The following is a 71326-nucleotide window of genomic DNA, read 5'->3' on the forward strand; positions in this document are numbered from 1 at the left end:
CTACCTCACTTGCTTTGGCAATGTTAACATGTTTCCCATGCCAATAAAGCCCCTTGAATTGTATAGTAGTCGTCATAGATACTTATGTTGCTGTGTCTCTCCGATGGAAAATGCATTGTGTGCATGTAAGTTCTGAAGTGTGCTTAAATGTATGCTGTGCGATTTGGTTGAATAAGAATGTCAGTCCAAACAGGTCTACTGGTACATAATGTACATCATAAGAGGTTGGTGGCACACACCTTAACTGGGGAGGACGGGCTCATAGCCATGGCTGGAATGGTAATCGAACTTATCAAACATATGGTTTCTTGTGCATTTCGATACCATTCCATTACAGCCATTATTATGAGCTGTCCTCCCCTCTGTAGCCTCCTGTGATGTACATTCTGTACACTCCTTGTGGGGACCTGAGAGTAAATCTGTTCGTCTCCATCTACAGTTCACAATAGGAACTGTCCCAAGATAAGAGGGAATGGTTGGAGACTGAAAATACTACAATTACACCTTCCAGAAATGTAAAATACAATGGATCACATTCACGCTGCAGGGCTACCATTCTAAACGATTTACATTACTAGTAAACCTATAGACATTTCCAAAATTCAAAGAGCCTGAAAAAGTTCACACAAGGAAACATTTATTAGCAAAATAACTAAATGAAAATGATTGAGTGTAAGGCCATTTTTCTAAATGAAATCACACCACACAAGAAATGTTAAATCACATCCACTATGTCAGATGTAACAGATGAGCAAATGCATTATTATTTTTAATAAAAAGTGTTTTAAAAACTTTGGACATGAATAGTTTGTAATATACAGGGGACATAGCATGCTAGGTGAGTGCATTTCAACTGCTTGGCATTAAACAGTGCTAATTACCCATCACACATTAATACTGCTGGACACAAGTCTCAGAATAAAATGTAAAATACTGCACTAGCACAAGAACTATAGAAATTGTTCAATGTGAGGGGAGATTGGGGGTGATTGATCCAATACATGTCTGGCATCCACCCACCAATGTGTAGATGGAAAGCCTATTGAGAGAAGAGGTGGAGAGAGCGAGAGGTTACAAATCAATTAATTATTTTAGATCCTGCCGAGTAGATGCATCACAAATAGCATGTCTGGTGGCGTGTTTATTTGATGTAAGGGAGTCATGCTGAGAACAAGGTCTCTTTCACAGATGAGCCCTGTAAGTATAATGTAGGAAATGTTTTGGCCTATAATCCATTATTCAAGTCCCTAGTAACGTAACTTACCTGCTTTTATGGCCAGTTGCCACAGCCCTAAGGCCCCCTGTGGCGATGGATATGCATCTTGCGGCTGAGGGTGCGGGCCAGCCGGTCCACGGTGGTGCCGATGTGGCCAAGCTCTTTGCTGGAGACGAGGCCGTCAATGTTTCCGCTGTACCACAGCACCCAGCCCCCCAGGGACATGAGCACGAACAGTGCTCCTGTGTACACCAGGAGGTCCCCAAAGTCCCTGCCTTTGATATTCAGAGGGACAAAGACTCCCACCAGCAAGGCGGTGCCACCCAGCAAGTCCATCAGCACTGCAAAGGCCAGGGCCAGTTTACAGTGGGACAGGCCATCACAGAGCCCCATGGTCACACCTACATGAGTTAGATATAAAAGTGGTTGGTATTAGTTTACAAAGATTTAAACAACGTTTGTATGGGACAAACAGGAACCCACTGGTCAAAACGGGTTAAATCAACGATGTTTCCACGACATTTCGACCAAAACAATGTAATGTAATGTTCATGTAATGAACTTAAATCAACGTGGAAAACTAATTGGATTTCCAAAAGTCATCAAGGTAAGAGAATCTCGTTTCTTTTTCACCCAACCTTTTAACCTAAATCCATTGACAGGATGACATTTTTGGATGATTTCACGTTAACTCACAACTCAACCAAATGTAGCCTAAATCAACTGAACGTTGAACTTGAGACCGCACCAGTGGGAAGGCAATATTTTAGAACATCAGAATAGCCTAACTAATTACATGTTCACTCCAAAGGAACAAAGAAAATAGTTAGGCTAGGGAGGCCACATTGTTTTCAAACCATTGGCTTGCCATAGTCGGTAGCGTACTTTGTCTGGAAAATGTGTCATGTTTTTAGTTTGACCTGGTGAAACTGATGTCGAATCCGACATCGTTTAATGTCTTCTTTTTAATTATCAAAAATAGTTATCTACCTGGACACGTTGTGTAATCTTCCGGAATTCGATCCCACCTTTTCACTTTTTTGCGTTTTTCTCAACGACCACTTTACCCCTCCCACAATTTCACCTGAGCCCCGCCCACAAACGGTATGCAAAAATGGTATAAGACATGTTATCATTGGTAGGCTAATAAGGCTAGAATATACAAATACAGTAGTTGATGTATGTGAAGACACGATTAAGTAGGTATAAAGTTAGTTTCACTGTAATTCTGATACATTTTCATTAGCCATCAGGAAGTCCGAAGCGTTACAAGTCGTAGGCATGTGCCCTCCCTTGAGGAGAAAAGCTGACGAATGTACCTGATGGGGAGCGGATGGGTATTAACTTGCGTCTTTTTTTTCTTTTTTTTTGCAGAACGAGGGAACAACTAAGGCAAAAGATTCGATGACCTTTCATGCGAAAACATGTGTCTTCAGTTGGCTTCCTTTTAGCTACATTTCAGCTTTGTGCCACCGATTTTGGAGCAGGTGAACTTACTAGATACAACTCATATGGCGAAATTGCATTTGAATATTAAAGTTAATTGTTTTACAGCTGGTGACATCACCGTGTCGAAGGATTAATGACAGTTTAAACACTTTCAGTACAATGTATGATCCATGATGGTGCTTATTATAATGCTACAATGTTGCCATGTGTAGCCTATCACAGATTTGCAAAACAACACTCAGCCCATGAAAGATGACTGATTCTCGGACAAGCACGAGGAATGCAACAGACACTAACTTGTCTTCCTCCTCCTGTCTAATTGTTATTTTACTAAGTTACTGCATTTACTATAGAAATGTATAAAAGCATGGTTAGCCTACTCTATAGACACTTATATTTAAAGACCTGCTCCTCCCTTTCTAGTTTATCAAACGACATAATTGTTAATTATGTGTCACTACCATTGACTGTGGTCCCTAAAGGTCTGTATATTGTTGTGGATGGATGTGACGTCTCCTTCCCCTTTGAGGAGAACATACAGAATACTAATGAGTTAAGCAACCCCTTATAAATATGTTCTCTTATCATGAAATGTCAGATAGTTCCGGGCTACTCGAACACAAGCAACATGATCTGCAGTTTATTGATTCATGTCACTAATTGGCTAGAAGTTCCACAGACCTGGAGGGTGAGGTAATTAAACTATCATCCCTCATGAATAGGGCTCTACATAATCACCTCTTGATACCTTCATCAACTCAATTAATAATGTAATTATGGTGTCATAGGTCAAGTGGTCAATAACTTTTCAGTGCATACCACCTGCTTCTGCCCATCACCTACAGGTTTAGAAACGAATGGGGGTTCCTTTCCTCCTTTAAGTGTCGACATCAAGGGATAGGAATGTAGACGAGAAGTTATTGACCTTCATGGGGATTCACTTACCAAAAGCTATAAGGCTTTGGTCACAGCCATTTGGCTCTAGCTTCAGAATGGTTTCCCCCCCTACATTCGAGAGATTTCTGTTCTCCCAACCTATTTTTTAGAAGAGAATAGATGTGTAAGAAAGGTTTGTAGTCTGTCACAGTATTAACTAAAAGCCACATTTTGTGATGTAGCCTATTACAGCAGTTACATAGAAAAATAGTGTTGGCTCCATCCTGAGTCATCCACTGGTTGGGCATGCTGTTTATGGTAATTGGATTATGTTTTGATAGCCATGAATCAAATACTATCTATCTTTCATTCAGTCAGATGGCGCAGCAGAATGATGATTTGAGGTGTTGCTGCATGATTCATGGATGGTAGAAGCACTGACACAAGCACATATTGCAGACACCGCATTCCTCCGTTTGAGAAGGAAATGTGAATAATTTGAGCACATATTGTTGTTTTGATGGTAGAGAAAGTTCATGAACAGGCACACCGTTCTGAGCTGTGGGTTTAAAGAAACTCCACCTGTACATGTTTTATTTGTTTTCATTGTTGAACCATTTAATACCTGAATATTTTTTTGTTTATTTTTTCATTTTCTTGCCGCGTTTTGATAGGTCAGTTACTGATAGGTCAGTAACCCATTTGCTGTACAATAAAACAATATAATTTGTGCAAAATGTAGTTATGGGTTTTTGTAGTTGGTATCTGTCTTCCTAGATATTAAATTGATCAGAAATGTGCTTGTGTTTATTACTAACTGGCTGGCCTCTGAACAATTGTCCAGAATTCCTCTGCTCAACACACACACAAGATTAGCGTTATTCCATGCCGACAGAGGGCATCCAAATTCCTTGTGTCCAGTCTTGATTCAAACAGATGTTTATTTGTAGCCTTGGTAGCTAAACTAACAAGATCAAGTCATTAAATCGAGGTCCATAATGTCGGATTTTGATGAATTCGAGAGACTGTTGACTGAAAATAAGAAAGGTGAGTGTTGTTGCACATTCATCCTACAGTAGCGGTTAATTTGACCATCGACAGTAGCTCCAATAGATTATTTAAACTAGGTATCATACCGGTAGCTCCCTGTCACTGCATTGCTGCTAACTAGCTTGCACAAGGCCTATAAGGTGTTTACCAAAACAATATTATGACAAGAGACTCACATGCTTGCTTGCACCTCTGCTGGCAATGTATAACAAAAAGGGTACTGTTTGACAGATAGCCATAGCTGAATAGCCATAGCTGAATAGCTAGCTACATCTGCAGGATTGACTAGTGACATTTTAAAATTGCGATCTGTCCATTACTTTTTGACTTGTGCTGCTATTAACTGCAGCACGCGGACTATCCGATAGCTTATCTAAAGGGTACTGTACATTTATGCAATGTAGAATGAGGGAATAGTGTTACAGATATGCCCACATATCGTCCTTTCTCTGCATGTTGATGGAGTGAATTTTGAATGGCCTTTTAACTCCTCTAACGTTAGCTATAACAGGAGTAGCAGCGTATGACAGTATTTTTCTTTCTCCGGTAGTATGCATAAGGCCTTTTCTCTCCTGCTGCGACTAAGGGATCCTGTGTCTTTGTCAGTGACTCAGCCCTACTCGCTTATACTTCCTCCCTCCCCCTTTTAGAGCGGGACAAGGAGAATCGGCACCGTCGGCGCACACTGTCCCGCAGTCGCAGCCGAGAGAGGAAGAAGAGGAGCTGGGAAAGGAGGAAGAGCAGGGCAAGCCGCAGCGACAGCAAGGACCATCAACACAGGCGCAGGTGGATACCGCTGTTCAAGTATTTGAAATGAGATCCATTCCCATTTTGTGCGAATAGTTGTCAGCTTTGTGGACCATTGGCTTGTTTCAACTATTTCTTTCCCCACCTTTATGCAACAGTAAACGGAATACCCATGTTTTAACTGTCATTTCAGCACACAGACTCAAAAACAATCCCAAGAGACTGTCGTGAGCTACAGCAATACAGCGGACAGTGACTTGCATGACACCTTCAAAGTATAACTGCTAATAATGAGTCAGCTGTCCATCTGTTGGTTAAGTACTGTACTTGGTGGTTGTGAGTACTAACGTTAGAATTGCTTCTTAATACAATTTCAAGGTAAGGGGTGAAGACTTGGATCTGTAGCTGTCTTAGAGGCTTGCTTTGAAGTCCGTGCTTATATTTTGGTCGATATCTGATGTCTAATTCATATAAAAATGTGACCATGTAGATTCCAGGAAGATAGAGTTCTGAAAGGAATGTGTTATAACTATCCATCCAAAATGTATATATTTTTAATATCCCTTTGATTCCCATACTTTTGTGCTATTCGTTGTCCTCTCTCCACACAGTCTCTGCATTGCAAGGCTATATGTCCATCTCTCCTGTCCTGTCCCCTACTGTTTCTCTCCTGCAGTCGCTCTCCAGCTCTGCACAGAGAGAAGAAGAAAGTGAGGAAGTACTGGGATGTTCCGGCACCAGGCTTCGAGCATATCACCCCCCTGCAGTACAACGCTTTGCAGGGTCAGTTTGGCAATACTTGTCAGCTCTCACTATAATAGTGTCACATCACAGTCCGTATTATGTCTGCTCAAAAGCAAAGGCTGTTGATGTGATATTGTATGAAAGTATTAAACTCAGTCCCTCTCTCACTTCATACATATACAGTACAAGTCAAACATTTGGACACACCTACTCATTCAATGTTTTTTCTTTATTTTTACTATTTTCTACATTGTAGAATAATAGCGAAGACATCAAAACTATGAAACAACACTAATGGAATCATGTAGTAACCAAAAAAGTGTTAAACAAATAAAAATATATTTTATATTCTTCAAAGTAGCCACCCTTTGCCTCAGCGCAAACCAGATGGGACAGCGTATCGCTGCAGAATGCTGTGGTAGCCATGCTGGTTAAGTGGGCCTTGAATCCTAAATAAATCACCAACAGTGTCACCAGTAAAGCACCATCACACCTCCTCTTCACGGTGGGAACCACACATGTGGAGATCATCCGTTCACCTACTCTGCATCTCACAAAGACACAGTTCGTCACCAAATTTGAACTCATCAGACCAAAGGACAGATTTCCACCGGTCTAATGTCCATTGCTTGTGTTTCTTGGCACAAGCAGGTCTCTTCTTCTTATTAGTGTCCTTTAGTAGTGGTTTCTTTGTAGCAATTTGACCACGACACCTGATTCACAGTCTCCTCTGAACAGTTGATGTTGACATGTGTCTGTTACTTGAACTCTGTGAAGCATTTATTTGGGCTGCAATTTCTGATGCTGGTAACTCTAATAAACTTCTCCTCTGCAGCAGAGGTACAGTGCCTTGCGAAAGTATTCGGCCCCCTTGAACTTTGCGACCTTTTGCCACATTTCAGGCTTCAAACATAAAGATATAAAACTGTATTTTTTTGTGAAGAATCAACAACAAGTGGGACACAATCATGAAGTGGAACGACATTTATTGGATATTTCAAACTTTTTGAACAAATCAAAAACTGAAAAATTGGGTGTGCAAAATTATTCAGCCCCCTTAAGTTAATACTTTGTAGCGCCACCTTTTGCTGCGATTACAGCTGTAAGTCGCTTGGGGTATGTCTCTATCAGTTTTGCACATCGAGAGACTGAAATGTTTTCCCATTCCTCCTTGCAAAACAGCTCGAGCTCAGTGAGGTTGGATGGAGAGCATTTGTGAACAGCAGTTTTCAGTTCTTTCCACAGATTCTCGATTGGATTCAGGTCTGGACTTTGACTTGGCCATTCTAACACCTGGATATGTTTATTTTTGAACCATTCCATTGTAGATTTTGCTTTATGTTTTGGATCATTGTCTTGTTGGAAGACAAATCTCCGTCCCAGTCTCAGGTCTTTTACAGACTCCATCAGGTTTTCCATCTTCCCATCAATTTTAACCATCTTCCCTGTCCCTGCTGAAGAAAAGCAGGCCCAAACCATGATGCTGCCACCACCATGTTTGACAGTGGGGATGGTGTGTTCAGCTGTGTTGCTTTTACGCCAAACATAACGTTTTGCATTGTTGCCAAAAAGTTCAATTTTGGTTTCATCTGACCAGAGCACCTTCTTCCACATGTTTGGTGTGTCTCCCAGGTGGCTTGTGGCAAACTTTAAACAACACTTTTTATGTATATCTTTAAGAAATGGCTTTCTTCTTGCCACTCTTCCATAAAGGGCAGATTTGTGCAATATACGACTGATTGTTGTCCTATGGACAGAGTCTCCCACCTCAGCTGTAGATCTCTGCAGTTCATCCAGAGTGATCATGGGCCTCTTGGCTGCATCTCTGATCAGTCTTCTCCTTGTATGAGCTGAAAGTTTAGAGGGACGGCCAGGTCTTGGTAGATTTGCAGTGGTCTGATACTCCTTCCATTTCAATATTATCGCTTGCACAGTGCTCCTTGGGATGTTTAAAGCTTGGGAAATCTTTTTGTATCCAAATCCGGCTTTAAACTTCTTCACAACAGTATGTCGGACCTGCCTGGTGTGTTCCTTGTTCTTCATGATGCTCTCTGCGCTTTTAACGGACCTCTGAGACTATCACAGTGCAGGTGCATTTATACGGAGACTTGATTACACACAAGTGGATTGTATTTATCATCATTAGTCATTTAGGTCAACATTGGATCATTCAGAGATCCTCACTGAACTTCTGGAGAGAGTTTGCTGCACTGAAAGTAAAGGGGCTGAATAATTTTGCACGCCCAATTTTTCAGTTTTTGATTTGTTAAAAAAGTTTGAAATATCCAATAAATGTCGTTCCACTTCATGATTGTGTCCCACTTGTTGTTGATTCTTCACAAAAAAATACAGTTTTATATATTTATGTTTGAAGCCTGAAATGTGGCAAAAGGTCGCAAAGTTCAAGGGGGCCGAATACTTTCGGAAGGCACTGTATCTCTGGGTCTTCCTTTCCTGTGGCGTTCCTCATGAGAGCCAGTTTGATCATAGCGCTTGATGGTTTTTTGCGACTGCACTTGAAGAAACTTTCAAAGTTCTTGACACAACAGAACTGATTGGCTCAAACGCATTAAGAAGGATAGAAATGCCCCAAAATAACTTTGATCAAGGCACACCTGTTAATTGAAATGCATTCCAGGTGACTACCTCATTTACCTGGTTGAGAGAAAGCCAAGAGTGTGCAAAGCTGTCATCAAGGTTAAGGGTGGCTACTTTGAAGAATCTCAAATATAAATATATTTTGATGTGTTTAACCCTTTTTTGGATACTACATGATTCCATATGTGTTATGTCATAGTTTTGATGTCTTCACAATTATTCTACAATGTAGAAAATAGTAAAAATAAAGAAAAACCCTTGAATGAGTAAGTGTGTCCAAACTTTTGACTGGTGCTGTACATAAATATATAGTCATACATAGTCATACAAAACATTAAGAACAGCTTCCTAATGTTGAGTTGCACCCCCCCATGCCCTCAGAACAGCCTCAATTTGCCAGGGCATAGACTCTACAAGGTGTCGAAAGCATTCCACAGGGATAATGACCCATGTTGACTCCAATGCTTCCCACAGTCAGGGGCGCAACTTTCACTGGGGTCAGGGACATGAACCGCCTCCCCCCCGACTCATTCTGAAATAACAGTTTTATAATTGCACTGTGATACAAAATGTGGCTCCGGTGTGCTTTAGGACCATGTGGATGCCTCAGAGCGGTCGGATAGGCTGTTTTCCGGTTTCAGCCAGCTGGATTTAGGATCGCACGGACACCACAGAACGTGCGGACAGACTGTGTGAAGGCAAAGCTTCTGAAAGGCTGGCGTATAGGACCAGCAAGGGAGAGATGATTAGAGGCCGCTGCTCTCTGTGTTGTGCTTTTTCTCAGAGTTGTAAAAGCAAGCAGGCTGCAGGCCCAGACGGCATCCCCAGCCGCGTCCTCAGAGCATGCGCAGACCAGCTGGCTGGTGTGTTTACGGACATATTCAATCAATCCCTATCCCAGTCTGCTGTTCCCACATGCTTCAAAAGGGCCACCATTGTTCCTGTTACCAAGAAAGCTAAGGTAACTGAGCTAAACGACTACCGCCCCGCAGCACTCACTTCCGTCATCATGAAGTGCTTTGAGAGACTAGTCAAGGACCATATCACCTCCACCCTACCTGACACCCTAGACCCACTCCAATTTGCTTACCGCCCAAATAGGTCCACAGACGATGCAATCTCAACCACACTGCACACTGCCCTAACCCATCTGGACAAGAGGAATACCTATGTGAGAATGCTGTTCATCGACTACAGTTCAGCATTTAACACCAGAGTACCCTCCAAACTCGTCATCAAGCTCAAGACCCTGGGTCTCGACCCCGCCCGGTGCAACTGGGTACTGGACTTCCTGACGGGCCGCCCCCAGGTGGTGAGGGTAGGTAACAACATCTCCACCCCGCTGATCCTCAACGCTGGGGCCCCACAAGGGTGCGTTCTGAGCCCTCTCCTGTACTCCCTGTTCACCCACGACTGCGTGGCCACGCACGCCTCCAACTCAATCATCAAGTTTGCGGACGACACAACAGTGGTAGGCTTGATTACCAACAACGACGAGACGGCCTACAGGGAGGAGGTGAGGGCCCTCGGAGTGTGGTGTCAGGAAAATAACCTCACACTCAACGTCAACAAAACTAAGGAGATGATTGTGGACTTCAGGAAACAGCAGAGGGAACACCCCCCTATCCACATCGATGGAACAGTAGTGGAGAGGGTAGTAAGTTTTAAGTTCCTCGGCGTACACATCACAGACAAACTGAATTGGTCCACCCACACAGACAGCATTGTGAAGAAGGCGCAGCAGCGCCTCTTCAACCTCAGGAGGCTGAAGAAATTTGGCTTGTCACCAAAAGCACTCACAAACTTCTACAGATGCACAATCGAGGGCATCCTGTCGGGCTGTATCACCGCCTGGTACGGCAACTGCTCCGCCCACGACCGTAAGGCTCTCCAGAGGGTAGTGAGGTCTGCACAACGCATCACCGGGGGCAAACTACCTGCCCTCCAGGACACCTACACCACCCGATGTCAGAGGAAGGCCATAAAGATCATCAAGGACAACAACCACCCGAGCCACTGCCTGTTCACCCCGCTATCATCCAGAAGGCGAGGTCAGTACAGGTGCATCAAAGCTGGGACCGAGAGACTGAAAAACAGCTTCTATCTCAAGGCCATCAGACTGTTAAACAGCCACCACTAACATTGAGTGGCTACTGCCAACACACTGACTCAACTCCAGCCACTTTAATAATGGGAATTAATGGGAATTGATGTAAAATATATCACTAGCCACTTTAAACAATGCTACTTAATATAATGTTTACATACCCTACATTATTTATCTCATATGTATATGTATATACTGTACTCTATATCATCTACTGCATCTTTATGTAATACATGTATCACTAGCCACTTTAAACTATGCCACTTTGTTTACATACTCATCTCGTATGTATATACTGTACTCGATACCATCTACTGCATCTTGCCTATGCCGTTCTGTACCATCACTCATTCATATATCTTTATGTACATATTCTTTATCCCTTTACACTTGTGTGTATAAGGTAGTAGTTTTGGAATTGTTAGCTAGATTACTCGTTTGTTATTACTGCATTGTCGGAACTAGAAGCACAAGCATTTCGCTACACTCGCATTAACATCTGCTAACCATGTGTATGTGACAAATAAAATTTGATTTGATTTGATTTGAAGCAGAACATAAACTGGCTACTCTTTAGTTGACTGATCTAGCTGGCAAGGTAACTGCTGTTTGACAGAATTTGTTTATTTTTATTCCAAATGCCGAGCTAGTAGTGTAACTGACATGTTACGTTAACCAATGTTTCATCCCCTCTCGACTGAAATAAATGAACTTCTAGCAGCGAGTTAATTGTAAAATTGATTAAACAAAACTAGATTATCAAATTTTAAAATGTTCAGGAGAGAAGTCCAGGACCACGGAGCTCAGTAACTAAAACAATTTCTACCACGACCTGTTGTAATTTTTGGTACTGTTAGAAGAAAATGAAAATGGGACCGTAATTGATATTTATTTACCGACCTGACTAAAAAAGAAGAGAGAAAATGGCATTTTACCCAATATGGCCTTATAAATCAGTGTATACCAGTGTTTAAGCCTACGCAAGGTCAATGACGGCCAGCCAACAGCGTTGTAGAGATGACAATGATGTGGTAGATGTTTTATCTACACAAAATAATATATATCACATTTACATAAGTATTCAGACCCTTTACTCAGTACTTTGTTGAAGCACCTTTGTCAGCGATTACAGCCTTGAGTCTTCTTGGGTATGATGCTACAAGCTTGGCACACCTGTATTTGGGGAGTTTCTCCCATTCTCCTCCTTAGATCCTCTCAAGCTCTGTCAGGTTGGATGGGGAGTGTCGCTGCACAGCTATTTTCAGGCCTCTCCAGAGATGTTCGATCGGGTTCAAGTCCTGGCTCTGGCTGGGCCACTCAAGGACATTAAGAGACTTGTCCTGAAACCATGCCTGTGTTGTCTTAGCTGTGTGCTTAGGGTCTATGTCATGTTGGAAGGTGAACCTTCGCCCTAATCTGAGGTCTTGAGTGCTATGGAGCAGGTTTTCATCAAGCATCTCTCTGTACTTTGCTCCGTTCATAGTTTCTTTCCTCGGCCCTGACTAGCCTCCCAGTCCCTGCCACTGAAAAACCTCCCTGAGCATGATGCTGCCACCACCATGCTTCACCGTAGGGATGGTATTGGACAGGCGATGAGCGGTGCCTGGTCTCCTCCAGACGTGACACTTGGCATTCAGGTAAATGAGTTCACTCTTAGTTTCATCAGACCAGACAATCTTGTTTCTCATGGTCTGAGAGTCCTTTAGGTGCCTTTTTCCAAACAGGCTGTCATGTGCCTTTTACCCAGGAGTGGCTTCCATCTGGCCACTCTACCATAAAAGCCTAATTGGTGGAGTGCTGCAGAGATGGTTGTCCTTCTGGAAGGTTCTCCCATCTCCACAGAGGATCTCTGGAGCTCTGTCAGAGTGACCATCGGGTTCCTGGTCACCTCCCTGACCAAGGCCCTTCTCTGCCGATTGCTCAGTTTGGATGTGCGGCCAGCTCTAGGAAGAGTCTTGGTGGTTCCAAACTTCTTCCATTTAAGAATGATGGAGGTTACTGTGTTCTTGGGGACCTTCAATGCTGCTGAAATGTTTTGGTACCCGTACCCAGATCTGTGCCTCGACACAATCCTGTGTTGGAGCTCTACGGACAATTCCTTCGACCTCATAGCTTGGTTTTTTCTCTGACATGCACTGTCAACTGTGGGACCTTATGTAGACAGGTGTGTGCCTTTCCAAATCATGTCCAATCAATAGAATTTACCACAGGTGGACTCCAATTAAGTTGTAGAAACATCTCAAGGATGATCAATGGAAACAGGATGCACCTGAGCTCAAATTCGAGACTCATAGCAAAGGGTCTGAATACTTATGTAAATAAGGTATATATATATATATATATATATATATATATATATATATATATATATATATATATATATATATATATATATATATATATATATATATATATATGTATATATATATATATGTATATATATATATATACATTTTCAGAAATAGCTAAAAACCTGTTTTCACTTTGTCATTATGGGGTATTGTGTGTAGATTAATTAGGAAAACAAAATATTTGATACATTTTAGAACTAGGCTGTAACATAACAAAATGTGGGAAAAGTTTGAATACTTTCCGAATGCACTGTATATAAAAAAGTATGTCGACACCCCTTAAAAATAGTAGATTCGGCTATTTCAGCCACATCCTTTGATGACAGGTGTATAAAATCGAGCACATGGCCATGCAATCTCCATAGACAAACACTGACTGTAGAATGGCCTTACTGAAGAGCTCAGTGCACTAGCTGCCTCGGTCAACTAACGTCTAGGAGCAACAACAGCTCATTCACAAAGTGGTAGGCCACACAAGCTCATAGAATGGGACCTCCGAGGGTGCTGAAGAGCGTAAAAATCATCTGTCCTGGGTTGCATCACTCATTACCGAATTCCAAACTGCCTCTGCAGCACAATAACTGTTCCTCCACGAAATGGCTGAGGATCCGCTAAGATCACCATGCGCAATGCCAAGCGTCGGCTGATGTGGTGTAAAGCTTGCCACCATTGGACTCTGGAGCAGAATTGTTTGGTGCTGGAGAAATAATGATCTGGGGCTGTTTTTCATAGTTTGAGCTAGGTCTCTTAGTTCCAGGGAAGGGAAATCTTAAGGCTACAATATACAATGACATTCTAGCGGATTCGGTGCTTCCAACTTTGTGGCAGAGCCCTGACCTCGACCCCATTGAACACCTTTGGGATGAATTGGACTGCGAGCCTGGCCTAATAGCACAACATCAGTGATCGACTGCTGAATGGAAGCAAGTCCCCGCAGCAATGTTCCAACACCTAGTGGAAAGCCTACCCAGAAGAGTGGAGGCTGTTATAGCAGCAAAGGGCAGACCAACTCCATATTAATGCCCATGATTTTGGAATGAGATATTCGATGAGCAGGTGTCCACATGCTTTTGGTCATTTAGTGTACCTACCATAGCCAGTTCAGCTCTAGCTAGCCTCTAGCTATCTGCCAGGTAGCAGTATCTAACAGCTTTTGTGTGTATGGAAATGTTTTGTGGCCTTTGTTTTGTCCCGTTTTAACAGAAGTACATTTGAACCATTGTATCATTAGCTAGAGCTAGCCAAAAGTTGGGTAACGTTAGCTAGCTAGCTCACTAACCTTTGCTATTATTTTTGCCTCAATCACACTAGACTTGAATCAAATGATTAAACCAGCAGCCAAACGATTGAAGGCTAATATATTCTGACATTTCTTCAGTGTAATGTGAGTTTTTATTAGTCAGTAAAGCAATGTAACGTTATTCAACTGTTAGTTTATCTAGTTAATTCCCTACCTTTCACGGTGACACATTATAAACAGCTCTACAGGCTACACTGCCATGGTGTACAGTCCGTACACAACACTATGCTCATCATATCCCAGCAGGGTCAGGCAGCCAGGGAAGACCGATGGATACAATGAATGGTGAGTGAATGGATACAAATTCCATCTTGTGTTGATGGTTGGCTACAATCTGGGAATCATGGTAATTTCAATTATTGAACCATTGATTCTATTCTTGGATAATATAATGTATAAATGTACACCAAGGTAATTCTTTGTCATGCTTCATCTGAGCAGGATCAGATGGTGACAGGGGTCATGGTCAGGCAGCCAGGGAAGACCAGTCTGTGACAGTGCTGAGGAGAAGTTCTGCAGATGCAACATTTTATTCTCTCTGTGCAGCAAACACTGGACAAGTAAGAAGCTTCAAAGATTTAAACTATTTTAAGGCAGTCTGACAAACATTTCCAAACGGTATCAAGGGTTTTTCCCGATGATGCAAAACAACAGGTCAAACAAAAAAATTTGAGGAAGACCTGGGAGACACTATTGATGATGATGAATGGATACAGATGTGTTAGAATGCCCAGTCATGTTCATATAATCTCAGGCATAAATTATTGCAGTTTATGATCATCCATATAACATATTATTTGCCAGTTAAATGGAACATCATGCACTCAGAAATGTTATTCTTCTGCTGGAGGTGTAAAACACAAACGGGGCCATATTTGCATAATTCATGGTCTTGTGAAGGCTGGCTTAATTCTGGCAAAGAGTATGTTCTTTTATCTCCACATGTCTACCGATTCTTTCTGTATTTGTTTGCTTATAAATGTTGATACTGGAGGCGTTTATCAGACGAAACTGTAACCTAGCATTTATAGAGGCTAAGACATGCATTGCCATTAATTGGAAGGTTGGTTATCCTTCGATAATGTCACATTGGAAGTTCTGCATCAGTTCTGCAAACTCAACTCGTCGTGTTTGGAGGACAAAGAATGCTGAGTTGCATCCAAAGAACACCATACCTACTGTGAAGCATGGGGATGGAAACATCATGCTTTGGGGCTGTTTTTCTGCAAAGGGACCAGGACGACTGATCCGTGTAAAGGATTGAATGAATGGGGCCATGTATCGTGAGATTTTGAGTGAAAACCTCCTTCCATCAGCAAGGGCATTGAAAATTAAACGTGGCTGGGTCTTTCAGCATGACAATGATCCCAAACACACCGCCCGGGCAACGAAGGAGTGGCTTCGTAAGAAGCATTTCAAGGTCCTGGAGTGGCCTAGCCAGTCTCCAGATCTCAACCCCATAGAAAATCTTTGGAGGGAGTTGAAAGTCTGTGTTGCCCAGCAACAGCCCCAAAACATCACTGCTCTAGAGGAGATCTGCATGGAGGAATGGGCCAAAATAACAGCAACAGTGTGTGAAAACCTTGTGAAGACTTACAGAAAACGATTGACCTCTGTCATTGCCAACACAGGGTATATAACAAAGTATTGAGATAAACTTTTGTTATTGACCAAATACTTATTTTCCACCATAATTTGCAAATAAATTCATTAAAATCCCTACAATGTGATTTTCTGGATTTTTTTCTTCTCATAGTTGAAGTGTACCTATGATGAAAATTACAGGCCTCTCTCATCTTTTTAAGTGGGAGAACTTGCACAATTGGTGGCTGACTAAATACTTTTTTGCCCCACTGTATCTGTCGAGCAGCAATGTATTTGGCTGCCTGGATTAACAGCAGCCCAAAAAATTAGCCTCACGTTGGCAGCCTCCTCATTCTTTAAACAGACAGCAGTGGCTGCTATCATTCATGGCTATTATTGACATGGAGATACTTGTAGGACTGTAGGCATGCATGGGGCGAGTGAAAGAAACATATTTGCTCTTTCATCAACGTATGACTCTGTAAAAAGACTGCTATCTAACTTTGGGTTCGGGATGTCCTGTGGGTGGGGTGGGGGGGGGGGGGGACTGTTTGTCTTGTCACTTGTTTTTCTGTCCATGTGTACCTTCTTACAAATAATAATAAAAAACATTTGATCACTGTTCTAACTCTGTTTGCTGTCTCAGGCCATTGCAGGGTTGAATGGGATGCAGCTGGGGGACAAGAAGCTCCTGGTCCAGAGAGCCAGTGTTGGGGCCAAGAACATAGCGCTGGTGAGTACCAGAGATGATAGACTACAGAGAGAGGCACACTTTACAAATGGATGCTGTTCAATATAAGACAGAGATGAGGGAAAAAAGGAGTGATATTTTGGGGTAAGTTAGGACCTAACTATCCCCTCTGTTTCAGATGTTCTCTCCTGTTTTGTGCCTTACTGAACACAAGCCTTCTTCGATCCACCTCCACTGACCTAAAACATCAAGCTCGGTTTCATAACTTAATCAGGACAATCCAGAGCTGATTAAGAAATTAACTAACCGTATGCACCACTGCAAAGTAGACAGTATTATTACAAAAACAAGTTGGCAAATGAATAACGGTTTCATATTTTTCTATTTCGCTTTTTTCTTTCATTTACTTCGTTTTTACACCATAAACATTCTAAAACGTTTTCTAAAAGTATCTCATGTTCTTTCAACTTTCCCAATAACCAAAACCTCTCCCCTCCCCTCACCAGACAGGTAAGAACCAGACCCTGGTGACCCTCCAAGTGCCAGGCCTGATGCCCACCTCCATGGCCTTGCTGGGTGGCCTGCCCACTGAGGTGCTCTGCCTGATGAACATGGTGGTTTTGGAGGAGCTGCTGGATGACGAGGAGTACGAGGAGATCGCGGAGGACGTCCGCGGTGAGTGCAGCAAGTACGGCCAGGTGAAGAGCATCGAGATCCCCCGACCTGTGGATGGACTTGAGGTCCCAGGCACTGGGAAGGTGAGGACGGGGAGGGGAATAGGGGTACCTGGGTATTAGGATGGGATAGGATAGGGCATGGGGTGTTTGTTGCAGTGTTTTGAGGAGAGTTTGGGTTGTTGTTTCAAAGTGAATTCGTTCAGTTCAGGTGAAATTATTGAATCTCCTTGGGGAAATGTGTCTTTCGCCTCCCATCAAACAAGCATAACAATTCATAACTTATCACTCTTGCCTAGGTTTTTTGGTAATACAGTGCCTTGCGAAAGTATTCGGCCCCCTTGAACTTTGCGACCTTTTGCCACATTTCAGGCTTCAGACATAAAGATATAAAACTGTATTTTTTTGTGAAGAATCAACAACAAGTGGGACACAATCATGGAGTGGAACGACATTTATTGGATATTTCAAACTTTTTTAACAATTCAAAAACTGAAAAATTGGGCGTGCAAAATTATTCAGCCCCCTTAAGTTAATACTTTGTAGCGCCACCTTTTGCTGCGATTACAGCTGTAAGTCGCTTGGGGTATGTCTCTATCAGTTTTGCACATCGAGAGACTGACATTTTTTCCCATTCCTCCTTGCAAAACAGCTCGAGCTCAGTGAGGTTGGATGGAGAGCATTTGTGAACAGCAGTTTTCAGTTATTTCCACAGATTCTCGATTGGATTCAGGTCTGGACTTTGACTTGGCCATTCTAACACCTGGATATGTAGATTTTGCTTTATGTTTTGGATCATTGTGTTGTTGGAAGACAAATCTCCGTCCCAGTCTCAGGTCTTTTGCAGACTCCATCAGGTTTTCTTCCAGAATGGTCCTGTATTTGGCTCCATCCATCTTCCCATCAATTTTAACCATCTTCCCTGTCCCTGCTGAAGAAAAGCAGGCCCAAACCATGATGCTGCCACCACCATGTTTGACAGTGGGGATGGTGTATTCAGCTGTGTTGCTTTTACGCCAAACATAACGTTTTGCATTGTTGCCAAAAAGTTCAATTTTGGTTTCATCTGACCAGAGCACCTTCTTCCACATGTTTGGTGTGTCTCCCAGGTGGCTTGTGGCAAACTTTAAACAACACTTTTTATGGATATCTTTAAGAAATGGCTTTCTTCTTGCCACTCTTCCATAAAGGCCAGATTTGTGCAATATACGACTGACTGATTGTTGTCCTATGGACAGAGTCTCCCACCTCAGCTGTAGATCTCTGCAGTTCATCCAGAGTGATCATGGGCCTCTTGGCTGCATCTCTGATCAGTCTTCTCCTTGTATGAGCTGAAAGTTTAGAGGGACGGCCAGGTCTTGGTAGATTTGCAGTGGTCTGATACTCCTTCCATTTCAATATTATCGCTTGCACAGTGCTCCTTGGGATGTTTAAAGCTTGGGAAATCTTTTTGTATCCAAATCCGGCTTTAAACTTCTTCACAACAGTATGTCGGACCTGCCTGGTGTGTTCCTTGTTCTTCATGATGCTCTCTGCGCTTTTAACGGACCTCTGAGACTATCACAGTGCAGGTGCATTTATACGGAGACTTGATTACACACAGGTGGATTGTATTTATCATCATTAGTCATTTAGGTCAACATTGGATCATTCAGAGATCCTCACTGAATTTCTGGAGAGAGTTCGCTGCACTGATATTAAAGGGGCTGAATAATTTTGCACGCCCAATTTTTCAGTTTTTGAATTGTTAAAAGAGTTTGAAATATCCAATAAATGTTGTTCCACTTAATGATTGTGTCCCACTTGTTGTTGATTCTTCACAAAAAAATACAGTTTTATATCTTTATGTTTGAAGCCTGAAATGTGGCAAAAGGTCGCAAAGTTCAAGGGGGCCGAATACTTTCGCAAGGCACTGTAGTTTTTCCAATGCAATAATAAATCAATCCCTTTGTGTGTGTAAACATGTATCATAGTTTTTTGCTGTAGAGTTACATTTAACATGGTTGTCTGGTTCCATACAGAATGCCCATACACCCACTTTCCTATCCTTTCTTTCCCTCTCTCTCCCTCCTTCAGATCTTTGTGGAGTTCATGACCCTGTTTGACTCCCAGAAGGCCATGCAGGCGCTGACAGGCAGGAAGTTTGCCAACAGGATGGTGGTGACCAAGTACTGTGACCCAGACGCCTACCACCGCCGAGACTTCTGGTAGACCTGAGAACCAGAGAGAGGGAGAGAAGCAGAGTTTCATGTTATTTATGTAACGATATTAATATTTATGAGCATCACAACACTCAACTTTTTGCACTTTTTTAAAGAGGAGGCGTAGAAAGTTCATTTAAGGCCACTTATCACTGAAATCAGCAGAATTGGTTGAAGTATTACTTTTGTCCTCGTCGCTTATGATTTCATTCAATGAATCAAGTTCAATCATGATTTTAACCATTTATTTTGTCCATGCCTGAGCCTCAGGTACCAGTTGTTTATTGTTACACCAAATGACCAACAGTATGTGAACACCTGCTCATCGAACATCTCATTCCAAAATCATGGGCATTAATATGGAGTTGTTCCCCCCTTTGCTGCAATAACAACCACCACTGTTCTGGGAAGGCTTTCCACTATTTGTTGGAACATTGCTGCGGGGACTTGTCCAAGAGCATTAGTGAGGTCAAGGCACTGATGTTGGGCGATTAGGCCTGGCTCGCACTTGGCGTTTCAATTAATCTCAAAGGTGTTCAATGAGGTTGATGTCAGGGCTCTGTGTAAGCCAGTCAAGTTGTTCCACACCGATCTCGACAAACCATTTCTGTATGGACCTTGCTTTGTGCATAGAGGCATTGTCATGCTGAAACAGAAAAAGGCCTTCTCAAACTGTTGCCACAAAGTTGGAATCGTTTTGCATGTCATTGTATGCTGTAGCGTTAAGATTTACCTTCACTGGAACTAAGGGGCCTAGCCCGAACCATGAAAAACAGCCCCAGATCATTATTCCTCCTCCACCTAACTTTGCAGTTTGCATTATGCATTGGGGCAGGTAGCGTTCTCCTGGCATCCGCCAAACCCAGATTCATCCGTCAGACTGCTAGATGGTGAAGCGTGATTCATTACTCCAGAGAACGCCTTTCCACTGCTCCGGAGTCCAATGGTGGCAAGCTTTACACCACTCCAGCCGACGCTTGGCATTCTGCATGGTGATCTTAGGCTTGTGTGTGACTGCTCAGCCATGGAAACCCATTTCATGAAGCTCCCGACAAACAGTTCTTGTTCTGACGTTGCTTCCAGAGGCAGTTTGGAACTCGGAATTGAGTGTTGCAACCGAGGACAGACGATCTTTACGCACTACGCGATTCAGCACTCGGCGGTACCATTCTGTCAGCTTGTGTGGCCTACCACTTTGCGGGTGAGCAGTTGTTGCTCCTAGACGTTTCCACTTCACAATAACAGTACTTACAGTTGACCGGGGCAGCTCTAGCAGGGCAAAAATTTGATTAACTGACCTGTTGGAAAGGTGGAATCCTATGACGGTGCCCCATTGAAAGTCACTGAGCTCTTCAGTAAGGCCATTCTTCTGCCAATGTTTGTCTATGGAGATTGCATGGCTGTGTGCTTGATTGTATACACTTGTCAGCAACTGGTGTGGCTTAAATAGCCAAATCCACTAATTTGAAGGGGTGTCCATATATATATATATATATATATATATATATAAAATTTTCAGAACATCAACTTATTGTGAGTTCTGACTCATGTCTGAGGGGACATGCAAATACTGTAAGTGTGGGTGTCTACATTTAACTTATCATCACCACCCTCTTTTGATAACAAAATGTCTGAAAATTATGTAATATTTTGACTTTGTGACTCTGGCACCAATTCTCAGTGGGCAACCCCCATTCCACAAGAAACAATATAGTATATTAACAGGAAGTACCTGATGAACCAGTCCAGATTCTGTAATAGAAGGCTCTCACCCAATCAGAGGTACTGTGACTGCCTCTGAAATTGATACAGCTGGGTCGTGTTCATTAGGGCACACCGTAGCAAAACGTTTTGCAACAGAAAACAAATGTGTATTTCTTATTGGAAAAGTTCAGATCTCTCTGTTTTCTTCAGTTTGGTGCCTAATGAACACGACCCTGAACTCTCCCCGCCCACACCTTCCCTCTCTCTCTCTTCTTAGACAATCTGCTATACAGCTGAAAGACTTCAGAGTTATCACTGCCCTGCCTCGACCCTTGGTTGGTTTTGTAAAACATTATTGACATTGACTTACACTCACTAGGTAATATTATTTATTATTTCACTGTAAAATCATATCTGCTGTATTTTTGTATTATGCTTTTATATGTTTCAATTGTAAGTTCCTATTTAACCCAGTAGAGCTCTCATGGCTTTGCCTCAATGTGAGATCTCTTTAGGACCCAAAGAGGCATGTGGATCTGCACGTGTGAGGCTTTCTGATGGGTGACATGAATTCAGGTTTATGACAGGCGAGACAATATCAAAGTGAAGATAATGTAGATAATTTGTAGGTGTGGATAGGCTCTATGATACAATATGAACCAATTACATACCCCCTTCTTCCACTTCCACACCTCTTTCCCATTTAATCGTTTTCATTGTCTATACTACAAGCACCACACTTGGAGGAACCTGTCTGACATTGTTTTTCGTTCTATTCCCATCCCCTTCTCCAAGACCTTCCGTTGCTTCGAATTACATAATGGATATTTATTTTGACAGGTTTTGCGCTCCAAATGCTGGTAGTCTCCTGAGGATCTTTCGATGATTTGCATTACCGAACCATTTCCACATCTAAGACTGTTTGTTGTTTTCCTAAAACAGGTTGAAAGATTATGTAAGGAAATGTATTTGTCTCTGTCCTTATACCGTCAACAGGTTAGCATGTGGGAATTTTTGCACTCTGTCACTTCCCTCAACATTGTAAGGTTGTCTTTTTTTATTTACAGAAGGTCAGAGTGATCACATTAAAACAGATTTAATGTACTCTGATGCCTGTCTGATCTGTTTAATGTTAACAGGATATTGAATCAGAATTTTAGTGTGCGTGTGGCTCGTCCTTGGTATTTTATGGAGCCAACTATTTGGGTTCTGGTCCAAGGAGGAATATTCTTTATGGTGAATGGAAAAGGGGATCAAAAGGTGTGATAGAACAGTGTCCAAAGACTCCATATAAAACCAATGTGTATCAATGAGGCTCCAGAGTGGCGCAGTGGTCTAAGGCACTGTTTATCAGTGCAAGAGGCGTAACTACAGTCCCTGGTTCAAATCCAGGCTGTATCACATCCGGTTCAAATCCAGGCTGTATCACATCCGGCCGTGATTGGGAGTCACATAGGGTGGAGCACAATTAGCCTAGCGTTGGCCGGGGTAGGCCGTCATTGTAAATAAGAATTTGTTCTTAACTGACTTGCCTAGTTAAATAAAGGTTTATATATATATAAATAAAATCTAGATTTGTGTTAACTCCAAGCTAAAGTTACTGCTGAATTGCTGTCAAGTGTTCCCACTGTCTTTAATTTCCCCGTGCCTTCCAGTGGGGTTGGAAAAAAAGACAATGCCAGCCCAGAGTTCTATTCAGTGAGTTTTGAAAACTATAGATTGTAAAATTGCTTTAGACTGATGGCAACATCTTTTATTTCAGTCATGTAGGCCATTTGATTAATGAAAGACAGCATTGAATGATTTCATATTGCACTGTAATTAATCATCTACATGGCAGTCTACACTTGGACTATTACAGTTCATATTATCAATAGATTTTCTGTCGACTCAGTTTATCAGTGTTACTGGTTAGGGACATGGATCAAAACATAAGGGGGGCGAGGTTAGAGAACTCATGTTTACCTTTCACCTTTCAAAGTTAACCAATCATAGTGCGACCTGTGCGGAAGTAGTACATCTGTCCCACTAGACGGGCAGACAGTCTAGCCAGTGGAAGGCAAAAATGAGGATGAAGATCCAATCGCTTGCAAGGGAGGCGGGCCTCCAGTCCATCAGGGCAACAGCGGAGGAGGTGTTCCTGGTAGCCATCTTGGATGTGCGGAGTGATTGTTTGGCGAAAATAATTAATACAATTTAGAAAAATAGCGTGAGGACTTGGGAAAATACGATTTAAAAGAGTGGGGTCAACTAATAAAAGAAAAGCTTAATCGGAAAATCCAGGTAAATGAATCGTACACTAAAACATAACTAGTTTATGTGCCATTTTTTTCTCCCTTCCAATTTGTCTTACACTAATAGCTTAGCCGGTGGTTCACCATTAGCTGGCTATCATATCCGCTCCAGAGACAAATTGACATGGGTTCGGCTGATATGTTTTCCAAGGAAATTCAAGCTTTGCAATAATGCACGGCAATTTTGTAGCCGACAAGTTCTTGTTACTCAGGTGTTGAAGTGGTCTACTTGTTTGCTTATCTCTGACAAATAGAAACAGCTTATAAAGTAATCTATGTTGCTTGTAAACATGTGTTTCTTTAATGCTCACGTTTTTAAATAAGCGATCGTTGCCCCCCAAGCCAGATGTGGAGACTAGCCTAGCTCACTTGCTAGATCTGTTAATTAAGAAAGTCTAGTGTGGGTAAGATTTTGGCGAATGTACTTCAAATACACCCTCAACCCACTGGCTGAAGTGATGGTAAAATTGCCTTATCGAACCGTAGTTGCGCCGAGCTGCGTGGACGTTTAACATTGTCGCAAAAAAAGTAGCAAGTGATGTTCAGCAAAGTAACCTCCCTCGCCCATCACATCTTTGAACTCACGTGCACTGTCTGAATGTCAAAGTATCCAGACGCCACTCAGTGGCTACAATTCATGTAGCTAGGCTAGCTAAATCGGTTAGCTGCAATCTACTGCCACTTGTGATATTTACTCTTGTGTTATGGTATCGATTGACAGACACATTCAAAACGAGTCTTGTACTGTACAATAAAACAAACATACACTGAACAAAAATATAAACGCAACAATTTCAAGGAAATCAGTCAATTGAAATAAATTCATTAGGCCCTAATCTATGGATTTCACATTACTGGGAATACAGATATGCATATTTTGGTCACATACCTTAAAAGAAAAAGGTAGGGGCATCAATCATAAAACTAGTCAGTATCTGGTGTGACCACCATGTCACCACTCTCCTTCAGATAGAGTTGATCAGGCTGTTGATAGTGGCCTGTGGAATGTTGTCCCACTTCTCTTCAATGGCTGTGTGAAGATATTGGGGGAACTGGAACACGCTGTCATACGTTGATCCAGAACATCCTAAACGTGCTCAATGGGTGACATGGCTGGTGACTATGCAGGCCATGGAAGCACTGGGACATTTTCAGCTTCCAGGAATTGTGCACAGATCCTTGCTATATGGGGCTGTGCATTATCATGCTGAAACATGAGGTGATGGTGGCAGATGAATGGCACAACAATGGGCAACAGGATCTCACAGTATCTCTGTGCATTCAAATTGCCATTGATGAAATGCAATTGTGTTTGTTGTCCGTAGCTTATGCCATCCCATAGTCCGTAGCTTATGCCTGCCCATACCATAACCCCACCTCCACCATGGGGCACTCTGTTCAAAACGTTGACATCAGCAAACTGCTCGCCCACACGACACCATACACGCTGTCTGCCATCTGCCAAGTAAAGTTGAAACTGGGATTCATCCGTGAAGAGCACACTTCTCCAGCGTGCCAGTGGCCATCGAAGGTGAGCATTTGCCCATTGAAGTCCGTTACGACGCCAAACTGCAGTCAGGTCAAGACCCTGGTGAGGATGACGAGCATGCAGATGAACTTCCCTGACAGGTTCTGAAAGTTTGTACAGAAATTCTTCAGTTGTGCAAACCCACAGTTTCATCAGTGGGCTGGTCTCAGACCGTACCGCAGGTGAAGAAGCCGGATGTGGAGGTCCTGGGCTGGTGTGGTTACACGTTGTCTGCGGTTGTGAGGTCGTTTGGAGCGTACTGCCAAATTCTCTAAAATGATGGAGGTGGCTCATGGTAGAAAAATGAACATTAAATTATCTGGCAACAACTCTGGTTTACATTCCTGCAGTCAGCATGGTCAATTGCACGCTCCCCCAAATCTTGTGACATCTGTGGCATTGTGTTGTGTGACAAAACTGCACATTTTAGAGTGGTCTTTTATTGTCCCCAGCACAAGGTGCACCTGTGTAATGATCATGCTGTTTAATCAGCTTCTTGATATGCCATACCTCTCAGGTGAATGGATTATCTTGGCAATGAGAAATGCTCACTAACAGGGATGGAACATTTGAGAGAAATAATATTTTTGTGCGTATGGAACATTTGAGGTCTTTTATTTCAGCTCATGAAACATGGGACCAACACTTTACATGTTGCGTTTTATATTTTTGTTCAGTATATGTTTCTGTGAGGCCCCCCTCAGTAATTTTCCCTTTCTTGGAATGGTCAGAAATGCCTAGTTAAAGGACCCATGTTACTAAGCTAAACCCATGCTAAACCCAATTACATGCACCATTCAACCAGGAGATGACAATGTGTAAGATGTCAACAAGTCAGACTGTCAACTATGATCTATCTACTAATCCGTAATAACTAGACACTTTGATACAATGTAATGGTGATGCCCCCAGGGTGTACATCAGAGAGTGTTTCATTCAAAATGCTTTTTAATGTATTTAACTTGAGTTGAAAGTCGAAAACTGTACCATTAGAAATTAATCCGAGTTATCAAAACTTTGTTCTGCATGCTGGCCGTTTTGAAGCGGTAGCCTAATGTGAAAACCATGTACCTGCGCCGTGCATGCTCTCACTATACATCTTCATCACATTGAGACGTTGGAAACATTCTCCCCAGGTAGAAAGCTGGGTCGTATTCATTAGGCGGCAAACGGTAGAAAGCGGACCGAAACAGGCAGGTCTACCTGAACTTGTCCAATAACAAACGCTCTTTTTAATTTTCTGTTGCTAAACGTTTCACTCTGGTGTGCCTGTGCCCTAACGAATACGACCCAGGATTTCACACTGCTAACTTCACTGCCGAGTTAACATGCTATGAAAAAGTAATGCAGTGTAAAAGGGTTGCCAGAGATGACTGTAATCACACCGTAAGACTTCTTTTTCTCTACAGTGAAAGTAAGGCATGAAGAAAGCATCCTAGTCAACAGTCATGGCTGATAAAAGGAAACTTCAAGGTGAGGTTACCAAATGGTCGATCAGAATGGTACCACCTGCCAATCATCCACCACCCAGTCCATCACTACATTCCCTCCCTGCATGCATGTTCTCTCTATGAAGCAAGTCTAGCCAACAGATGAAATGTCACTTTTAATCTCTATCCATTCAGGTAGAGATTTACCTCTTCATTCTAAACCTGTCACTCTACAACGCAGTATAGTGCACTCTGCTTACCGGGATCAAATTGTCCTGCGCGGATGTGATCGCAGTAAGAAAAGTGCTGCACTGTATTACTGAAAAGGGTTGGTGACGCCAAAAATAAGAAGCCAGAAGCAACGTTTAGGAGCAAGGCTGCGCAAGGCCAAAGTCAGACTTACTCTGCGAAGACAACCTTCTTAAAATGAAGACTACCGTGGCCAGTGCCTGTGGCACTGCATTTTTAACCAGGTTTGGGGTGACACATGTAGCTTTTACTGCATCTATCATTGATGAGCCTGCCAGCCACAGTTGTAAAAGCGGTGTTGCTTTATGGGGAGAGGGAGAGCTTCGCATTTTGGACTTTACATTATTCATCCTGACGTGATCCGTCGTGAAGTATTTCTTTTTTTTTTTGAAGCCGTGGTTGTCTTTCCCAAAACCTCCCTGTTATTCTATGCCCTTCCCCAGGTGAAATAGATCGATGTTTGAAAAAAGTTACGGAAGGCGTGGAACAGTTTGAAGACATTTGGCAAAAGGTAACAGCCATATCTCATTTTTAATTGTGAAAGAATGTTTGTGTGTCGATCTGAAAATGTGTGCTAACTTGGGCACAGATATGGAAGTTGAGCTCTACCTCCCCGGACGCTTTGCTTGTTGGAATGTTTTGCGCTGACCGTACGAAGGTCCACCAAATTATTCAACGTTTAACATCCATTGTATATTCAGGGTCTTAAATACTGCATCACACCTTGTTTGGTAGGGTTGTAGACATTATTCACGGGCCGCGGGGACAGAGAAGTAACAGTTTGTTAGTGTGTAAAGCAAAGAAGAACACGTTTTAACGCCACACTCCTGAGTCGGGTGTTTCGGCCCAGTGGCAACCCCGCCACTTGAATTGGTGTAAAGTTGAGGGATGATGGGACTGGAAGGGAATGTAGACTAGTCACTAAAATGTATAGACAGAGGGCTAAGCTATGGATGCTAGGCTCTACACTCCATGAGATTGAATTTGCCACGCTAGTTTTAGACATATTGTGAAGCTATAGGCTACATTGTTTACAAAGACTTGATATGAAATATGTTTGGGAAGAGATGCTGTTTTGTCTGAGTGTACTCTGTGTGACTGTGCCCCTCCAAACCACAGCTTCACAATGCAGCCAATGCTAACCAGAAGGAGAAGTATGAAGCCGACCTCAAGAAAGAGATTAAAAAACTACAGGTGGGACACAGACAACGCTAGAGTTCTCAACTGTTATGTGGCTTGAGGACACATGGGTTTTGGGATGTTCCTCAAATGTCAAAACAATGTTTACTAGTGTTATATGGTTTAGCCAGCCCACGGGTGTGTGGTGTGCACACACGTGGGTGCGTGCAGACATGCATGTGTTGATTACATCTGATGAGGGTCAGCTCTCCTTAAAACCAAGCAAAAGCATCTGGGTGTCCACTTTGTGTTTTTGTTTCTGAACGTTTCCATGTGGACCAAACTTATGTGCGTGCGTGTCAACCATACTTGATCTCACAGGGCAAGCCACAGCATGCTTTCACTAAGAAAACTTATGTATCTTTCTCTCCCGCTCTGTCCCCCCCCCCCCCAGCGTCTTCGAGACCAAATCAAGACGTGGGTGGCCTCCAACGAGATCAAAGACAAAAGGCAGCTAGTGGAGAATCGCAAACTCATTGAGACGGTGAGTGTGTGGAACACGTGTTCATTAGCCGCATACTGTGGAAACCCTTGGTATAAACACCTGTGCTTAGCACGGCCTACCAAACCACATTGCATTGATGAGGTTATTCAGACATGCTTCAATGACCGCACCTGCTAACACAATGAGATGTGTCATCTTAACCTCTGGATCTAGGGTCTTGTATCGAAGTGTGTGAGCATCTGTGAGGTTTTGGTTGGCCTGAAATGTGGTGCTACTAAGGCAAAAAATATATACATGCAATGGTGTTGAAAAGGACACTTGGGTATCAGGACTCTTGATGTGACCTTTGTATTGTGGTGATCAGCCAATACAGACTGACGAACAATGGTGACTTTTAATAATATTACCTGTGTGTGTGTATTCAAAGCCATGTTCATTGTGAATACTAGAGCTCTGTTAGCAGTAAGGAAGGCAACTAGATTCAGGCGCAAGGGGCGATTTATGTCAGAGCGGGTGGTCAGGAACAATTATTAGAATTTGTACACTGCAAATTGACCACAACTAAGCCCCAAAAGATTTGATTTGAAAATAACAATTTCATACCTTGATTACATTGTGACACGGTCACATCAAAATAAAATGTCTTTGTGTGAATACTTGGGAACAGACCCCCCCCCCCCCCCCCATCAAGGCCAGGGTGGACTGATCAAATGTCAACTACTTTTTAGACGTCCGGTATTGGCTGATGCTCAGTGGGTGAGGATGCTGGTTAAAGTCAATGGAAAGTCAATGGAAAGAGGGGGCTCGTCGGTAGGTGTCTAAGATCTGGGAGAGGTGAAATGAACCTGGAGAGGGAGGGGTTGTCCAGGCTTACTGTTTTAACCACCAGCCAACAGAGACAGAAAACAGTTATGAGCTGAACATAATTCCATTACAGATTGTGGGGGTTAATTCCGTTACCAATTTGGTAACAGAATTATGAGTTTTAATCACTTAATTCATAAACAAAAGGGATATCAGTAAAATGACTATACAAAAATTGGTAGGTCTGCCATTAAAGGTTACTTCTGTGAACTTTATCTTCACTCGTGAAAATATCTTTAAGAAATTAGTATTTGGTAACATTTCTTAAACTTACAGATGGTAACAATTTCTCCCAAACAAAAATATAGACTCTTGGCTTTCATTTGACATGCTGTTATGCAGGGTTGGGGTCAATCTAATTAGAATTCTAGGTAGAAAATTTCCTAATTGAAGAGAATTGGAATCAGTGTACTTCCTGAATTGACTGCAAATGAAATGACTCCAACCCTGCTATGAATTTCACATGTTGGCGCTCATGGGTCCTTTGATGGAAATGCCTCTAAGCATAATGTGCTTCTGTTTTTTGCAGAAAAAGCCCCCCGGCACTCAACTTCTAGTCTCAGACAATTGCTACATCGCTTTAACAAAACTAAACTGATCAGTCTTAGTTAAAGCTATGTCATCACCATATCCCAGTTTATGGTCCGCAGATATGATAAACGAAGGAAGTTGCCCCATTGAAGCCCCAGCTGCTCTTGTTCGTCTTTGTATTGTAGTATTGAGGTAGGATCCTACTGTAGGTACTTACTGTAATGGGGTGACACCTGTTCAAGGCAAGCCGTTTGCCCCCTTTGTCTCGGTCCCAAATGACAATGGTGTACTATTTAGAATGTCCCCGTCAGGTTCCAGTTCCACAGAGCCCTACCCCGATCTGTATAAAGGCTTTGTCAGTCCACTCTAGAGCTGAGGTGGATTAAATAACCAGGCGGAGATTCCATCCACAGCCAGGCCCCCCTCAGGAGAACAGTTAGCCACATGAATAACATTTAGCGAATAGTCACCGCTCTGCTAAGCGTTCACAGGCTTCATGCCAGGGTTTTAATTTAGCTTCTTGTTATACTGTTAACAGATTAACACAGGGGGGCTATCAATCTTATATACAAAGGTGCTGCTGGCATGCTCTTGTGTGGATGACGCATATTACTACACTTACTGGGGCTGCTGACTTCTAGGGAAATGCATTGAAGCAATGTTTCCGTGTTAGGCTGGGTTTACACGCCTCCAAGCATTCTCCTTAGCCAAAACATCATACACATTCTGCACCGAACTCTGCTTGTGGAAGTCAGAGGTTGCGGATGGAGTCTCTTCTGAGAACACCTAGTGGAGAATATCCAGCATTACTGGTCAAGGAAGCACACAGGTGTCAAAACTTAGTAATCACTGGTCTAATTGGGAGATCTGTACACCTGCTGCAGTCACTCTGAACCATTCTATTGGAGGATGGCTTTAATTGGTGAGGACTCTGTGTTAATCTCCACCCACAGTGCCCAGCAGGCACATGTTCAGTAGGTCTGAAACGGCAAGGTATTATCTGAACTTGTCCCCCCCCCCCAAAAAAAAAAAAAAAAAAAAAAAAAAATGCTTCCTTTGGGTGTCCGCTGAATAGCATTTCAAAAGGTTTTGCTACGGTATGCCCTAACATGACCTTATTTTGCTCGCCAACTAGTCCAATGCTTTGATGTGAGCAGTTGGAAATGTCTGCTTTCACAAGCCAAAAGTTGTTTTTTTTTTGGCATAGCTAGCATGTGGTCAGCTAATGTATTCTCAAAGAGAACTTATCACCTGTTTGTGATTTATAAACCATTTCCTGCTATCGCCCCCTTTAGCAAATGGAGCGGTTCAAGATCGTGGAACGAGAGACCAAGACAAAGGCTTACTCTAAGGAGGGGCTGGGCCTGGCACAGAAGGTGGACCCGGCCCAAAGGGAGAAGGAGGAGGTCGGCAATTGGCTAACGGTGAGCACTACCTTTGATTGAAAACCTTTGTTTCACAAAACATGAGCTCAATTCTATTGGCATTAATATGGTCTGATGAAATGACATTAATGACTTGGATTTCATCATGCAATCTATGCCTATTCATTGCAGTGCACTTGGATTTCAAAGTACATAAGACTTGTTAAATGTCCAAATCTGAATTTGCTTTACTGCGTAATTTCTAGGGCCAGGACGGTACCAGTATTCTTAATATTTTCTCCATGGCAAAAATGAAAACACCAAGCAGACCAAACTCTTTAGTCCTTTAAAACTTGCTGTATGTAAAATAGTGTGCTTTTAGCTTGGGAAATGTCTGTTTCCCTAAAGAACTTAAATCCGCTTTGTGTTTTGTTTCCTTGCCACGGTACTGGTATCGTCCCAGCCCTAATAGTTTCACCTATGAATTAGGTTTTGGTGTTTTTTGAAGTGTTTGCATAGACCACACTGCATAACGACTGGTTCTGGTGTGATCATATTTAAATCATTTGAATGACGTCACGCCTGTCGTCCATCAGAATACGATAGACACTCTGAACATGCAGGTGGATCAGTTTGAGAGCGAAGTGGAGTCCCTCTCAGTCCAGACTCGAAAGAAGAAGGGAGACAAAGAGGTCAGTAGTCGCAGCATATGTTATCTACACTACATGACCAAAAGTATGTGGACACCTGCTCGTCAAACCTCTCATTCCAAAATCATGGGATATTTAATATGGAATTGGTCCCCCTTTTGCTGCTATAACAGCCTCTTCTGGGAAGGCTTTCCACTAGATGTTGGAACATTTAGCTGCAGGGACTTGCTTCCATTCAGCCACAGCATTAGTGAGATCAGGAACTGATTTTGGGCGATTAGGCCTGGCTCGCAGTCGGCGTTCCAATTCATCCCAAAGGTGTTCAATGGGGTTGAGGTCAAGGCTCTGTGCAGGCCAGTCAAGTTCTTCCACACTGATCTCGACAAACCATTTCTGTATGGACCTCGCTTTGTGCATAGGGGCATTGTCATGTTGAAACAGGAAAAAGCCTTTCACAATGTTGGAAGCACAGAATTGGCTAGAGTGTCATTGTACTCTGTAGCATTAAGATTCAACTACACTAGAACTAAGGGCCTAGCCCGAACCACGAAAACAGCCCAAACTATTGTTCCTCCACCACTAAACTTTACAGTTGGCACTATGCACTGGGGCAGGTAGTATTCTCCTGGCAAACCTAGATTTGTCGTCGGACTGCCAGATGGTGAAGTATCACTCTAGAGAACACGTTTCTACTGCTCCAGAGTCCAATTGCTGTGAGTTTCACACCACTCCAGCCGACGCTTGGCATTGGCAATCCCGTTCTGTGAGCTTGTGTAGCCTACCACTTAGCGGCTGACTCGTTGTTGCTCCTAGGCGTTTCCGCTTCACAATAACAGCACTTATAGTTGACCGGGGCAGCTCTAGCAGGGCAGAAATTTGACGTACTGACTTGTTGGAAAGGTGGCGTCTCATGACGGTGCCATGTTGAAAGTCACAGAGTTCTTCGGTAAGGCCATTCTACTGCCAATGTTTGTCTATGGAGATTGCATGGCTTTGTGCTCAATGTTCTACACCTGTCAGCAACAGGTGTGGCTGAAATAGCCCCCCTCCACTCATTTGAAAGGGTGTCCACATACTTTTGTATGTCTATAGTGCACCTTCCCCTCCATATCTTCCCCTCCATCTCTCTCTCCCTCTCTCTCTCTGTTTTCTTCCATACGAAAGTAATTTCTCGTTAGATGATGCCATTCTAACTCTAAATTCATCTCTCATCCTATATATGTCTCTTATTTTCTCGGCACGCTGCATTATCCAATGCACCTAATGTAAAGTAGGTACCATCTGTTTTCCACTTCCATGCCTCCACACATGCATATAGCACATTCTGCGCTGAATGCGTACAACTGAGCTTGAGGCATCAACTTACACGCGCATCTCTGCTATAGAAACAGGACCGCATCGAAGAGCTGAAGCGCTTCATCGAGAAGCACCGGTACCACATCCGGATGCTGGAGACCATCCTGCGGATGCTGGACAATGACACCTTGCCGGTGGACTCCATCCGCAAGATCAAGGACGACGTGGAGTACTACATGGACTCGTCGCAGGACCCCGACTTCGAGGAGAACGAGTTCCTCTACGACGACCTGGATCTGGAGGAGCTCCGTAAGTGCTGCTTCGCGGTGGTGTTGTCGCGACACTCAGTATCACGCTACTGATAACGACAAAAGGACGGTAATCGCGGCAAGGAAACAAAACAGGAAGCGGACAATTTCCTGAGGAAACGGTCCTGAAACGGCCACCCCAAAGTCACATTTTGTAGAAAAATACAAATCTATAGCACACACTTTTTTACCTAAAGCCGTTAAAGGACCATAGAGTATTTCCATGGCAAAAGCGATACTGTGTCGAGACAACACTATTCCATGTATGTGACTATTCCTGAGTGTGCGTGTGTACTGCATATCTTAGACCCCATGTGTGTATAATTTACGATGGCTTGGTTATTGCAATACTGTACGTTCCATCATTTCTGTTCCTGTTGTCTCTGTGTAACTGCCCACTTAACGTTTTTCCTTATGCAACTTTTGTTTTTGTTTTTATGTAGCTACCTCTCCCTCTGTCTCCCCCCATCCATCTCTTGTGTCTCTAGCCGGGTCGCTGGTGGCCACGTCCCCGCCGGGCCAATCGCTCCTGGACGACGATCTCTTCCATCAGATCTCCAGCGGCACGCCTACCTCCACCACTTCCTCCTCGCCCATTCCCGCCACGTACACTACGGTGAGGAAACCCCTGGTTCTGTCTACTACTCACTTCAGTCTTCGTTGTGTCCCCTACTTGCTCGCCCATTCTTTAGAACCGCCCACTCTCATGCTGTACTGTTAGAGGATAGTAATTAGGTGTTGTGAATGTTGACTTGTTCCTGGGTTGGAGTGGGTGCTCCGTGGTCCCTCGCTCTCAGATCAGACGGGGTTTAGAGAAACAAGGATGAAAGCGAGCAGATGATGAAGTTTGTATTGAGCCTCAATATGAACAGCACTTGATTTAATTTAGGTACAAAACATGTTTTGCGTTGACTTAGAACCGGTGGTCATGGCTCGGTGCTGATTGGGAGATCTTTTGGGGGGGGTGGGTTTTTCTCCAGGAGAACTCTGAAGATGACAAGAGAAGGGGACGTTCGACAGACAGTGAAATCAGTCAGGTAAGATGCATTGCAAAGTAAACCGTGCTGTCTGAGTCGCTTTCTTTTTGTTGCTGTGCTGCACCAGAAGTGGTTTTGAAGTATGTCTTTTATTCCATTTCAGTCACCTGTCAAGAATGGCAACCCCTCTTCGTCGTTGTCTTCATCGTCCTCATCCTCCTCGTCCTCTTCATCATCTGCCTCTGGCGCCTCCTCGGGAGCAGCCTCTTCCTCGCTGGCCTCTATGGTGACCATCGCCGGAGGCGGCCAGGCCAACGCTGGGGGCAACAACAACAGCCTTCTGGGCAACATGGGGGGTCTCCTCTCCAACTCTGGCAGCTACAGCGACGCTACCCAGCAGCAACTTCAGCAGCATCACCAAACGCAGCAGGCCAGAAACTCAATCCTCTCCTCCAACGCCTCCTCCAGCCCCTCGAACAACATCCTTCTCCCCAGCCCCTCCGCCTCCTCGCCCGCCATCTCTAGCACAGCCCTCACACCCAACACCCAGCCGCAGGCTCCGTCAAGGCCCTCTCCGGGCTCTACCTTGGGGCTTGGGTTGGGCTTGGGCCTTGGTAAAGGTGGCATGAGTGGGTCACCGGCTGTCAGCCAGATGTCGGGCCTTGGCCTTTCAGGGATGCCGGCGTCCTTAAACACCATGGCCGGACTCCTGGCGGGCTCCACTTCGGCCCCCTACGCCATGGCAGCAGCAGGCTCCGGGACCATAGGAAGCCCCCTTGCAGGGAAAATCAGCAGCCTGAGCACTAGCAGCACTAACTCCAGCACAGTGGGACCGGTGAGCGGACTCAGCGACAGGTCCACGGGCCTTTTGGGCTCTGTGCCCGGTGCAGTTGGTGTCAGTGGTGGGATCCTAGGCCTTGGCTCAGGACAGTCGACAGTCCAGGGCCCTCCACTGGTGTCCCCCAGTCCCATAGGAGGAGGCCTGGCCCCTGGAAGCAGCCTGGGAGCTATAGGAAGCATTGGAGGGAACTCTGGATCAGGAGCGCCAAGTAACAGCTTGGGCATCGGAGGAGGAAGCGCGGCGATTGCAAGGCCACCCAGTGGACAGAAGCAGAATGGTAGCACTAGTAAGCTTGAATTACCATTCGCTTATATTGTTGTTGCTCGGTTATATCCATCCATGGCATTTTTTGTGAATTGTTTATTTATAGTAGTTGTTCAACCCAGAATTGGGTTGTACAGATTATAAGGTCGACCAAACCAAATGAATATCGCCTATGTACAGTATTGTCAGAGTTCTGTTTTAGTTTGAGAGGGAGGTTTACAATCTCCTCTGTCCCAGGTTACAGTGCTGTAGTAGCAGACAGCACACCAGATTCTGCCCTCAACATTGCCAGCCAATTACAAAGCAGCCAACCCTCGTCTTTGATCTCCACCACCAATCAGCTGTGAGTATTATTATACTTTTTTGAAGTCCTATGGTATCTTGTATTGTGAATCTCACTGTATGGTCATAATTATTCAAACTCACTTAAAAGCATATCAACCAATGTCTCTCTTACCCACCCAGTAAAGACAGTGGCCCCAGCCTTTTAGGGTCCATGACCCTACCCACCAGCACTCCCTCGCCATCCTACATTGAGAGTAAACCTTCAGGCAGCAGTATGCTCAACGGGCCGCTCTCCTACACACAGGCCTCTGAAAGCATGAAGGTAAGAAACACAAAGAGCTTTGTGTAACAAAATGACCCTGGCCGTAGACATTGATCTAGGATCAACCCCAAATACTAACCTGAGCCATAACAGGGAGGACTTCTTGGGACTCACCCGATGTCAGATTTCCTGATCTCTCACCCAGTTGGTTTAACCCCTTTCGCACTTTCAGCCCCAGGAGCCTCTGAGCACTGTGAAGTCCATGGCCGAACAAGCGGCACTGGGCTCAGCAATGGAGGGAGAGTTGCCCCCTCTGCACCTCACCACAGGTGAGCAACCAACTGGACATCATGTAGTGTTTCAAGTGTTGCTGACTGGGAGACTTTCTTAACACCTTTCAATTATTTATGGTATTGTTACTGGGCGGCAGGTAGCCTAGTGGTTAGAGCGTTGGGCCAGTAACCGAAAGGTCACTGGTTCAAATACCCGAGCCGACAAGGTGAAAAATCTGTCTTCCCTTGAGCAATTTGGTTCCAGGGGCTCCTACAACGGCTGACCCTGTAAAACCACACATTTCACTGCACCTATGTAACAGTAAAACAACTTTTTGGGGGAGGGGTGCTTTCAGACCAGACTCCTTTTTTTTCAAATTCTCTTTTCTCTCTCTGTGGCTTCAGACATTTTCCCCAGCACTACAGCGCCTCCAGGGCCTCCCTCGGCCCCCCAGCAGCCCTCGCTCTCGGAGGTCAGCATCCCCCCATCGCTGGGTGTGTGCCCGCTGGGGCCCGTACCCCTGTCCAAAGACCAGCTGTACCAGCAGGCCATGCAGGAGTCGGCCTGGACGCACATGCCCCACCCCTCCGACTCAGAGCGGATCAGGTACGAACATGGAGGCAATCTGAAGCCACAAAGATTCTCCAGGGTTGAATCTCAAGTCTTCTTGCTTCCTTCCCCCTCACATTTTGGAGAGGACATGAGTACTCAAGGAAAATACTTTTGAGATTCACCCCAGGCTTACATTTTGGGGGATATCTGTATCACTTCTCTGCACTGTTGCTTTGGAGACTAAAGGCATGTATTTAATCCACTATTGTGATTGTTTTGGTCTTCCAGGCAGTACCTGATGAGGAACCCGTGTCCCACCCTGCCTTTCCACCACCAGGTGCCACCTCCCCACTCCGACTCTGTGGAGTTCTACCAGAGACTGTCCACGGAGACACTGTTCTTCATATTCTACTACCTAGAGGTGTGTGTGTGTGTGTGTGTGTGTGTGCGTGTACACATGTGACAAAACTAAGCTTTACTGTGTGACTGAGACACTGATTATTTTTGATGGTTTTACTTTTGATGAGAAAGATGTAACGACACACACCGCCAATCTTCAGGCCGTGTCATTTTTTGGACAAGGTTGTGTACATAAAAGTAGCATATTCCCTTCTGTGTTCTCTCCGCAGGGCACCAAGGCCCAGTATCTGGCAGCCAAGGCCTTGAAGAAGCAGTCGTGGCGGTTCCACACCAAGTACATGATGTGGTTCCAGAGGCACGAGGAGCCCAAGACCATCACAGATGAGTTTGAGCAGGTGAGCTCGCGACCCCCCCCCTCCACACACTGCAGACTCCTTGGATTGCAACCTTTGTCGTGTTCATTGGGCACCAAACGGATTGAAACAGGAAGAGACTACCTTGACTTGTCCAGTAATGAACACTTACTTGTGTTTTCTGTTGCATGCCCTGTCGAAATATAACCGTTATTTAAAGATTAAGATTTTTGTCAAATTTGAAAGATTAAGGATTTTCACCAACATTGCTGTGCTTTTTCCAATGTATTTTTAAAGGGGACGTACATTTACTTCGACTACGAGAAGTGGGGACAACGGAAGAAGGAAGGATTCACGTTTGAGTACAGGTACCTTGAAGACCGAGACCTCCAGTGACATAAGGCAGAGAAGGCGAATAAAAGGTTGGACTACTGTCGACATTCCTGGATTGAACTCAACACACTGGGAAGAGGGACGGATGCAGACGCGAGACTGAGCCAGTCTGAGAACAACATAATGCATTTGGAGCTCCTCCCTCTATGCCTTGTGACGCCACACCCCTACAGTGATAAACCCCTCCCTCTTTTCCCATCAGGCTGTTTTTGATTTAGATTGAAGCTTTTAATCTCTTACCTGAACTGGATCCCTTTCTTCTTTTTTTTTCTTTTTTTTTGGCAGATAAGAAATCATGATTTCATATGTTTGGTTGATAACGCACTCTCTATTGTTTTTTTTGTTTATTTCTTCAAAACTCACCTACCAACCAAAGATGATTGGTCAAATCCGTCTTAATTCTCAGCAGTATGGCAGTCCAATTTAATTAATTAATAAATAAATAAATAAAAATGTTTAAAAAAAAAGTGACAAGGCACAGAGAATGGCCAATCAAATGAGCCCTTGGGGGATGTTGGGTCCGGGGTGGTTCCAAAGCGTTTCACAGCAGTCAGGTCATCGCTGGGTTGTACACAAGCTAAAGACTAGATGGGGAAACGGTAGCATTTCCATGCTACAATAAGTGCTTATTGGGGTGACTCCATGTTTTACCCCTAATGAATACTCTCTTCAGGGTCACCAGCCCCGCCCTAATATTAAACTAATAGCTGCCTCTTGGGTACACCCAGCATTGACCACACTGCCATAAAGACTGCTGTAGTACAACATGGTAACCAATTAATTATTGTCCCACGTTACAACATTACGTTTATATTGCTGTGGTCAACGGCAACAGAAACCACACCAGCACTGAAGTGTCTCGTCTGTAGAGAAAGTTTACAGGTGTTTTTCACCCCAGAGGCGGGCTTTTACAATAAAACGCAAGACTGCCCTAGTAATAACAAGTCATTATTTTTGTTCCCGTCACTTTGATGATAATGTACAAATCAATTGTGATTGCACTTCCAGATTCACTTCAACCACCAGGTAGATATTTCCTTTTCTCAGGAAGTGTTTGATGGCTCATTATGTGAGGAAATATACCACGTCAGAAGCTCCATCATAGCAGCACAAAAAAACAACCCACAGAAATCAGACTGACACCTCCGGGCAATTTTGTTTTGTCTGCCCCAATAAGGCTTTCTATTCCCATTTAATGGCCATTTGTTTCATTTCTATAAGGCTTTTTAAAAATAGTATCCTCCAATGTTTGGAGTGCAATCTTAAGTTTGTCATTTTCATTTGCCTGTGTCATCTCAGAGATGTTTAAATTCTAAGGAGTTGAGACCCTTTTATTTTATATTTTTAAAGAAAATAACTTGTCGGGGCACCATTCACTGACAAGCCTGCTGTTTTTAATGTTATCTTTACCTATTGGGTGAGCGGAAGGGAAGAGAAGTCATCCAGAGGTGAAATGTGAATCTCTCCCCCTCTGAAAGGGTGTTGTATAGACTGTCACGTTCATCCTTTCCGTTTTGTCCTTGTCTTCTGGACAGCATGACACTTGCAAAGTGGAGCTGAGAAAATTAAGTAAATATGAAGCATAACCATGAATAAAGGATTGTAAAATATTAATAAAATAATTACTTTTCAGAAGTATTGTTTTTAAAAAAAATCATGTTCATAAACCTTTTGAGCGCCTTAACTTTGGGTAGCAGACTAAGTATAATGCGTTATTACTTGTTTATAACAGTACAGTTTTACTACAGTAACACAGTTCCTTTTTAGGACCGTACATAGTCTAAGTGTACTGGACACTGAATACTACATGGGATTTACATTTACCACATGCAAATATTTTAAGGGGCAAGCAATAAGAAAGTGGTTTACACGCTGAGGGGTGGGGCTGGAAAGATTTAGCCACTCTCAAATTCCTAGAGCAATTGATGCCAGAACTGACGAGCCATGAGATCAAACGTATAGTTCTGACCATGTTTGTTTACAATTACATTGTTCACAAACATTGGAGGAAAACAAGCTTGTATTTTGGGTTCTGGTGGAACAGGACCGAACTAAACTCGACGAGTCATAAGTTACGTTCATATGCAAGGGGTAGATAAGTACAAAAACGGATGGAGCAACTGCAGTTTGCCCCGTTTAAAGAGCTTGTTCTTACAAGGTAGTGTGAGTTAAGTGCATGAGCCTAGCGTTAGCATGTCGTGTTCCTACGTCTGGAACAGCAGGTAACTGCTTCTATTGTCACCTCAGTAGAAGACCTATTCCAGGCAGCGACCTAGTACTCTGTCAAATAGAGTACCCTACTCAAGTAAACAAAGTTATGCAAAATGCACCAGTCACTTCAATCAGTTGGTAGAACTACCCATGAATATTGCATTGGGTCGTAGAAGTGTCCTTTTTAAGGTGTGACCACATAATGTGTACTGCTATATCATAAGGTGGGGGGGTCCATGCACACTTATGATAAGTCTTTCAATGCATTATAACTCCACCATAATGCATCATACCTGCTGGTTTTAAGTCAAATGTTACCACTTTGACCATACAATTTGGTCTGGCCCCTCCCTTTCATTGTGTTTACGTTGCACCGTTGAGTGCCTACGTTTTCCTCTCCCTGTCTCTACATACCTTATGGTATACGCAGCACAACACAACACATGGTTGCTAATGTGTTCAACAACAAGATGGCTGCTGAGGCTCTCTCGGGAGACTGGCTCTGCATATGCTACTTGATGAAAAGATTTCACCTGGTCATGGACTACCGCCTAGAGATGTTTGGGAGCCAGAGGTGCTTGGCCCTGTGTATCTGAAGGTGCTGTGTGTCAAAGTGTGTGTGTGTGTTTGTGACGCACACCGACTCCATCCTGGCCAGAGGACACTTTGAGTCATCCTGCACTGTTGACTGAGTAGAGGTCTGGCAGGTCTACTACTGAGAGGCCTGCATAGCGATGGCGACAATGCTTCTCTTTTGCCCCTCAAGACATGGAATGGAGGAAGTGACGCAAATGGCGAGGAAAGGCTCCTCATGCCTTAACTTTCTCCCACGTGCGCACACACACACACGTCACATCTGGGAGCTTGTCGTTATCGCTGTCGTCATGTGACCCAGATTTGATCCTTGAATGCTAATTTGTTCAACGGTTCATATTGGGGCTGCAGGTAGCCTAGTGGTTTAGAGCGTTGGACCTGTAATCAAAATAGTTGCTAGATTGAATCCCCGAGCTGACAAGGTAAAAACATCTGTTGTTCTGCCCCTGAGCAAGGCAGTTAACCCACTGTTCCTAGGCCGTCATTGTAAATAAGAAAGTGTTCTTTCACTGACTTGCCTAGTGAAATGAAGATATGAAAAATATACTGTATACATCCATATGCTTTGTAGTTATGCCATAAAAGGGGATGGGGCCAAAGCCCCTTGAATAATAGGTCAGCCATTACTATCTTCCATTACAATACCTTTTTGACTAACGTACTCATTATATCAGTATGTTTTGGCGTAGCCACCAACAGGCTTGTAATGCCCTCATGGACTTGCCGAACATTTCTCTTTCTTTGGATCTAAGACTACCAGACAACACAAAGTAAGAAATTGCCCAAAGTCTACACATTGTCATTGTGATGTGCAGTCCCGCAACACCGGACACCCTGTCTACTTCATGTGGGTGGACTTACCCATTGACTGTAGATACCCCTGAGAATTCTCCATTTCCTGTTCAGGGGGGAGTATTTCCTGTGGCTGGTTCACAAGGGTTCTCTTTTAGCCTGTCCTCAAATGGCTATTATGGAGTGAAACGTGAGTCTCTGGACATTTCATTCAGATTCAATTTCAGAGTTTTCATTTGCGAAGTGTCCGGTCAGCACTTACCTTTGAGGTTAAAATGACTATTGCCATGTTTGTTAGCCTCCTGGAGACAATATTGATCATGTGTTTGGTTAATTCATTGATATACTGACGTTCAGAGTAATCACTGGTGAGAAGTGATGATTTTGGACAGTTGCCTAACCGTGGCTCTAAGAGCCACTGTGTACCATGTTACAGAAGACCATCTGTGGGGCCACAGACCCCATACAGTCCTTCAGTGTGCCTCTGTTCTGCTACACTAATCAATATTGCTGCCTCTGTCACATAATAATGCTTCCACCAATGGTGGACTTTATGGTAGAGTTTGATGCATATTATTTTCTATTCTGCTCTGTTCGGTTCAATTTTATGTAGCCTACAGGGTACTGTAATGTATCTGTCACTGAGGGAAGGCATGCCTGAGAGGATTTGGGAACAGTTTGTGCAACGAATTGACGTTTTTTTTTTTTATATATTTGCATATTTCCTTTTTTCTTGTGATGACGTCATTTAGTGAATGGGGCAGTGACTGGGACGAAGGAAACAAGCATCTACTAATTTCCATCAAATTCATAATTAGCTGAAATACGTGGACATGGTTGTCAAGGCAACTAATGACACTGCATTATCCTAGAATCTTCCCTCTCTATCTATTTCCCCATGAAACGCTGTAAAGCAGTGTCAATTTTCCCCCATCACTTTGCTAGTGTTTTAGATGTTTGCATTCCACTGTTATTTGCAGTGAGCTTTGTTGTTTACATAGAACAGAAACATTTTGCTTTTTTGAAGGCGTGTGCGTGTTCGCTCCTGATGCATGCGTTTCAACCATTCCATTCCATCCCCGTTTGTAAACCAATGTTTCCGCGAAAGAGATGGCTCATTGGGAATAAAGCGTGTCACCGATTGGTAGATACTTTTGCTCACTTAACAAATGGAAACGTGGACAAGTAGGCCTACCATATTGTCCTATCAATGAGTGAGCATCGAGTGTGGCGGACCTTTGTGAAAGCAATTACTTTTTATGAATTTCATCAACGCGGTGGAACCTCTATAGCAAAGGGGGGAGCGCAGTGAGGATTATAGTCGCCGCTAAAAGGAAATAGCAATATGTGATTGAAAATATATATTTTCTGATATAATTTAGTTAGACGACCTCCCCCTCGTTTAAAAAAAATGTTTTATTATTGTGCGATTTTCTATGTCTATTCGGAGAGAAGCATGTCCTTCGAGACAAATTCATTTCATCCTCACCTGGAATTACAATGGAAAATGTAGGCATGATCAGTTATTTTCCGAGAATCACAATTAAGATCCAATGTTGGTGAATGGACTACTAGACATCCGGTAAAGCTACCTTTTTGAACACTTTTTAATGAACAAAATCTGATTAATGTTCTCCTGTTTGCATAACTTCAAAAGCTTGAAAACGGATTTCCACAGCCTCATTCGAGTGGATAGATAAACACGACTCTCTCAATTTAGGATGGAAGTTAATTATTAATTGAGTGCTGCTTTTTCTATTTTTCTAACAATTATTTTTGACCATATGACACACAATTTTGGTGTAGTTATTTAATATTTGGAATAGACCAGCGCATCCGCGTGTGAACTCCAATCTATGGGCTTTCATTGTGATGTGGCATAGTGTAGGGTCATTTTTTTACTCAATTTATATTGGAATTATTGTATTGGCAACAATTGATGTGCTACAATATCTTCCCTCCTTGTTTAATTTCAAGGAAACATGGTAACGGGCCTGACGACCGCATCTAAAAATGGACCATCATCTTATTGCCCTTTGAATACAATCAGCGACACGCAGGTAAGTCGTTCCTTCATTTTGTTTCTGTTTAGTGCTGCAACGTTGCCTAACGAAACGCGCACGTGAACAGGTCTCGCTCTTTGCGCCTCGACCACGACAACTACCCTCCCATTTTGTGTCTATCTTGTCCGTTTCCCCCCCATAAACGAAGTCATCTAGCAGCAATAGAAAATGGAAGTGTGTGAATTGGCCTAGGCACACAATGACTGTATGACTTGTTCCCGACATGAGCAACGCCACATGAATGCAGATGTCGACACACCAACCGTGCCATCATGCTCATGGCCAGCAAGCCTGCCTAACTTCAATGTGTATGGATATGGTTTTACTTTGATAACATTGTCACGTAGAGGCAGGCACCTGTTTGCTGCCCAAAACCTCAGCCGCGGGAGGCTTATCGATATATAATCTCCCACAAAGAGCCTATAGACTAAGCTCAATGAATGCTACATGATATGGCACATTAGGAAACAGCCACAATAGTTCAATAATGGTCAAAAATACTACAGCGTTTCCCAGTATTAAAGGTAATTAATCCTTAAGGTATCAAGGGAGTTGGTAATGGGTCTACAGTAATTAAGTTGCTTCCATAATTCATGATGCCTCTTCTTCGGAGGCCTATGCACCCTGACACCTAATTACAAAGGACGCTGTTGCTCTGCCTTTTGAACCAGCATGCCTCAGTCCAGAGAGAGATGGGGAGAAAAGGTGGGGTAGGGTGAGGAGCGGTGGGGTGGACAAACATCTGACACTGAGCCGCATGGGAGGAGGGCGAGATGGAGAGATCCTTGGGAAAGGAGGAGAGGTGACACAAAGCCCATTGCACAACGGAGGGCATTGATAAGACAATGGATAGACGGATATGTGTTGATATGGGAGGTGGAGGACGGTGTTGCTCCTTCCCTTTCGTTCCCTCTCTCACTCTTCCTCTCGTTCGATGCTGCAGTGCTATTCTGAGAGAGCCTGCTCCAGCCCACTCACTGGCAGAGAGAGAGCGGGAGGGAGGGAGGTGGGGGGTGGGGGGGTCGGTGTAGCGCTAACACGCTGTGTGCCAGCATGTGCGCTGTCTCTTTAAGACCTGTGTGCTCGCGGTAGGGGCCAGGCATATGCAGATGCTCAGACAGCGTACATGTTCGGAATTCTCTGTTCCATATGGAACCGAATAGACTCATAACATCTCCCTATTTGTGGCCAGGCCGAGTGGTGTGTCTGTCGAAACCGATGGGTCTGCCTAGAAAGCATCACATTAGAGGAGATCAGCTGTTGTCAATACCTTCTTAATTGCTGCATCCAGGAAACGGAATGCAAATGGCCCCCCAGGGCAGTCAGTGATATTAAAGGTACCCTTAACTTTTCAGCACAAGAGACTCCACTGTTTGGGCCTCCAACCCAGCTTTGCCTCCTTTTTTCCCCCCTCCCATTTCGGAAGGATACTCCCATTCCGGGCAACCCCCCACTCTGCTCACATCTGTGGCTTCTCCCCTCCTTTCGCTCCTCTCGAGGCCCAGTCTTCACTATGAGACCTACTCTTCTCCCCTGACACTCGTCTCTCGGTGTCAGTACTATCCATATGGTGTGTCTCATCATCATGTCCCATCTAGCTGTTTTGTTGTTGTTGTTGAAGTCAAAACATGTCTATTCTCTCGAAGTTGATGTTAACGTAGTGTGATCTCGCAGGTCCTTACCTAACGAAGGAGTATAGGAGAATGTAGTCCTCGGGAGTCTATGACTGTGACATTCAAGGTCTGGTGTGAAAGGATGAGCTTTTCCCGAATTGTGTTTCATGTTACAGATTTGCTGACCGTATGATGATTAGATTCAATTAAATCGTTGCTTTTAAATGAATGCAATAATGCAACATGCATTGTCATTTTTACACCGTGGATATCACGCAATCTGAAATATGAATCGATTTAGCCAAACTGAGTGAATGTATGCACTTGTTAATTACTGCTTATACCAGTCATTAGCTAACTGTTTATGTAGGAGTAATCATGCATGCTTGTTCAGTGCTTTTGTACACCGAGTGTACAAAACATTAAGGACACCTTCCTAATATTGAGTTTTACCCCCCCCCCCCCCCCCCCCACACTTTTGCCCTCAGAACAGCCTCAATTCTTTGGGGCATGGACTCTACAAGGTGTCAAAAGCGTTCCACAGGGATGCTGGCTCATGTTGACTCCAATGCTTCCCACAGTTGTGTCAAATTGGCTGGATGTCCTTTGGGTGGGGGACCATTCTTGATACACACTGGAAAGGGTTGAACATGAAAAACCCAGCAGCGCCTGGCACTACTACCATACCCCTTTCAAAGGCACTTAAATATTTTGTCTTTCCCATTCACCCTCTGAATGGCACACGTACACAATCCATGTCTCAATTATCTCAAGACTTAAAAATCCTTCTTTAACCTGACTCCTCCCCTTCATCTACACTGATTTTAAAGTGGATTTAACAAGGGACATCAATAAGGGATCTTAGCTTTCACCTGGATTCACCTGGTCAGTCTATGTCATGGAAAGAGCAGGTGTACTTAATGTTTTGCACACTCAGTTTACGTCTTGTACCTAAACTCTCCTAGAATAGAAACACGATGGCTAAACTGTGGACGAAGAAAAGGTCATCCATTGATCAACTTGCTGTCTTCTTCTATTTGCAGTGTCAATTTAGAATAAGTAAAGACGTAGAAGTTTGAAGAAGAAAAAAAAAAAGCAAAGAAAGAACCTCAAACCTGGATTACGTCATCATCACTGTCTTGGCCAGGTGGAACAACTAAGGGGACGTTCCCCCCCTCTTTAGATCCAGAGGCTGTTTGCTAATTACAACAGACTTTCTACATCCCTTTTTTTATTTTCTCAGTATTTTTTTTTTTAGGGGGGGGGTGGGGGTGGGGGTGGGGTGGGGTATTTTGGACCTTAATTTGGAGATTTTGGACCTTAATTTGGGGATTTTGGACCTTCATTTGCACGGACTGTTTTTCTTTCTTCCCCTGTTTTGTTTCGAGCGAGACCTAAACCAGTGCCATACGAACTGTGCAAGAAAAAAGAAAAAATAACTACAACGAAACTACCAAAGTCACGCTTACCATTCATACCTCATGTTTCACTTAGTGTTATCTTGACTTCACACAGCGTTCAGATTCAATATCAGAATAGTCGTTTTCTCATTTGTCTCCCTAACACATAAAATACACATTTCATATCCTTATTACATCAAAATAGCATTGAAGCTCAAAGCGTACATAAAGTTATAACATTCTATCAATCAAAAAGTAGTTAGAACCACGTTGTGGAGAGTTAGCCTAATGCCTGTAGTTAAATGTACATTTACTGTCCTTCGTCAGTTAAAAAAAATATACATAATTTTCTGCTCCTAAAATCTTTCAGATTTGGATGAATAGTGCATTATTGGTTCATTCAACTAATCTTTAATGGTGACCTGTATTTGTTTGTAGTACATTAGTTGGAGAGTGGTAAGCAGTGATAACTCGCAAACTTGCTCAGGCTCTGAAAGCTCGGCCCCAGATCGATCAATCGAACTAGGCGTTGACTGACTGAAGGGCAAGACAAGTCACATATAACGTGATACATTGACCTCGCTGCTATTTTGTCGCTACTTTGCTTATCTCCCTCAATTATATACCTCACATTTTTCTTCTTCTTCTCTCTCTCAGCATCTCTCTAGCATTCTCCCATACAGCACATGTAGGCACACCACATTTAACAATCTGAAAATCCCCAGTTTCCTTTTAACCCGGATGATATTCAAACCCTTGTGCTCCTATTTTCTTCCTCTCAAAACATGCAACACAGCCCCCCCCCCCCCCCCCCCAGTGTATTGACGGTGTCTGTCAAAGGAGATAGCACTTTAACACATAAGCCGTATCACACCAGCCATACTATGACCCAACATTTAGATCTACCATCTTACCCTGTTTTAAGACTTCTTTGCATCAACAACATCTCGTATAGTCACTTTCAAATATAGGCGCGCTCATACATTCAGGGATACAGTGAAGAGCTTCTATGACACTAGGATACCATTTCCCACATTCATTTTCAGAAGAAAATCCCTTAGAAAGCTATTCATATTAGATTGTTCTACTTTTCTCGTTTAGGTCACAATGACCATGTATCTGTAGTCATCAGCCCAGGTTAGGTTAGGCTGTAAAGGGACCATCTCATAGTGTACATTTTCTCCACATATTCTGCATTGAACCAATGAATCCAGACATTTTCATGTCTGTTCTGTGGGCGGAGCCGCGCTGTCCTGCCAGAACCGGGCCCAAGCCCACCTTCGTTCTATTCTGTTGGGCCGAGTTAAACTCAGAGCAGAGACACTCCCGCAAGGGGATCAAACGCACATAGATCCTTAGCCTCCTTTCGTCCCTCCACCTCCCATTCACCAGTCCCTCCTTCCCCCTCTCACCTTTTCCTAATTCACCAACAAACAGAAATTACTATCTCCGGCTGCCTTTATTCATTTGGTCCATCACTCTGCTGTGTTATATCTTAGTTTTCCCTTTCTCACTAAGTTAGGCGTGAATTGTGTGGTCCCAGTTTGTCTCAACTATATATGCTGCTTGGTACATTTCTTCAGTACCCATTTTCACCGGACCTTGTTGACAAGCTTTTGTGATTGGTCCTTTTCTCAAAGCGCAAACGTTTTTTTTTTTTTTTTGGCTTTTCCAACCACTGCATTTAAGTCCGAAATTTAGAATCCCAAGTCTCTCTGAATGATATTTCCTCAATTGACCACCCCACCTCTATTTCCTTTCTCTCAATATTCAACGTTTGTGAACAAATAGAACATTCAGTGCAGAATGACACTATCAAGCTAATACTGATAATAAACCAATCTGTTCTAGCGCATGTATGGACATGGGGAATTAGAGGCACCTAAAGCTGCCAACACCATTGTTTACAATTCACACAAAGTTTTACATTAAGGTTTGCGGGTCAAATGCAGAAAACTGAAGTGCCAATTCCAAGTGATAATCTAATTAAGCGTAGGTGAAAAGTACTCAAATAAAGAAAATGAAGTTTACATGCAACCCTTAATGTTTACAGACCACACCTGCCCTTCAAATAGGATTCGCTTGCTACCTTATTCATAACTTTGTGGGATAGTTCAAAAGATTCCCGACGGGTACGAAACGTTTACACATTGATTTTGTTTACAAGATAATACTGCCTCTCATAAAGAAAGACAACCCACGCTTGGCATTTTAGTGAGGTCTGCACAGGAGAGACCACAAACATGATCATTACTCTTTCCATTCCATTAAATAACACTTTATTGACTGATGTTTACAATATATACATTTTCCAGCATCCTCCTCGTCTATTTTGTTTTTGTGTGCTAAGTTGAAGTTGTCGAGACAAACTTCAAATGGTCCTTTCACAAGTATAGCCATAATATAGGCCAGTACATGCCAAGGTCTAGAACGTAGAAATATAGGAATATATAAAACCTCAACGTTTACATGAGCTGCTTGCGAACAAGAATAGATTTGTATTGATAGCTTGAGAGAGATGTTTACATAAATGCATACAAGTTACACGCCACACGCATTGCTTGAACAAGCAAAAACAACAATCACTTTTAAACATCGTAAAAACAGTCACCCTAATGTGTGTTCTGTACACGAAAGCACTAACAAAGGATTAGTTCATCATATTCCAGTTGAAACCTTGAGTAGAAGCTTTTTATATTTTTTAGACTTACACGCCAGTGAAATTCAAAGAAGACACTTTCCCTCTTGGAAGAGGACCTCTATATTTGAACACCCGGCGGGGCGGGCCTTTAAAAAATCTAACTTTGGCTCAGAAACGCTGAAACGTTGAAAAATGAGGCCAAGAACCTACAGAAGGATGTTCAGCAACTCCCTCATATTTTCCCTTGTGTCCGGCCTCGTCCTTTCTGCCGTCACCGTCACCACAGAGCGCCGCTCATCCAACGGCGGCCCCAGCGGCACCACCCTGTTCCTCCTCACCGACTTTGGGAACAAACCGATGCCGCCACCCCCGGGGGGGGCGAAGGTGGCGCCTAAAACGGCTGAGATGGAGGACGCTCACGACGGCGAGCCGAAAGAACCCGAAACGCTCCCCAAGCCCCTCCCCCAGATCAAGCTCCCTCAGAACATGACGGCAGCTGACGCCCTCAAGCCCCCTCTGGGTGCTGCCCAGGTGGCTCCGCCCCCCCGGCGCCTGGTGGATGTGGACGTGTGTCGGGCCTACTACGACGTCATGGGCCAGTTAGACAGCACTTTCAACTGCTCCAAGGGCACCTACATCTACTGCTGCGGCACCTGCCACTACCGCTACTGTTGTGATCACCAGCGTAGCCGCTTGGACCAGGAGTCGTGCAACAACTACAACTCGCCCGGTTGGCTCGACACACCGCAGACGAACCCCCCGCTGTCGGGGAACCGGGGTGACCCAGACTCGGAGCAGCTGCAGCAGCAGAGCAACAGCACGGCGTACGTGATCGGAGGGGTGATCTCCGTCACCCTGGTGGTGGCCGTGGGCATCAAGGTGGCCTTCCACAAGATGTCCCGACGACCCCGGAACAGAGACATCAACATGCCCAGGTGAGAAAGGAACGGAGAATTGTCTTTGAGCAAACGATCAGTAAACAGTCTGAATAAATGGCCGTGTGGGTGTATGTGGGTCTGTCAGTGGGTTTTTAGTCTTTTTTTTTTTGAAATCCATTGAGGCCACAAGCCACAGGGGTGATGAAACTGAACCACGATCAATGAACAAGTAGCACATTTACGTTGGTGGCCAGCTAAGTCGAATGCTCTACTTTTGAACGGAAAGTAGTTTGTTCTACTCTCTCGCTCTTGTCCATGATTTTTTTCCTCTTCTCTCCTCCTTCTCCCAGAGCCCTGGTGGACATCCTGCGCAGCCAGGCCAGCCCAGTCCAACAGGGGGAGAGGAACGACAGCAGCGTCCTGACCAACGCCATCGTAGGAGACGGCCTCGGTCGTCCCCCCAAGAGCCTCTACACCCCGGTGCTCCAGAGCAAAGACAACCGCAGTGAGTGACGCAACAGAACGCATTTGGACAACACTGTCATAGCAATGTTAGTGTCCTGACACTAACGCTGTTATTACATTGTAATAACACAGTAATAGCCTGTTTTCAGATGCACACGAACCCTTACAGTGATGATCGCGGACAGCGGAGGTGGACGCAGTAGCCTGGTAACGCTGACTGTATGGAGTCGCGCTCAACAATGCTTGCACTCTGAACACGCTCACGTAACCCCACCGCACACACTCCACCACACACGCAAACAATGCTCATGATTCACGCGTACACGCACGAGTGGCTGTACCGTCAGTGTTCGCTGTGCTCTCTTGCAGTTGGCAACTTGCACCACAATTTTATCCAGGTGTCTGGTTCCAGTCCCAAACGCTCGGCTGCTAAGGGTAAGCCTAACTAGCTGACACAGGCGGCGGGGTGTGTGAGTTGGCCTCGTGACACGTCTGTCTGGTGTTGTACATGTCCCATCGGGTGTTTTTCCCCTCAGCACAGTCGCTGTTTCCTTAACCCCGTCGCTGTTTCAATGCTCCCACTCACTCTGTGTGTGTGCGTCTCCCTCGTAAGTGTCTCAGTATGCGCTGTATACATACTGTATCCGTTTGTGGTGTAAGTGTGCTTACTTACACTATGGGCCTTGGCTTGAGTGAAGTCAGTGACCTGAAGCCTGCACGTGTTACTCCACAGTGGTCAATGTCTCCCGTGTGTTCCCTCAGTGGTTATAAAGATATTATTGGCTGTTATTGCCCATTATTGTACATGGTCAATGGCCAAAGTGTCAGACAATCATCTTGGCTTGTTTTATATGTTACCTCATACTAGTCGCCTTAGAATGACTTGAAAATGTACAAATTACAAATGGCAGCAATTCTCTAAGACTAGTAATTTGTAAGGAATTGGCATGTTTCGTCAATGTATATGTACCTTTAAGTTAATTTTAAATACATGTTGGCCCGTTATAAATGTAGCTACCCACCATATAGGTGTTAGGTCCTTATAAATATATATGTGTGTATATTAGGTCCTTATAAACGTACTCATACGGTATATATTATGTTAATAAACATGCTAGGTCATTCTAAATGTATCCCCGTGTGTTAGGGCCCTGATTAATGCTCCCGTGTGTGTCGGGTCTTTGAAAATGTCTTCCTCTTCCTCCTCCAGAGCGCGTGCCCCGCATGAACAATGCCCAGCTGGCCTCCACGGGGACCCTCCTCACCGGCAAGCACAGCAGCTCCGGCCTGCACCCGCAACCCCCTTTCTCGCACTCCTTCCACAACCTGGCCCAGCTTCCCCCCTCCTACGAGGCGGCCATGAAACCTGAGATCAGCCGCTACAGCTCCCTGAAGAGACTCGGTGAGGAGGGGAGCAGTGGGGGAGGGGCTGGAGTGAGGTCTGGGTGGCAGCCGCTGCTGGGGGGGGGGTTAGAGAGAGAGAGCTCCAGAGATATGTGTGTGGAAGAAGCAATGACAGGCGAGATGCAGCCGGCCGACGGTGTGTGTCAGACGTATTCCCTTTTGTTGTGCCTTTAATGTAGGCTGTTATAATCTATAGAATGGGAGTTGATAAAGGCTTGTTCGTTCAGAGTAGGTGACCCAGAAAACTATGTAATAGGGAGGATGTATAGGGGGATTGTAGAATACACAGAGAGAGAGAGGAACCAACGGTTGGCTAATGGTCACATTTCAGTTTGCTTTCAGGGAGCTCAGTCCAGGGAAAGTCTTTAAAGATAAAAGACTTCTTAGGACGAGAAATGTTGGAACACTTTGTTTCACCCGATAATGAATGAATTTCACTAACTGTTATTTCTACATTTGTTTCTTTCATCGTCTTTCTTTAAAAACTCAACCCCCCCCCCCCCCCAAAAAAAAAAACAGAGAAAGATTTGGAGGACTACTCTGGCTACTACTCATCGAAGCGACGACCTAACAACGCCCCTCTGTCGTTCCACTCATCCCAGCACCACCTCCACTGGAGCGGTGACTACACTCTTGGAGCCAGGGGTACCCTCCCCCTCCACTCCTCCCGGACACATATCCACGTGCCCACATCCACCCCCAACCCCTACCCTCTGCCAGCCCAGTCATCGGGGTACCAGGCTGCCTTTGACAAGGCCCCGCGGAGGGTCATGTCCCAGGACCAGCTCCTAGCGCTTGGCGAGGGCAACACCCTCTCCAGACTCTCCAAGAACCAGCAGCACCAGTACTACAAGGCCATGACCACCAGCAAGAGCTCCACCTCACAGACGCTTCGCAAGTCCCACGAGAGACTCCTAGTCTCGCCCGACCGTCTGGAGGAGAGGATGGTGGGCATGGGCATGCCAGGGGTAGGCGGTATGGTGGGTATGAGCGGGATGGGGGAATTTGGGGGGATGGGAGTCCCGACAATGGGATGCCTCAGCCACAAGGCCCAATCACAGCAGAACATCTGCGTCACACCCTCGCTGGACCGCCATCACATGATCAAGATGAACTCCCACCCCACATCGGGCCACGAGCTGGAGATGAGTGTGGTGGGCCACCCGGTAGGAAGCTGGGGGGACCCTCATGGGCACGGACCAGGGGCCGGGGTAGGGCAAGGGAGCGGGGCGGGGACCATCGGGGGCCACAACGTGCGGAGGATGGCATTCGCCGCCAAGAGGCAGAACACCATCGAACAGCTCCAATATATCCCCGGTGGCGGAGGAGGGGGCCAGACATTGAGGACGGCTAGTAAGAACGAGGTGACCGTGTGAGAGAGTAAAGCCAACAGTGAAGGAGAGATGAAGGTCGTGTTGAGAATGTTCAAGCTGAACCTGTTCACGCAGAAAGGAAAGGAAAGGGAGAGGAAGAGAAGGTCAATTGGGGCATGATGGAAAGATAGATGAATAGAAGAAGAAACAAGAGAGGCAAGGGCAAGCTGATGAGAGAGAGAAGGATATGACGGGGATACTACGTCCCAACAAGAATGAAAGATGTGAGAGAAGAGTGGATGCCATTGTTACCTGTTGCCAGGAAACACAGAAAATGGCAATGATAGAAAGAAACCATTGAGAAAATAGAATTATTAGAGGGAATTTTGAATGAAGCCTATTGATTTGATTCATGTTATTGTGAGTCTTGGGAAAGAGAATATTCAACCATATTGTTGAGGAGGGAGAAAGAAAAAGGGCCATGTATAGAGCAAAAAAGGAACAATTTCACAAAGTTTTTCGTGCTATTGAAACATTATCCGAGCACATGACTTTTACTAGTGGATTAAATGGTTATTGGGTTTCTTGTTGCTCTGACAGAGAGAACGAAACTGTCTTTGAATCTGAACAGACACTGAGATGGAATGCAGAACAATGTGATGGTGGTTTGACTTTTGTAAAAAAAAAAAATAGTACAAGACTGTAAATTGTTGTTTTTTTGTAAAGGAATAAAGCCCTGTTAGACAGTATGTGTATTCTGGGGGGGTATCACACAGCTATAGCCTGATGACTTAATGGCTGACACTGAGTGGACATTTGAGTTGCCCTGTGTCACTGTCCTAATTTTTGATTGGACGACTTGAAAATAGACACATTTGGAGTACTGTTGCTAGCTACCACAATCTCACACTACAGCCATAACTTAGTCTGCAGGCGTTTTGTATAAGGTCATGTAAGGGTTGAACCTCTTGATTATGGCTGGATTTCTTCAGTTATTATTAGCATGATTTGACACAAATATAACTTTGCTGCATGACCTTTGCACCCTCGCCTGATTGGCTGGCTGGTCGACGTGATGGCTGTCATTCCCATAGAGACCCAAGTCTCAAATGAGGTCAGTTTCCAAACTGTGGAGCTGATTCCAGTTATGTTTATAGTCGCACAGAAATGCTTTGACACTGTTATTCGATACACAATGTCAGTCACGTTTATAAGGAGTTAAAGACCACCTGAAAGGGATAAAAACTAAACAAAATTGTTGACCACATGAGAATGAAAGCTCAGTGAAGATGTGTTAATTTTGAGGGACACTGCCATGCAGAGGATTTACCTCGTGGCTAATGCAAGGGCTTTGTTTAGCCATACCTGCCCATGGGTCTGTCCCTTAAAACAATCTCCAAAACCAGTCAAGCTCCTGCTCCATTGATAATCCTTTCTGAGCTGTTTACCAGGATTGTGAGGTAAAAACATTGATTTGTTAGTAGTTAATATACCAATCACTACTCCGACTTCTCTGAATTCCACATGACTGTTTCTGAAACTCAAGCCGTTCACAATATTTGGAGGAATGGCGGGAAAGGGAGAACAGAAGACAATGGACACAACACCAAGGGCTATTCTGAAAACTCTTTATGTGTGTCTGTGGTCTGTACTATGTCGGCTTTTTCTGTGTCAATATTGGAGAAAGTTTGTGCAACCTTGCAGAAATGACTGACACATTTTGTAAGTGTGAAGAAAACAGAGTCAATGCTGCAAAGCTACTTTGTGCCCTCGTGAGGTTGACATTGAGTGTGACAAAAAGCCATCATACTATTGTTTTTTTTACATTGCAGGGGTGGGGGTGGACCTAATGCCGTATTTTGTACATTTACAAAAGTTTATTTTTTTGTGGGTTTGACAGATTATAACATGGAAGATGTGGTCATTTTTGGCCAATTTTGAAAGGGTTGAACTCTCAACTTTGACTGAAGGCATAATGAGACCATAGTATTTACAAAATCTTTGTATAGTATTTTGGCTCGCCCCTTTAACTGTGACTGGATAAAGACAAAAATGTATTACTTTCAGCCAGACAATGTTTTTAAAGCTCTATGATATGTGTTTGTGTTTATGGTCATGGTTATGATTACTATAGATTTACTCTTTTATTATTATCATCATCACCATGATTATTAGTTCCCCTATTATTATTTTTTATTCTCTGTGAAGCTCAATGTTTCCTGGATTTTGAATATTCATCTTTCTAGTGGATTTTAACCTTTTTGTATTCTTGATTTTAAAAAAAGCAGATGCAATCAAAGTGAAAAGACAAACTGCATGAAGATGTCAAAGCCAGTGTTTGCGATGTCATAGTGCTGACTTATGATGTCATGGCGTGTATGTGTAATGTACATGCGTCTGTATTTGTGTGCCCGGGTGGGTATTTTCATTTCTTTTCAGGAATGCTGAATCTCACATTTGATCTGACTTGGGATATGGCAAGTAAGACAATTGTGTTTCTCAGAGAATCCACAAACTATTTCAAACCCAAAGCTATGATATTATTATTCATATTGGCTTTTTGGATTCAAAAGCCTAGTATCAGAAAGGACATCAATCAAAGCTGTCCTTGTAAAGTGACATTCACCAAAGCAAATGTAACTAAATCTACTTTTCTCACATTTCAAGGTGTAGAGCAAAAGCTATACAATTCCATTGTTTACATTTTTTTGTGAAAATTTGTGCATTTCGTTATAAGATTACATTTATGTGACCGGAATCTCACTCGTTTCAAGAACTTTACTATTTATTGTAAAGAATGAGGATTTTGCTAGAATAGTTTGGAGAATGTATTGTGACTTGCCTTGTTGTCTAACATGATTATGGATCACCAATTATAGGACTAGAATGGTCCAATGATTTTTACAGTAAGAACTTCAGATTCCATAATTGGAATCTTGTTAAACTTAAACGAAGAGAGGCAAAATATATTTATGTCACAGAAAGATTCAGTTATTTTAAATGTATGTTTTTATTGTACTTTTGAAGGTTTACTGATGTTGTGATTATGTTTTTGTTGAGTACGCCCTCATAATTCTGTGTGCCTGTAAATGTACTGTTGATTAATGTGTGTGTGTGCGCGTGTGTGCGTGCCTGCATGCGTGTGTGTGTGTGGTCTGAGGAAATGATTCCAGGTGTGTGTGGGTGAAGGTAAGAGGGAGGTTATGGTATAAAATGGTTGTTTTGGTGTGTGGCTCGTGGGGTGACATTTAGTGGCGTGAGGTTTTCCAGATAGAAGGAAGTAGAAGTAAACATGAGATAGCTTTATTGGCCCCTAATTGTATTGTGGGACAATGAGGCAGGGGTGTACTGTATTACCTCAGAAAAATGTATAGGGATTAATCTAATAGATAAACCCCATGTCTGTTTCCAAGACTATTAAGTGAAGATCTCACAAGCGTGCAACCCTTATTTTGGTTATTGGTGAATTCTCGCATTTGTAGAATCATACTGTTCAATTGATAATAACAATAAAAAAAATCCCAACAATTACAAATGTTTTCTTTCACTGGGCTATTGGTGTTCATCAGATCAACACAAATTATGATTGTGATTATTCTATGTAAATCACTTTGGCTCATTGTTTTATGGGTGGACTGACTGATCAATTATGGATAGGAAACTGTCATTCACTTGTCCAGAATTTAGGTCAGAAATCACGTGAGAGAATGCATTTTCAACATCATTTTTATTAATTGTATGTATCTATTGTTTCTTAAATAATACAATTTATCAGATGAATTGAGCAGCCAACAATTGACTTACCCCATCATAACCAAAAATACAAATGTTCTACTCTGTGGTTTGTATCAATGCCTTTTTTTTTTTAAACAAGCATGTATTGCTTAAAAATATGTTGATTTCATGGGCTGTAAAAGTTTGCATCCATATTTCCATGAATTTGACAATGGTTACACTTCTCCAGCCCAATCCCTCAGCATTGTAGCAAATCAAGTGGCGGGGCTGCCATTTGGATGAAAACTGTATTGTGCTTTTGAACTCACTTAGGTAATACCTTTGATGATACAGTGGTAGCAATACATGGTTATAAAATCTACAGAAAATACAGAAATGCCAATGGTGGAGGTGTTGCCGTTTATATCAAGAACCACGTTCCTGTAAAGCTTAGAGACGATCTCATGTTAAATACCTTTTAAGTAATATGGCTACAGGTTCCTCTGCCTCACCTAAAGCCTTTTCTTGTGGGAAGCTGTTTTTCTTGTGGGAAGCTGCTATAGACCACCAAGTGCTAACAGTCAGGATCTGGATAATGTGTGAAATGCTTGATCATGTATGTGATATCAACAGAGAGGTATATTTTCTGGGTGATTTAAATATTGACTGGCTTTCATCAAGCTGCCCACTCAAGAAAAAGCTTCAAACTGTAACCAGTGCCTGCAACCTGGCTCAGGTTATCAGTCAACCTACCAGCGTAGTTAAAAACAGCACAGGAATGATATCATCAACAAATCTTTGCTGCAGAAATGTTCTTTAAAGCAGTATCCAAATCCATTGGCTGTAGTGATCACAATATACTAGCCATATCTAGGAAAAGTTCCGAAGACTGTGCCCAATATAGTGGTCATACAAGAATTATAATTTGTTAAATTCCTATGTTGTTGATGTAAAGAATATTTTTGGGCCTGTGGTGTGTAATGAGGTGCAACCAGACGCTGCACTTGACACATTAATGAAATTGCTTATTCCAGTTACTAATAAGCATGCACCCATGAAGAAAATGTCTGCAAAAACGGTTAAATCCCCGTGGATTGATGGGGAGGCAAAAGGAATGGCAAATAAGTCTGGCTGCACAACCGATTGGCAAACGTACTGCAAATTGAGAAATCATGTGACTAAACTGAATAAAAAGAAGAAGAAACTATACAATGGAACAAAGAGAAATTACATGAAGAATGATAGTAAGAAGCTTTGGAGCACCTTAAATTAAATTTGGTGCAAAAGGGTCGACTCAGCTCCATCATTCATTGAATCAGATGGCTCATTCATCACAAAACCCACTGATATTGCCAATTACTTTAATGATTTTTTCATTGGCAAGATTAGCAAATTTAGGCATGACAGCAACAAACGCTGACACTGTCATTGTGATTTTGAATTCTGTAAAGTGAGAGTGGATGAGGTGAAAAAAATGATTGTTGTCTATCAATAATGACAAGCCACTGAGGTCTGACAACTTGGATGGAAAATGACTGAGGATAACAGTGGACGATATTGCCACTCCTATTTGCCATATCTTCAATCAAAGCCTACTAGAACGTGTGTGCCCTCAGGCCTGGAGGGAAGCAAAAGTAATTTCACCACCCAAGAATAGTAAAGCAAATAGTCAACCAATCAGCCTGTTACCAACCCTTAGTAAACTTTTGGCAAAAATTGTGCTTGACCAGATTCAATGCTATTTTACTGTAAACAAATTAACCAGAGACTTTCAGCCCGCTTATAGAGAAGGACATTCAACAAGCACGGCACTTACACAAATGACTGATGGTTGGCTGAGAGAAATTGATGATAAAAAGATTGTGGGAGCTTTTTTGTTAGACTTCAGTGTGGCTTTTGACATTATCGATCGTAGTCTGCTGATGGAAAAACCTATATGTTATGCAGTGGTGTAAAGTACTTAAGTAAAAATACTTTAATGTACTACTTAAGTAGTTGTTTGGGGTATCTGTACTTTACTATTTATATTTTTGACAGCTTTTACTTTTACTTCACTACATTCCTAAAGAAAATTATGTACTTTTTTCTCCATACATTTTCTCTGACACCCAAAAGTACTCGTTACATTTAGACAGGAAAATGGTCAAATTCACACACTTATCAAGAGAGCATCCCTGGTCATCCCTACTGCCGCTGATCTTTACAGTACATTCGAAAAGTATTCAGACCCCTTGACTTTTACACATTTTGTTACGTTACAGCCTTATCCTAAAATGGATTCAATAGTTTTTTTCCCCTCATCAATCTACACACAATACCCCATAATGTCAAAGAAAAACAGGTTTTTATACATTTTTGCAAATGTATAAAAAATGTAAAACTATGAAAATATCACATTTACACAAGTATTCAGACCCTTTGCTCAGTACTTTGTTGAAGCACCTTTGACAGCGATTACAACCTCGAGTCTCCTTGGATGTGAAGCTACAAGCTTGGCACACCTGTATTTGGGGAGTTTCTCCCATTCTTCTCTGTAGATCCTCTCAAGCTCTGTCAGGTTGGATGGGGAGCGTTGCAGCACAGCTATTGTCAGGTATCTCCAGAGATGCTTGATCGAGTTCAAGTCTGTGCTCTGGCTGGGCCACTCAAGCACATTCAGAGACTTGTCCCGAAGTCCCTCCTGCGTTGTCTTGGCTGTGTGCCTAGGGTCGTTGTCCTGTTGTAAGGTGAATCTTCACCCCAGTCTGCGCTCCTGAGCGCTCTGGAGCAGGTTTTCAACAAGGATCTCTCTGTACACTGCTCTGTTTATCTTTCCCCTCGATCCTGACTAGTCTCCCTGCCTCTGAAAAACATCCCCACAGCAGGATGCTGCCACCACCATGCCTCACCATAGGGATGGTGCAGGTTTCCTCCAGATGTGACGCTTGGCATTCAGGACAATCTTGGTTTCATCAGACCAGAGAATCTTGTTTCTCATGTTTTTAGAGTCTTTAGGTGGCTTTTGGCCAACTGCAAGTGGGCTGTCATGTGCCTTTTATTGACGAGTGGCTTCCGCCTGGCCACTACCATAAAGGCCTGATTGCTGGATTGCTGCCGAGATGGATGTCCTTCTGGACGGTTTTCCCATCTCCACAGAGGAACTCTGGACCTATGTCAGAGTGAGCATCAGGTTCTTGGTCACCTCCCTGACCAAGGCCCTTCTCAGTTTGTGCAGGTGGCCAGCACTAGGAAAAGTTTTGGTGGTTTTAAACTTCTTCCATTTAAGAATGATGGAGACGACTATTCTTAGGGACCTTCAATGCTGCAGACATTTTTTTTACCCTTCCAGAGATCTGTGCCTCGACACAATCCTGTCTTGGAACTCTACGTACAATTCCTTCAACTTCATGGCTTCGTTTTTGCTCTGACATGCACTGTCACCTGTTGGACCTTAAATAGACAGGTGTGTACCTTTCAAAATCATGTCCAATCAATTGAATTTACCACTGGTGGACTCCAATCAAGTTGTAGAAACATCTCAAGGATGATCAATGGAAACAGGATGCACCTGAGTTCAATTTCAGGGTCTGAATATTTATGTAAATAAGTTTTTTTGTAAAAAAAAAGCTAAAAAACTGTTTTCGCTTTGTCATTATGGGATATTGTGTGTAGATTGATGAGGAAAATATTTTATTTAATCCATTTTAGAACATTGCTGTAACGTAACAATAAAATAAAGTCAAGTGGTTTGAATACTTTCCAAAGGCACCGTATGTGTTGGAGTGTGCCCCTGACTATTTAAAAAAAATATATATGTGCCGTCTGCGTTGTATAATATCAGGATTTTGAAATGATTTATACTTTTACTTTTGATACTTAAGTATATTTAAACCCAAAATCTTTTAGACTTTTACTCAAGTTTGACGTTAGAGTACTTTTTTCCACAACTGTGTTTTAGCTACTTTTCAGATGCATTTTATACTTCAATTTCACTGTTTTTCCCTTGTCCCTGACCCAGACTTTTGAGATTTCACTGTTTTTCCCTTGTCCCTGACCCAGACTTTTGACATTTCACTGTTTTTCCCTTGTCCCTGACCCAGACTTTTGACATTTCACTGTTTTTCCCTTGTCCCTGACCCAGACTTTTGAGATTTCACTGTTTTTCCCTTGTCCCTGACCCATACTTTTGAGATTTCACTGTTTTTCCCTTGTCCCTGACCCATACTTTTGACATTTCACTGTTTTTCCCTTGTCCCTGACCCAGACTTTTGACATTTCACTGTTTTTCCCTTGTCCCTGACCCAGACTTTTGACATTTCACTGTTTTTCCCTTGTCCCTGACCCAGACTTTTGACATTTCACTGTTTTTCCCTTGTCCCTGACCCAGACTTTTGACATTTCACTGTTTTTCCCTTGTCCCTGACCCAGACTTTTGACATTTCACTGTTTTTCCCTTGTCCCTGACCCAGACTTTTGACATTTCACTGTTTTTCCCTTGTCCCTGACCCAGACTTTTGACATTTCACTGTTTTTCCCTTGTCCCTGACCCAGACTTTTGACATTTCACTGTTTTTCCCTTGTCCCTGACCCAGACTTTTGACATTTCACTGTTTTTCCCTTGTCCCTGACCCAGACTTTTGACATTTCACTGTTTTTCCCTTGTCCCTGACCCAGACTTTTGACATTTCACTGTTTTTCCCTTGTCCCTGACCCAGACTTTTGACATTTCACTGTTTTTCCCTTGTCCCTGACCCAGACTTTTGAGATTTCACTGTTTTTCCCTTGTCCCTGACCCAGACTTTTGACATTTCACTGTTTTTCCCTTGTCCCTGACCCAGACTTTTGACATTTCACTGTTTTTCCCTTGTCCCTGACCCAGACTTTTGACATTTCACTGTTTTTCCCTTGTCCCTGACCCAGACTTTTGACATTTCACTGTTTTTCCCTTGTCCCTGACCCAGACTTTTGACATTTCACTGTTTTTCCCTTGTCCCTGACCCAGACTTTTGACATTTCACTGTTTTTCCCTTGTCCCTGACCCAGACTTTTGACATTTCACTGTTTTTCCCTTGTCCCTGACCCAGACTTTTGACATTTCACTGTTTTTCCCTTGTCCCTGACCCAGACTTTTGAGATTTCACTGTTTTTCCCTTGTCCCTGACCCAGACTTTTGACATTTCACTGTTTTTCCCTTGTCCCTGACCCAGACTTTTGACATTTCACTGTTTTTCCCTTGTCCCTGACCCAGACTTTTGACATTTCACTGTTTTTCCCTTGTCCCTGACCCAGACTTTTGACATTTCACTGTTTTTCCCTTGTCCCTGACCCAGACTTTTGAGATTTCACTGTTTTTCCCTTGTCCCTGACCCAGACTTTTGACATTTCACTGTTTTTCCCTTGTCCCTGACCCAGACTTTTGAGATTTCACTGTTTTTCCCTTGTCCCTGACCCAGACTTTTGACATTTCACTGTTTTTCCCTTGTCCCTGACCCAGACTTTTGACATTTCACTGTTTTTCCCTTGTCCCTGACCCAGACTTTTGAGATTTCACTGTTTTTCCCTTGTCCCTGACCCAGACTTTTGACATTTCACTGTTTTTCCCTTGTCCCTGACCCAGACTTTTGAGATTTCACTGTTTTTCCCTTGTCCCTGACCCAGACTTTTGACATTTCACTGTTTTTCCCTTGTCCCTGACCCAGACTTTTGACATTTCACTGTTTTTCCCTTGTCCCTGACCCAGACTTTTGACATTTCACTGTTTTTCCCTTGTCCCTGACCCAGACTTTTGACATTTCACTGTTTTTCCCTTGTCCCTGACCCAGACTTTTGAGATTTCACTGTTTTTCCCTTGTCCCTGACCCAGACTTTTGACATTTCACTGTTTTTCCCTTGTCCCTGACCCAGACTTTTGACATTTCACTGTTTTTCCCTTGTCCCTGACCCAGACTTTTGAGATTTCACTGTTTTTCCCTTGTCCCTGACCCATACTTTTGAGATTTCACTGTTTTTCCCTTGTCCCTGACCCAGACTTTTGACATTTCACTGTTTTTCCCTTGTCCCTGACCCAGACTTTTGACATTTCACTGTTTTTCCCTTGTCCCTGACCCAGACTTTTGACATTTCACTGTTTTTCCCTTGTCCCTGACCCAGACTTTTGACATTTCACTGTTTTTCCCTTGTCCCTGACCCAGACTTTTGACATTTCACTGTTTTTCCCTTGTCCCTGACCCAGACTTTTGACATTTCACTGTTTTTCCCTTGTCCCTGACCCAGACTTTTGACATTTCACTGTTTTTCCCTTGTCCCTGACCCAGACTTTTGACATTTCACTGTTTTTCCCTTGTCCCTGACCCAGACTTTTGACATTTCACTGTTTTTCCCTTGTCCCTGACCCAGACTTTTGACATTTCACTGTTTTTCCCTTGTCCCTGACCCAGACTTTTGACATTTCACTGTTTTTCCCTTGTCCCTGACCCAGACTTTTGACATTTCACTGTTTTTCCCTTGTCCCTGACCCAGACTTTTGACATTTCACTGTTTTTCCCTTGTCCCTGACCCAGACTTTTGACATTTCACTGTTTTTCCCTTGTCCCTGACCCAGACTTTTGACATTTCACTGTTTTTCCCTTGTCCCTGACCCAGACTTTTGACATTTCACTGTTTTTCCCTTGTCCCTGACCCAGACTTTTGACATTTCACTGTTTTTCCCTTGTCCCTGACCCAGACTTTTGACATTTCACTGTTTTTCCCTTGTCCCTGACCCAGACTTTTGACATTTCACTGTTTTTCCCTTGTCCCTGACCCAGACTTTTGACATTTCACTGTTTTTCCCTTGTCCCTGACCCAGACTTTTGACATTTCACTGTTTTTCCCTTGTCCCTGACCCAGACTTTTGACATTTCACTGTTTTTCCCTTGTCCCTGACCCAGACTTTTGAGATTTCACTGTTTTTCCCTTGTCCCTGACCCAGACTTTTGAGATTTCACTGTTTTTCCCTTGTCCCTGACCCAGACTTTTGACATTTCACTGTTTTTCCCTTGTCCCTGACCCAGACTTTTGACATTTCACTGTTTTTCCCTTGTCCCTGACCCAGACTTTTGACATTTCACTGTTTTTCCCTTGTCCCTGACCCAGACTTTTGACATTTCACTGTTTTTCCCTTGTCCCTGACCCAGACTTTTGAGATTTCACTGTTTTTCCCTTGTCCCTGACCCAGACTTTTGACATTTCACTGTTTTTCCCTTGTCCCTGACCCAGACTTTTGAGATTTCACTGTTTTTCCCTTGTCCCTGACCCAGACTTTTGACATTTCACTGTTTTTCCCTTGTCCCTGACCCAGACTTTTGACATTTCACTGTTTTTCCCTTGTCCCTGACCCAGACTTTTGAGATTTCACTGTTTTTCCCTTGTCCCTGACCCAGACTTTTGACATTTCACTGTTTTTCCCTTGTCCCTGACCCAGACTTTTGAGATTTCACTGTTTTTCCCTTGTCCCTGACCCAGACTTTTGACATTTCACTGTTTTTCCCTTGTCCCTGACCCAGACTTTTGACATTTCACTGTTTTTCCCTTGTCCCTGACCCAGACTTTTGACATTTCACTGTTTTTCCCTTGTCCCTGACCCAGACTTTTGACATTTCACTGTTTTTCCCTTGTCCCTGACCCAGACTTTTGAGATTTCACTGTTTTTCCCTTGTCCCTGACCCAGACTTTTGACATTTCACTGTTTTTCCCTTGTCCCTGACCCAGACTTTTGACATTTCACTGTTTTTCCCTTGTCCCTGACCCAGACTTTTGACATTTCACTGTTTTTCCCTTGTCCCTGACCCAGACTTTTGACATTTCACTGTTTTTCCCTTGTCCCTGACCCAGACTTTTGACATTTCACTGTTTTTCCCTTGTCCCTGACCCAGACTTTTGACATTTCACTGTTTTTCCCTTGTCCCTGACCCAGACTTTTGACATTTCACTGTTTTTCCCTTGTCCCTGACCCAGACTTTTGACATTTCACTGTTTTTCCCTTGTCCCTGACCCAGACTTTTGACATTTCACTGTTTTTCCCTTGTCCCTGACCCAGACTTTTGACATTTCACTGTTTTTCCCTTGTCCCTGACCCAGACTTTTGAGATTTCACTGTTTTTCCCTTGTCCCTGACCCAGACTTTTGACATTTCACTGTTTTTCCCTTGTCCCTGACCCAGACTTTTGACATTTCACTGTTTTTCCCTTGTCCCTGACCCAGACTTTTGACATTTCACTGTTTTTCCCTTGTCCCTGACCCAGACTTTTGACATTTCACTGTTTTTCCCTTGTCCCTGACCCAGACTTTTGACATTTCACTGTTTTTCCCTTGTCCCTGACCCAGACTTTTGACATTTCACTGTTTTTCCCTTGTCCCTGACCCAGACTTTTGAGATTTCACTGTTTTTCCCTTGTCCCTGACCCAGACTTTTGAGATTTCACTGTTTTTCCCTTGTCCCTGACCCAGACTTTTGACATTTCACTGTTTTTCCCTTGTCCCTGACCCAGACTTTTGACATTTCACTGTTTTTCCCTTGTCCCTGACCCAGACTTTTGACATTTCACTGTTTTTCCCTTGTCCCTGACCCAGACTTTTGACATTTCACTGTTTTTCCCTTGTCCCTGACCCAGACTTTTGAGATTTCACTGTTTTTCCCTTGTCCCTGACCCAGACTTTTGACATTTCACTGTTTTTCCCTTGTCCCTGACCCAGACTTTTGAGATTTCACTGTTTTTCCCTTGTCCCTGACCCAGACTTTTGACATTTCACTGTTTTTCCCTTGTCCCTGACCCAGACTTTTGACATTTCACTGTTTTTCCCTTGTCCCTGACCCAGACTTTTGAGATTTCACTGTTTTTCCCTTGTCCCTGACCCAGACTTTTGACATTTCACTGTTTTTCCCTTGTCCCTGACCCAGACTTTTGAGATTTCACTGTTTTTCCCTTGTCCCTGACCCAGACTTTTGAGATTTCACTGTTTTTCCCTTGTCCCTGACCCAGACTTTTGAGATTTCACTGTTTTTCCCTTGTCCCTGACCCAGACTTTTGACATTTCACTGTTTTTCCCTTGTCCCTGACCCAGACTTTTGACATTTCACTGTTTTTCCCTTGTCCCTGACCCAGACTTTTGACATTTCACTGTTTTTCCCTTGTCCCTGACCCAGACTTTTGACATTTCACTGTTTTTCCCTTGTCCCTGACCCAGACTTTTGACATTTCACTGTTTTTCCCTTGTCCCTGACCCAGACTTTTGACATTTCACTGTTTTTCCCTTGTCCCTGACCCAGACTTTTGAGATTTCACTGTTTTTCCCTTGTCCCTGACCCAGACTTTTGACATTTCACTGTTTTTCCCTTGTCCCTGACCCAGACTTTTGACATTTCACTGTTTTTCCCTTGTCCCTGACCCAGACTTTTGACATTTCACTGTTTTTCCCTTGTCCCTGACCCAGACTTTTGACATTTCACTGTTTTTCCCTTGTCCCTGACCCAGACTTTTGAGATTTCACTGTTTTTCCCTTGTCCCTGACCCAGACTTTTGACATTTCACTGTTTTTCCCTTGTCCCTGACCCAGACTTTTGACATTTCACTGTTTTTCCCTTGTCCCTGACCCAGACTTTTGACATTTCACTGTTTTTCCCTTGTCCCTGACCCAGACTTTTGACATTTCACTGTTTTTCCCTTGTCCCTGACCCAGACTTTTGAGATTTCACTGTTTTTCCCTTGTCCCTGACCCAGACTTTTGACATTTCACTGTTTTTCCCTTGTCCCTGACCCAGACTTTTGACATTTCACTGTTTTTCCCTTGTCCCTGACCCAGACTTTTGACATTTCACTGTTTTTCCCTTGTCCCTGACCCAGACTTTTGACATTTCACTGTTTTTCCCTTGTCCCTGACCCAGACTTTTGACATTTCACTGTTTTTCCCTTGTCCCTGACCCAGACTTTTGACATTTCACTGTTTTTCCCTTGTCCCTGACCCAGACTTTTGACATTTCACTGTTTTTCCCTTGTCCCTGACCCAGACTTTTGACATTTCACTGTTTTTCCCTTGTCCCTGACCCAGACTTTTGACATTTCACTGTTTTTCCCTTGTCCCTGACCCAGACTTTTGACATTTCACTGTTTTTCCCTTGTCCCTGACCCAGACTTTTGAGATTTCACTGTTTTTCCCTTGTCCCTGACCCAGACTTTTGACATTTCACTGTTTTTCCCTTGTCCCTGACCCAGACTTTTGACATTTCACTGTTTTTCCCTTGTCCCTGACCCAGACTTTTGACATTTCACTGTTTTTCCCTTGTCCCTGACCCAGACTTTTGACATTTCACTGTTTTTCCCTTGTCCCTGACCCAGACTTTTGACATTTCACTGTTTTTCCCTTGTCCCTGACCCAGACTTTTGACATTTCACTGTTTTTCCCTTGTCCCTGACCCAGACTTTTGACATTTCACTGTTTTTCCCTTGTCCCTGACCCAGACTTTTGAGATTTCACTGTTTTTCCCTTGTCCCTGACCCAGACTTTTGAGATTTCACTGTTTTTCCCTTGTCCCTGACCCAGACTTTTGAGATTTCACTGTTTTTCCCTTGTCCCTGACCCAGACTTTTGACATTTCACTGTTTTTCCCTTGTCCCTGACCCAGACTTTTGACATTTCACTGTTTTTCCCTTGTCCCTGACCCAGACTTTTGACATTTCACTGTTTTTCCCTTGTCCCTGACCCAGACTTTTGACATTTCACTGTTTTTCCCTTGTCCCTGACCCAGACTTTTGAGATTTCACTGTTTTTCCCTTGTCCCTGACCCAGACTTTTGACATTTCACTGTTTTTCCCTTGTCCCTGACCCAGACTTTTGACATTTCACTGTTTTTCCCTTGTCCCTGACCCAGACTTTTGACATTTCACTGTTTTTCCCTTGTCCCTGACCCAGACTTTTGAGATTTCACTGTTTTTCCCTTGTCCCTGACCCAGACTTTTGACATTTCACTGTTTTTCCCTTGTCCCTGACCCAGACTTTTGAGATTTCACTGTTTTTCCCTTGTCCCTGACCCAGACTTTTGACATTTCACTGTTTTTCCCTTGTCCCTGACCCAGACTTTTGACATTTCACTGTTTTTCCCTTGTCCCTGACCCAGACTTTTGACATTTCACTGTTTTTCCCTTGTCCCTGACCCAGACTTTTGACATTTCACTGTTTTTCCCTTGTCCCTGACCCAGACTTTTGAGATTTCACTGTTTTTCCCTTGTCCCTGACCCAGACTTTTGACATTTCACTGTTTTTCCCTTGTCCCTGACCCAGACTTTTGACATTTCACTGTTTTTCCCTTGTCCCTGACCCAGACTTTTGACATTTCACTGTTTTTCCCTTGTCCCTGACCCAGACTTTTGACATTTCACTGTTTTTCCCTTGTCCCTGACCCAGACTTTTGACATTTCACTGTTTTTCCCTTGTCCCTGACCCAGACTTTTGAGATTTCACTGTTTTTCCCTTGTCCCTGACCCAGACTTTTGACATTTCACTGTTTTTCCCTTGTCCCTGACCCAGACTTTTGACATTTCACTGTTTTTCCCTTGTCCCTGACCCAGACTTTTGACATTTCACTGTTTTTCCCTTGTCCCTGACCCAGACTTTTGACATTTCACTGTTTTTCCCTTGTCCCTGACCCAGACTTTTGAGATTTCACTGTTTTTCCCTTGTCCCTGACCCAGACTTTTGACATTTCACTGTTTTTCCCTTGTCCCTGACCCAGACTTTTGACATTTCACTGTTTTTCCCTTGTCCCTGACCCAGACTTTTGACATTTCACTGTTTTTCCCTTGTCCCTGACCCAGACTTTTGACATTTCACTGTTTTTCCCTTGTCCCTGACCCAGACTTTTGAGATTTCACTGTTTTTCCCTTGTCCCTGACCCAGACTTTTGACATTTCACTGTTTTTCCCTTGTCCCTGACCCAGACTTTTGAGATTTCACTGTTTTTCCCTTGTCCCTGACCCAGACTTTTGACATTTCACTGTTTTTCCCTTGTCCCTGACCCAGACTTTTGACATTTCACTGTTTTTCCCTTGTCCCTGACCCAGACTTTTGACATTTCACTGTTTTTCCCTTGTCCCTGACCCAGACTTTTGAGATTTTGCTGTTTTTCCCTTGTCCCTGACCCAGACTTTTGAGATTTCACTGTTTTTCCCTTGTCCCTGACCCAGACTTTTGACATTTCACTGTTTTTCCCTTGTCCCTGACCCAGACTTTTGACATTTCACTGTTTTTCCCTTGTCCCTGACCCAGACTTTTGACATTTCACTGTTTTTCCCTTGTCCCTGACTCAGACTTTTGACATTTCACTGTTTTTCCCTTGTCCCTGACCCAGACTTTTGACATTTCACTGTTTTTCCCTTGTCCCTGACCCAGACTTTTGAGATTTCACTGTTTTTCCCTTGTCCCTGACCCAGACTTTTGACATTTCACTGTTTTTCCCTTGTCCCTGACCCAGACTTTTGACATTTCACTGTTTTTCCCTTGTCCCTGACCCAGACTTTTGACATTTCACTGTTTTTCCCTTGTCCCTGACCCAGACTTTTGACATTTCACTGTTTTTCCCTTGTCCCTGACCCAGACTTTTGACATTTCACTGTTTTTCCCTTGTCCCTGACCCAGACTTTTGACATTTCACTGTTTTTCCCTTGTCCCTGACCCAGACTTTTGACATTTCACTGTTTTTCCCTTGTCCCTGACCCAGACTTTTGACATTTCACTGTTTTTCCCTTGTCCCTGACCCAGACTTTTGACATTTCACTGTTTTTCCCTTGTCCCTGACCCAGACTTTTGACATTTCACTGTTTTTCCCTTGTCCCTGACCCAGACTTTTGACATTTCACTGTTTTTCCATTGTCCCTGACCCAGACTTTTGAGATTTTGCTGTTTTTCCCTTGTCCCTGACCCAGACTTTTGACATTTCACTGTTTTTCCCTTGTCCCTGACCCAGACTTTTGACATTTCACTGTTTTTCCATTGTCCCTGACCCAGACTTTTGAGATTTTGCTGTTTTTCCCTTGTCCCTGACCCAGACTTTTGAGATTTTGCTGTTTTTCTATGAGAAACATGAATAATTACACATGATATAGTGTTATCTACTAAAGAAAGAGTCCATTAAATAAAATCCATATCGATATTTATTGTGAGTATGCCCTTTATATTGTTTTTTTTTACACAAAATAAACCTGTCCTTTGTTAGTGGTGTCATTTCTACCGCTGAGGACAAATTCCTCATTAATAACGTTTTTTTTCAAGAGAATGTTAACTTAAATACGATGGGAACGTATTGTGACACTGAAGCACATGGCTGTAGCGGACAGTTGTTCCAGATGTGATGTCCAGGTTGAAGGAAAATGTGGGTAAATATTGCTTGTGTAGAAAATATTTTTTATTGTCAGTCATTTTCAAACAGGCTATAATTTCTTTAATTTGTTGTATCATTTTTTATTTTATTTGACTGTTTTATGCATTTAGTGTAAACTACACACTAGCTGTAATACTAGCCAAAGCATGCTAAGCAGCCTGTCACTTTTCTCCAAAAACTGTAGAAGTGTAATTTCCATCACAAACTTAACTGTGGTTGAAATGACAGAACGTGGTGAAAATGACGAAATTCATTATCCCATTAGCTTTATTTGTATTTTTTTTTTTAAACTTTAGGCGAAGGGAAAAAAGAGAGTAGAGAAGTGAAATCTATCTCTGAGCTTACAAAGTGAGAACAAAGAAGCAAGAGATGGCAATGGAAATGCAACCAACGGAATAGAAGACAGACTTTAAAAAGAACAGCTGGCAATGGAGACCAACCTATCAGGAAACACATCACCTCAGTCACCAGATGACTTGCAGCCAGAAGCCAATATTCCTGCCCCTAACTTACCTGCCCCTGATACATGCCAACATACCTGCCCCTAACTTACCTGCCCCTGATACATGCCAACATACCTGCTCCTAACTTACCTGCCCCTGATACAGGCCAACATACCTGCTCCTAACTTACCTGCCCCTGATACAGGCCAACATACCTGCTCCTAACTTACCTGCCCCTGATACAGGCCAACATACCTGCTCCTAACTTACCTGCCCCTGATACAGGCCAACATACCTGCTCCTAACTTACCTGCCCCTGATACAGGCCAACATACCTGCTCCTAACTTACCTGCCCCTGATACAGGCCAACATACCTGCTCCTAACTTATCTGCCCCTGATACATGCCAACATAC

The 71326-nt window shown here is 43.4% G+C and overlaps 4 protein-coding genes across 9 annotated transcripts; 3 read left to right on the forward strand and 1 right to left on the reverse strand.

Annotated features, from left to right (window-relative positions):
• Positions 1–620: 620 nt before the first annotated feature.
• On the reverse strand, positions 621–2315 carry LOC110496175 (transmembrane protein 238). Its single transcript, XM_036952708.2, has 3 exons — positions 2207–2315; positions 1265–1617; positions 621–1039 (listed from the first exon to the last, which is right to left on the reverse strand). Exon 2 carries the CDS (start codon positions 1607–1609, stop codon positions 1292–1294), a length of 318 nt encoding a protein of 105 aa, XP_036808603.1. The 5' UTR covers positions 1610–1617; positions 2207–2315; the 3' UTR covers positions 621–1039; positions 1265–1291.
• A 2125-nt stretch (positions 2316–4440) lies between these two features.
• Positions 4441–20452, forward strand: LOC110496176 (splicing factor U2AF 65 kDa subunit). Its single transcript, XM_090206657.1, has 8 exons — positions 4441–4588; positions 5242–5377; positions 5532–5567; positions 6012–6139; positions 12405–12424; positions 16669–16755; positions 17220–17471; positions 19464–20452. The coding sequence occupies exons 1-8, from the start codon at positions 4540–4542 to the stop codon at positions 19596–19598; spliced, it is 843 nt and encodes a 280-aa protein (XP_090062783.1). The 5' UTR covers positions 4441–4539; the 3' UTR covers positions 19599–20452.
• Positions 20453–23392: 2940 nt separating this feature from the next.
• LOC110496811 (CCR4-NOT transcription complex subunit 3) lies at positions 23393–39625 on the forward strand. 5 transcript variants are annotated; one of them, XM_036952712.2, is made up of 18 exons: positions 23393–23575; positions 26524–26587; positions 27237–27304; positions 27913–27987; positions 28367–28456; positions 31108–31236; positions 31773–31868; positions 33218–33431; positions 33874–34046; positions 34411–34467; positions 34571–35534; positions 35750–35855; positions 35978–36119; positions 36292–36388; positions 36737–36938; positions 37173–37305; positions 37514–37639; positions 37895–39625. In XM_036952712.2, the coding sequence occupies exons 2-18, from the start codon at positions 26563–26565 to the stop codon at positions 37991–37993; spliced, it is 2796 nt and encodes a 931-aa protein (XP_036808607.2). In that variant the 5' UTR covers positions 23393–23575; positions 26524–26562; the 3' UTR covers positions 37994–39625. The 5 variants fall into 5 exon arrangements, with proteins under 5 accessions (XP_036808607.2, XP_036808606.2, XP_090064719.1 ...); XM_036952711.2 differs by having other exon boundaries at positions 23399–23575; positions 33212–33431; XM_090208593.1 differs by having other exon boundaries at positions 23401–23575; positions 33919–34046.
• A 3160-nt stretch (positions 39626–42785) lies between these two features.
• Positions 42786–56899, forward strand: LOC110496812 (protein shisa-7). 2 transcript variants are annotated; one of them, XM_036952716.2, is made up of 6 exons: positions 42786–43169; positions 43565–43647; positions 46307–50239; positions 50533–50687; positions 51858–52049; positions 52571–56899. In XM_036952716.2, the coding sequence occupies exons 3-6, from the start codon at positions 49497–49499 to the stop codon at positions 53425–53427; spliced, it is 1947 nt and encodes a 648-aa protein (XP_036808611.2). In that variant the 5' UTR covers positions 42786–43169; positions 43565–43647; positions 46307–49496; the 3' UTR covers positions 53428–56899. The 2 variants fall into 2 exon arrangements, with proteins under 2 accessions (XP_036808611.2, XP_090062922.1); XM_090206796.1 differs by lacking the exons at positions 42786–43169; positions 43565–43647 and adding an exon at positions 51017–51082 and having other exon boundaries at positions 48233–50239.
• Positions 56900–71326: the final 14427 nt, after the last annotated feature.

This window comes from Oncorhynchus mykiss, chromosome 18 (assembly GCF_057628025.1).
Source record: "Oncorhynchus mykiss isolate SJ-2025 chromosome 18, ASM5762802v1, whole genome shotgun sequence".
NCBI classification, from domain to species: domain Eukaryota; kingdom Metazoa; phylum Chordata; class Actinopteri; order Salmoniformes; family Salmonidae; genus Oncorhynchus; species Oncorhynchus mykiss.

What these genes read in the sequence shown, in the direction of transcription:
- LOC110496812 (XM_090206796.1), top strand. Translation starts at nt 49,497, where the DNA reads ATGAGGCCAAGAACCTACAGAAGGATGTTCAGCAACTCCCTCATATTT. An exon ending in CCAGAGCAAAGACAACCGCA is followed by an intron (nt 50,688 to 51,016) that starts GTGAGTGACGCA and finishes GCTCTCTTGCAG; the next exon opens with TTGGCAACTTGCACCACAAT. An exon ending in CAAACGCTCGGCTGCTAAGG is followed by an intron (nt 51,083 to 51,857) that starts GTAAGCCTAACT and finishes TTCCTCCTCCAG; the next exon opens with AGCGCGTGCCCCGCATGAAC.
- LOC110496175 (XM_036952708.2), bottom strand. Translation starts at nt 1,609, where the DNA reads ATGGGGCTCTGTGATGGCCTGTCCCACTGTAAACTGGCCCTGGCCTTT.
- LOC110496811 (XM_036952711.2), top strand. Translation starts at nt 26,563, where the DNA reads ATGGCTGATAAAAGGAAACTTCAAG. An exon ending in GAAGCAGAATGGTAGCACTA is followed by an intron (nt 35,535 to 35,749) that starts GTAAGCTTGAAT and finishes CCTCTGTCCCAG; the next exon opens with GTTACAGTGCTGTAGTAGCA. An exon ending in AGGCCTCTGAAAGCATGAAG is followed by an intron (nt 36,120 to 36,291) that starts GTAAGAAACACA and finishes TCGCACTTTCAG; the next exon opens with CCCCAGGAGCCTCTGAGCAC.
- LOC110496176 (XM_090206657.1), top strand. Translation starts at nt 4,540, where the DNA reads ATGTCGGATTTTGATGAATTCGAGAGACTGTTGACTGAAAATAAGAAA. An exon ending in GTTGACTGAAAATAAGAAAG is followed by an intron (nt 4,589 to 5,241) that starts GTGAGTGTTGTT and finishes TCCCCCTTTTAG; the next exon opens with AGCGGGACAAGGAGAATCGG. An exon ending in GGGTCAGTTTGGCAATACTT is followed by an intron (nt 6,140 to 12,404) that starts GTCAGCTCTCAC and finishes GGTCTCCTCCAG; the next exon opens with ACGTGACACTTGGCATTCAG.